The sequence below is a fragment of the Momordica charantia genome (assembly GCF_013281855.1).
Source record: "Momordica charantia cultivar OHB3-1 chromosome 5 unlocalized genomic scaffold, Mcharantia_2.0 BLBB01000005.1, whole genome shotgun sequence".
In the NCBI taxonomy this organism is placed as follows: Eukaryota; Viridiplantae; Streptophyta; class Magnoliopsida; order Cucurbitales; family Cucurbitaceae; genus Momordica; species Momordica charantia.
In genome coordinates this window covers 19,401,134-19,462,081 of record NW_028275163.1, presented here as the reverse complement: position 1 = coordinate 19,462,081, position 60,948 = coordinate 19,401,134, and the positions used below count along the sequence as shown (strand labels likewise).

Genomic DNA, 60,948 nt, shown 5'->3' with positions numbered 1-60,948 from the left:
CTCAAAGATCATAAAAAATGAAATCAGGTTGCAAGCTTCCTCTTGTCTCCACATCCCTATAAGTATGCCACACCCATGAGCTAGCTTGTCACGCTCAAAGAAATAGATGCTCCCAAAAGATCAGACTTTAAAACCACCCACTGCAAGTTAACATTATCGTGACAAAAAATGTTCTTGTCCTTTAATTTATTTTGTTATGGTTTTCAATTTGTTACTTGAAAAGAAGAAAAAGAAGAAAGAAAGAGATCAAAAAACAAAAATAAAGAGAAAACAAGAAAAAAGACACGACCTTTAGAGGTCAGACCAAATTGTAATAATTTCATAAGCATGGAGATATAATTGCAACATTATTTAAAGAAAATTTTAAAATTCTTACAATTTGAAAGAGTAATGGTGAGTTTTTTAAATTTAGGCATGCTTATAACTTAACTTTTCTAAAGGGAAGATTTGACTGAATTAATAATAATAATATAAAGAAATTTTTTAAATAGTTCTGTAACGATACAAATCATTAAATGAATAACAGTTTTTTTCAGAATTTTAATTAAGCATGATCCATAAATTTATCCTGGTTACTTCAAATCAAACCCTGGCTTCATCTTAACATGAAAATAACAGAGATCATCCTGAAACTTTCGAGGGGTGGAACTCGTTTTTTGGGACCAACACCATTCAAAACTGGTGCAAGATCCGCTAACTTGGACTCGGATCTCCGAAAAAATAATTCTATGATGAAAGTCTTCCCAGCAAGATCCCGCTGAACACGATAGCCCCAAACCACTTGTTGGAGATGAATCTGAGACAAGTGAAAAAATTAGGAACAAAAGCTAGGATTCATGTTGGAAGGAGGGAAGGAAAAAAAAAAAAAAAAAAAAAAAAAAACTCCCACACCTACTCATAAAATAATCGAGAAATTAAAAGAAAATAATAACAATAAAGAAACACAAGAATTTACATGAAAAAACTCTAAATCGAAGAAAACCCACTGTATAAAAAATATTACAATTAGAATTCATCACTCCTCGACTGCAATTACAAAAAAAAAACTCTCTTGAAGCTTTATACCACTAACACACTAGAATTAGTATGGCAGACTTCGGATGAATAAAACTCAAAACCATGAACCTTTTTACAGTACTTCGAGAACATCATCCTCGTGTACTTTTCAGATGTAAATTTTTGCCAAGAAAAAAAAAAACCCAACAATTCATTGTACAAAGGAGAAAAGTGACGAATGAAAATACATATAACAAGCTCCTCAACTTTTAATATGCATAAATCTTCCTCTAAACAACAGGTAAGCTTTAAGAACAGCCTTTAGTATCATCAAACTAATGGATTGAAATTAATAAAACGGTCATAAGTATCATTTTAGTGATATATCCATGAGTTTAAGAAAGCCAACTAGTTTGAAAATACATGCATTCAACCCATAAAATCAACAGTCTTAATTTTCTCTACCCTACCAATTACCAAATCAGATACATACTTTCTATTGCAATCAGCACGACATGATAAGTCGACTGTAGATATTTGCCAAGCCAATTGTCCAGAAGCAGCAGCCAAAAATGCGTAAAACAGCCATCCTGCTTCACAATGGCAAGGAATAAGATGTCGAAACAAAATTGTAGGGTTAACCGAGAACTGGAAATTGAAACCGAGGACAGGCATAAAGTAGTTTACCAATATCAGCATTGTAACCACTCAGCGCAAGACAGCCAATGTTTGCAATTCCAAACATAGTAATCCACTCCTTTGTCGAATCTCCAAATCTCAAAGCAGTAGATTTAACACCGACTTTTAAGTCGTCCTCCTTATCCTAAAGCCGAGTAAGAATAGCAACGAGAAGATTAGGTGTGATTTCAGAAATGTATTAAAGAATACTATCTTCAGATAGAAGCAATTTTTTCTAGGGGCACTTTGGAAAAACAGTTTTTCTCAAAAGCACCTAAAAGTATTTAAAAGTATTTTTCCCAAGTTTCAAACACTTTCTTCATAACATCATAAACCTATATCAAGGGTTTTTATCTTTAAGATGTTGAAAGAAGCCTATAAGCACAATATAAATGTGTGTTAGCTATAATGTCATCATTTTCTTGTCGGTTTTCAAGCATATGCAACTAAGGTTCAGAGTATGTAGCAAAAAACATTAGGTCTAAAGTAAAAGTAAACTCAACATAGTACATTAACCAATCAGCTGCTACTGCTGCCTTGATCGGTATGCCTTTAGGAATATATGGTACTTTCAACTTCATGATTGTATTAAAAACTGAGCACAACATCCTTATGCACCCATTTCACATATTAGGTGGTCTTTGAACATTTTATCCTATTTAGGGGAGGAGACTTTCTTGATCGCTTCATTCTTCCCTTCCATCTAGGGGTTAGTGGCTAAAGTCCCTCCGATGGTACGTTAAGGTTAGTGTAAATCAAACTAAACGAAGCCCTTCCAGAACGATCTATAAAATAAAACAAAAACAATCGAGAGGGACGACCTCGGTCCAATGCCACTCAGAAGCAGAAGCTCTTTTGATTTGACTCATAAAAACCCATTATTTTGGAGAGGGAAATAGCAATTTTTACCTATCCACCAAATAGCCTAAAAGAGTAGTGAGGTACAACCTTTTGGAGGCATAATACATGAACTGAGGGTAAAACCTCAGTGGTCATGAAGAAAGCATTACGTTCCAGCAAAAGGAGACACCTCTAAGAAAGAGGCACGTGGCTTGGATAATGTATAAAATAAAGAACATTACAGCCATGCATAATACTGAATTCATGCACAATAGATCCCCTTTAAGTTGCTTCCTTAATTTCCCCCATCAAGTTGCACGGGGATATCAATAACAGTCAGCTGGTCTTTTGAGGCTGATGAAACGTGACTTGCTAGAGGTTTGGTAAGTAAGTTTGAAAGACACTGAGAACTTCTGAAGGAATTTCTGGAATATCTTAGAGTAGGATCATGTTTTTGGAATATCATAGAGCAAAGATGAATGTAATAATTGATCTGCCTTGTAACCAATTTTAGTTTGGATGCAAATGATACTGAGACAGGCAAATTGACGTCAAAATATTTTGAATCCCATGGTTGGAGAAATGTCTTCTATGAAATTTAAGATGCCAAAAAGGGCAAACTCTAACTTTTTTCTTTCTAAACATAACTTCAAAATATAATACAATGGAGGGTACCATAGGCATAGAATAACCAACAAAAGTTATTGGAATAGGATCCTTCCTGATGTTTAAATGCCACGAAATACTGAATACATAACATAACATGAGTTGCTAAAGCTGGGAGACATAAATTCTAATAAACAAAGGAAAAGTGGGAATCGGACTTTACCTGATGTGCATATATCGTGTCGTATACAAGAGTCCAGAACAGAAAAGTACAGTGGCAAAACAATAGCTGGATCCAAAGTTCCTCTGATGGCAGCCCATCCTAATAAAGCTCCCCAATTGAAGGTCAAACCCTGATAGGCTTGAGGCTGCCAGACATATCCCACTTAAGCTGCATTGAACTACTACGTCCTTAGATAAATAGAATACATAACTTAACACACGTAATTAAAGCATCGTACCCAAAACGTGAACCTCTTCATGAGAGGATAGGAGAAGACCAGAAGCAAAGAGGATGCCCCCAAAATGCGGCTGTTAAAAACAGATAAGCTTTGTTAGAAACATCAAACTACCAAACATAAAAATATATGACCTAGTTCACTCTAAAGAGAAACTGAAAACCCATTCAACCTATAATTATTCAGCTGAAGGAGAATTCCAAGTCCCAGAAGCAGCTGCAACCCTAGGAAACTTACTCCCTGAAATGGGGTTAATTGACCACTTGCAACTGGTCTTAGCTTTGTACGTTCAACCTGCAGAACATGAAAATCTCAGTCAAGCATGCAAGAGTTGGAAGGAAAATTTCCATAAATTTTTTTCCTTCAATATGTAGTTATTTTAACAGGTTTCTTGCTCTCTGTGATTGCTGGGTGGAATTCAATCATACAAGAAGGTTTCATTCTACCTGGTGAAGAATACCCACAAGCTATTCTTAAGGCGAGTTATGGTATTACACAGGAAAACTTGCATTACACCGAAAAAGGACTAGAAATGTCGCATGAATATAATTAACATTAGAAGGTAATATATTTATTTAAAACAAAGCCTTAAAAGCACAGGGGTCAATACGTCTATCACAAAATAAAACATGTAGATTTGCACACCACCTGCAGAGACTAACCAATTTAAATTTTTTAAGAGGGCTCAGCATTGATATATCATCAAGAGTGTAGATAAAAGCCACAAGATAGAGAAAAGCATCAAAATATGACATTCATGGAAGAAAAAGAAGTACTGACCTTTGTATCAATATCTCGATCAAGGAGGTCATTTATGGTACACCCAGCACCCCTCAAAAGCAAAGCCCCACATCCAAATAGAGTCAGCATTTTAAAATCAGGTAAATGGCCTGGAGATGCCGCCAAGGTAATTGACCTAAAGAATACAATTTTACTCTAGTTATGAATTTCGGAAAATATGCACTCCCTAAAATATATGATCCAGTCAAGAGTGCAAATGAGAGGGTAATAAAAATAAACCAGTGATAGACACTTGTCTATTTTAAGTTGTAACAGGAAACACATCCCGACTAGAACACATGATTTCATAAAAATCCCTAGTTACTTCACAAACAATCAAGTTTGAAATAATACACATGATATGAAGAACATGGAGATTATTTTAATAAATGACTATGGAGATTTTAACTAAATTATGCACGCCTCAACTAACCTCTCATTAATACCAGACTTAGGATCAAATATGAAACGTATCACTCCTTATCTTGATGATTATCACGACTTTAACCACTTTACATTGTTTTGTATCACGTCCTTTTTACAACTAGACAAGTAATAGTGATTGGTATGATACAAATATTACTAATTCCACAACCCAGCCGAATATTGAATATAAGAATTAATACCGCTGGTCAATTAACAATTATATAAAACATCCAAAAGTTTCTTATATACCATGACATTCACAAATACTCCAACAGAGACCAAAAATCAAAAGTAGCTCTTACCACATACAAGGCAAAGCAAGTAACCACATCCCAATGGGTTTATCTAGCCGCGCTAGGTGAGCATAGGGCTGAGCCTTTTTGGGCAAATACAAAGAAATCCAGGACATCTCAACTTTCCCTTGAGTTTTTCCGTCATTTGTAACACTACCATGCGGGTTGGAACTGTCCTTTAAATTCAAAGACGTAGATAAACCACGTATGAATCCGAATCTAAAATCACGAATTAAATTTTCGCGAGCAAAATCCAATTGAGTACACCATAAATTGGAAACTAAACTAGCTCTGGAGTAAGAAATTGGCGCGTCGAGATTGGAGAAGAGGTTGAGGAATTCACGATGAAGAAAGAGAGAGGACAGAGACCTGAGCGAAGTACGGGATAGCAAAGACGCCATTCCCTATCCATAAACAAGCAAATAGAACATATTTATTTTTTTCTTTTTTTTGTAGAGAAACAATTTCATCATGCTATAAGAGTAAAAGAGAGGAGAAGCTTTAAATCAAGATATAGCAAGAAATATGATATTGTCAAAGAGTCCAGTGAAAATGAATTCTTTTTCTGTGAAGAGTCTATGGTTTCTTTCATTCCAAAATGTCCAAAAAAAGCTTGAAGGATGTGTTTCCAGATGATTTTTTTTTTTTTTTTTGATAATAAACAAAGAGATTTCATTCAAAAAGAAGGAGTCCAAAGAAAAGGCAAGAAATACAGCCTAGAGGAAGAGGATCGAGAGGACCCTCTCCAAAGAGACTAAGCAATCAAGGAATTCCAACTCTAAAGAGTCAAAAGAAAGTGTTTCCAGATGATCGCATTCTCTTTCTTGAAAGGATGGCCCACAATAACATATGTGAGTAAAAAATGACCCACAAGAACATATGTGAGTAGCTCCTTGATATTGTAGGTAGACCCACTTTCCAATCGAAAGCTAGAAGAATCTCGTTCCAAAACAGCATTGCAAGGGGGCATGTGAGGAAGAGGTGAGGCTGTGACTCTCTATCTCTTTTACAAAGTATGCACCAATGGGGGAGAAATGGCAATAAAGGGGAGCTTTAATCTATCGTGGGAGTTGATGGCCTTGTGAGTAAGTTCCCATATGAAGAATTTAATCTTTTTTTGGGTAGATTTCACCCCATATAGCTTTAGCAAGAAGGGAAGGGATGAGGTATTCCTTTGAGACCATGTCAGTGAGGAAAGACTTGGTGGAGTAGAACCCCTTGCTGTCTAGAGGCCAAAACCATGCAGCCAAACTTGAGATGTCTAAACCCAAGTCCCAAAAGCCAAGTTCATTGTTCCATAATTCCTTCACAGATGCTGTTTTTTTAACGGAACAGAGTAAAGTTGAGGGAAGATTGTTGCCAAGGGGGAACCATGCAGCCAAGCATCAGACCAAAAAGATGTAGAAGCCCCATTTCTAACTTGTGATTTGTGAAGTTGTACGATCATGGATGAGATGCCGGTGCTTATAAATATTCTTCCATGGGCCACGTGCATATTTTATGGATTTGGAACCAGGTTTGGTATTAAAGGATTTAGAAGTATATTTGGCCTTAATAACTCATCTCCAAAGAGCTGATTTTTTCCCACAATATCACCAAATCCATTTTACAAGTAAAGATCTATTGTTCTCGCATCCCATGAAGACCGAGACCACCTGTTAGACCCCCAATTGTGAAAACTTATAGTAGGAAGGGTAAAGAAGTAATTGAAGAGCGGTTGGGCCATAACGGCCAAGAGAGAGAAGGTACTAGCTATGAGTAGGGAGAGCGAGAAGGCCTATAAGGGGAGGGCATGTTGTTAGGAGAGGATCATTCTGGTTTTCTGTGCTTTTGCTAGCTTAGTAGCTGTTTTAGGAGAGATTCCCCACCCTTTCGAATTGGTGGGTTGGCTTTTGTATTGCCTTCGGGCCTTATCTTTTGAATAAAGAAATCTTGTGGGGAGAAACCTCACAACTTGGTATTAGAGCGATTTCAACTTGGGGAAACACCGAAACATGACGCAGAAGGAGTTGGAGAAGCGGTGTGAGGCTACCGAGAAGGATGTTGCTGGATTGAAAGATACGATTTCAGAGCTCAATTAGAAATCTGATGAGTAGCAGAAGAAGACGGATAAGTTGCAGCAGACCTTGGAGGTGTTCATAATGGAAGTCACCGGGGGAAATCGAATGTTGTTGTCGTCCTCATCGATCGTCGGTGAGTTATCAATACAGAAGGGAAAGGCTCCGATGGGAGAAACACCTGAAAACTATCCTGGCAACCAAGGGAACGATTGGAATCGTTTCAAGAAGGTGGAGACGCCGATCTTCACGGGAACTGATTTGAAGTCGTGGATCTTCCGCGCTGAACGGTATTATGAGATTCAGAAACTGACAGAGGAAGAGAAGATAGTAGCCATGATCAGTTTCGACGGAATCGCCTTGGCGTGGTACCAGTATAAGGACAACCGGGAGAAGTACAAGGACTGGAACGACCTCCAAAGTCGACTGCGGGACCGATTTCACAGGCAATGTGCCCGATTACTTTCGATCAAACAGGAGGGAACCTTCGCCGAATATCGGCAGACGTTTGAGGCGCTGGCGGCGGCCCTACCGCAACTTTCCGATGAAGTTCTAGAGAGCGAATTTCTGAATGGGCTCAATTTTGTAGTCTGCGCCGAAGTCCTTGCAATGGAGCCCAAGGGACTATACCGGATCATTAGGAAGGCCCAGCTTCATAGATGATATCAATACCGCAATACAAAAAGCGGAGGGACAGATGGGGGTAGAGAAGCCCAACTCAGGTCCATCTTCAAGCAAAACCGCTTCAAAAACCCAAGAGGTAATACCTACTCGTACTGTTACCCTTTCGAAAAAAGCCCCCATGTCTGTGCAGGGATCTGAAACGTCACAGGCTACTAAGAAGGAGACGCCCTTTAAGAAGTTAACGAAGGCAGAATACTAGAAGAGGAAGGCGCGGGGACTGTGTTTTCGCTGTGAAGAAAAGTATACCGTCAACCATAAGTGCAGAAATCGTGAGCTCCAAGTGTTTCTAGTCCACGACGACGAGCTATTAGAAGTGGAGGAAGAAAACATGCATGATGCGGAGATCGAGGCTAGGGCTGACAACGATGGGAAAATGGTTGAGTGTCAACTGAACACAATCGTCGGAATCTCAACACCGGGAACCATCAAGGTGAAAGGGTCGATACAGGGAAGAGATGTTGGGTTCTGATCGACTGTGGAGCAACCCACAACTTCATCTCGCTGACCCTAGCGGATGAGTTAAAGTTGCCGAAAACAGAGACAGTGAACTACGGAGTGATCATGGGTTCTGGAACCACTGTCAAAGGGAATGGGATTTGTTGAGGAGTCGTTCTCTCCTTACCGGAACTCACAATGAAGGATGACTTCCTTCTGCTGGACCTAGGGACACTAGATGTCATATTGGGGATGCAATGGCTCCAAACGATGGGCAAGATGGAGGCTGACTGGCCAGTTTTGATGCTGAAATTTGATAAAGGGGGAAAGCAAATCATGATAAGAGGCAACCCCATCCTGGCTCGTTTGGAAGTATCAATGAAGCATCCAGCCAAACAGTGGGAGGCCCAGGCCCAAGGTTATTTGGTCGAGTTGCAGACTCTAAATACACAGATGGAGGAAGCCGAAGTCATTCCTGATAGCCCTTTGCCCTTAGTGGAAAATATGATTCATGAATACTTGGACCTGTTTCAGAAACCTGAAGAACTGCCCCCGAACAGAGCTGTCGATCACCGGATCCCATTGAAGGAAGGCCAACCGCCAGTGAACGTACGGCCATACTGATATGCACATGCCTAGAAAGGGGAAATTGAGAGTTTAATAAACGAGATGTTGGAGGCTAGGATCATCAAGCCAAGTGTAAGTCCCTTTTCAAGTCCAGTGATCTTAGTTAAAAAAGAGGATGGTAGCTGACGATTTTGTGTTGACTATAGGGCTCTCAATAACATCACGGTCCCAGATAAGTTTCCCATACCAGTGGTGGAGGAACTACTTGATGAATTGCACGGATCTAGGGTGTATTCGAAGATTGACTTGAGATCGAGCTACCATCAAATCCGTATGGCAGTAGAGGATACCCACAAAACAACCTTCAGGACTCGTGAACACTATGAGTTCTTGGTGATGCCCTTCGGTTTGACCAATGCCCCGTCAACCTTTCAGGTGCTAAAGAATAATGTATTTCGTCCATTCCTACAAAGGTGCGTGCTCATCTTCTTTGATGATATTCTGATATATAGCCTTAATCTTCAATCTCACTTGACTCATTTGGCCATGGTGTTCAATATGCTGAGGGACAATAAGATGTTTGTGAACCTAAAGAAGTGCCACTTCGTCGTAGAATGCATAGAATACTTGGGCTATTGGGTGTCGGCTAAGGGTTTGGAAGCAGACTCATCCAAGATAGCAGCCATGATTCAATGGCCAGTGTAAAAGAGCTTCAAGGCTTTCTGGGGTTGACGGGCTATTATCGGAAGTTTGTAGCCAATTATGGCACTATAGCTGCTCATCTAACACAGTTTCTCAAGAAGGATGGCTTCCAATGGACTGAGCAGACCACAGAGGCCTTTGAAAAGCTAAAAATGGCAATGGAGACATTACCCATTTTGGCGCTACCAGATTTCACCATCCCTTTCATGATTGAAATGGATGCATCAGACACTGGCTTAGGGGCCGTCCTCACCCAGAACCAGCAGCCCATCGCCCATCGCCTACTCCACGGATTCCCTTGATCCATCATCTCCAACAGAGATAAAGTCTTTATCAGCCATTTTTGAATTGAGTTATTCAAGTTGCAGGGCACTACTCCGAAACAAAGTACCACGTACCATCCACAAACGGATGGGCAATCAAAGATCGTCAATCGATGCTTGGAAACATACCTCAGGTGTTTTAACAGTGAGAAGCCCAAACAATGGGGTCACTGGCTACCGTGGGCAGAATACTGGTATAACACCACCTACCACAACTCTCTTGGCTCAACCCCTTTCCAGGCAGTGTACGGACGGGCCCCTCCACCATTGATCCTTTATGGGAGCCAAAGGACCATGAATGCCACCTTCGACCAACAGCCGACAGAGAGGTACTTGGCCTTAGAATGACTGAAGGAACATTAGAAGCTACTAGCTATGAGTAGGGTGAGCGAGTAGGCCTATAAGGGGAGGAAATGTTGTAAGGAGAGGATCATTCTGGTTTTCTGTGCTTTTGCTAGCTTAGTAGCTGTTTTGGGAGAGATTCCCCACCTCTCGAATTGGTGGGTTGGCTTTTGTATTGCCTTCGGGCCTTATCTTTTGAGTAAAGAAATCTTGTGGGGAGATACCTCACACTACCTTGCTCCATGGGCAGGAGAAGTTTATCCCATTTGACGAGGTGCAATGATGAAGACTCAGAGCTGCCCCTCCAAAGGTGATTCCTGAAAAGCTTCTCGATTGCTAAAGCCATTACAAGAATGCTGAGTATTTTCAAAGGTTACAACCTTTGAAAAAACATGAAATAGATCCCGAAGAATATAGAATGTTGAGTATTTTCAAATGAACTTTGATAAATGTTTTTTCGAAAGTTAACTCAACCTTCAAAAAGTGTCAAAATAGATCCCATCGAAAAAACTTTTTCAAAGGTTTTAGTTAACCTTCAAAAATTGATATTTATCAAAGATTCAATTAACCTTCAAAAATTAATATTTTTCAAAGGTTACAAATCTTTGATAATTGTCAAATTAGTGGACAATAATTAATTGTTTTCAAATACCTTTTTGGAAGGTTTTTATTATTTTTCAAAGGTTGTAATGCTATTTTCAACAATTTTTAAACCTTCAAAAATAATTATTTTGACATTTGTAAATCCTTTGAAAAAATTCAAGTAGAAATCAATAACTAAATGGCTGGAAATAGAGATTTTCCTTCTCATTTTCAGTACTCCACAAGGTTAAGAAACAAGAGGAAGAAAAAAAGAGCTAAAATAGGGAAATTTTGGAGGAACAGTGACTTAATTTCTTATTACTATCACCCAATACTTCAATAAAGCTTGCTCAAGATGCAAAAATTAACCGAATAATATAGAAAGAGAAAAATCAACCACAGAAGATAAAACGAGAAAAATGAATCAATAACGCAAAAAACAAAATGACTACCAATCAATAAAACAATGTCTCCAACAATTAACAAGTAAACCATCATGGTTTTTCCATAACTAATTCAAAACATACAAATACGTCCTGAGAACAAACAAAAAGTCACATTTCTTGATATTATACTTGAATTTTCTAATCATACTTTAATACTTTTTACACATCATCTCAACCATCATTGTTTGAAATCTATGCTCTAAACTCCATATCCGACACTTTGAGCTATAAATAAGAGAAACAATTATGAGTCAATTTTCATATGTCAGCAAAAATTAGCATATGTACAAAATGGGTGAGAGTGTTAGTAAATGTTTGTAACATGTGCAGTGACTAAAACATCTCAATTATCGAATTGAAATGTCAATACATCCCTCAAACTTTACCCTAGATCGATAGATAGAAATATAAGCACCCGGAGTTTGAACTCATAGCTCCAAAATCATTACCTTTCTAACTCCTTTTTTACTAGAGGTCACCTATAATAGTTGGTATCTAAACCAGTAGCAACCTAGCATCTCTTATCAAAATCTTACTATTTCTACAAAAGTGAAACATCTAGAAACCAAATGAGTGAATATAAAATATAGCATAGCATGTGGTACTCTACTCTCTAACACAAACCACTACTTGAGAACCGTGAGAAATGACAAGATCAAAAGAAACTTGCCACTAATGCATTCTTTATCTGAACTGGATCCGACAAAAATCGAAATGCAATAACTACTACTTTCAACATATAAACTTGTAAATCATTAAAATTTAGCAAAAATTACAACAACAAAAAAACAAAAAACAAAAACAAAAAAATTTGAGTGCAAAAATAAGAGTAAATGACGTACATAGTAAACAAAATAGGCAAAAGAAAAGTTCAAATTGTATCTCAAAGTGTTATTACATGATCTACACTAAGAAACATCCAAATTCATGTGCCTTGCAGACAAAATTTTTCACCTGTCACATCGCAATAAATTAGATGTATGTTGTAGTGTTAAACCTTCACATTGTCTCATTCCATCCATCAAGAGAATAAACTAGAAAATTTAGTTTCCTACCACCCTATATAACCTTCACTATGGAATTCCACTACACGATTGTGTTATTGGGAAAAAAACAACAAATAAATGGTAAGAATTTGGTACTTAACAATTAACTGAGATGCAAGAAAAGTACCTGGTCAACGGTAATTTGGACAACCAACCTTCACATTACTTCTTAGTTCTCTTTTACTTGATCGGACCTGGCACAAATAGAGTAAATAGAGTGCATATCTTAAGTATCTTTCAGTTTAAACCTTCTTTAAAACTCCACCATCAGATAATTGTCTTTCAAAATTCAGGTTTAGCAGTCAATCTTTCTTGCAGGAAGGATCATCTTACAAGTAAATTGAGTATAACTTGTCCTGGTCCATGAAGCCATAATTTTTAAACTACTATGCATAGGAACTATAAAAAGTAAGCATTAAGTGGTCCCTGCATCATGAACACCCATTCCTCAAAAAAAATGTACAAGGGAAAATTATTGTTTGTTCAAGATTCAATTCAAAGATATCCATTCATTTAAGTTATGTAGAAATGAGTCTGAGTACTAAATATCATAGAAGAGCATCTCAGTCGAACTGCAACAGCTGCAATTGGGTTTGTTATTCTCTCGATAGCCTCTAAACCTTCTCTAGAAAGCCAAAGTTTTGTGTGGCTAGGATCAGGTTCCACGATAGCTTCTTTATAATTGAAATGAGTAGGAAAAGAACCATTTGAGAATAAGTCAAATCTCATATATTGAAACAGTAAGTGGAACCATGAAGTTTAAGCATCATTAGATTGCATAATCTCTAGATACTAGCTCAGAATTGATTTAAATAGTACATAGAACATGTCACAATCAAATATAAAGAAGTTAAAAGTACTAAGTTAACAGAAAAAACCTCAAAAGCATTGCATTCACGCTTGTCTATCATGTTTATTGGATCATCACCATCCGGAGAGCGGCATTAAATGTTTCCTTTTTCTGGTTCCTTCTATAAAATTAGCTTATGTTGAATGAATAGATACTCCCAACATTACCTGAAACTAAAAGTCGAATGAAGTGGTGCAGGTAAATCAAAAACCGATTTAAGTGAATCGCGTTCATGATTACCTCTAGACACTGATGTAGAATAGTTGAGCTCATCGATACTGATGCAAGGAAAACATTACAGTCAATATTAAGTTCAATCTCGACTGTTTAAACATTATGATGAAGGAATGGACATTTGCACAATCCTTAGCGTCAATCTCGACCTCATATACCCAGAGATCCATACGAAACTGAAATTTACGAACCAGAGCGTAATCAAAGAAAATGCAGAAGAAGAACACACAATTAAAGGATATTCGAAATTCTCAATCGAATGACGACTTCGATAAGGAGGATTTTGAAGCTTTGGTGCTGCTGTAATCTATAAACCGTGAATTTTGCGCACCTGAGAGAGTAAGTTGGAAGGGATAATCAGCGAGAAGAGGGGACGATCGACGAGCGGCGGCGGCTTGACGACAGATCAGATAGCCCAGAGATGAGTCACCGCAACGAGCGGCAGCGGCTTGAAAGCGACAGAAGACGTCGGCGACCCGACGACAATGAGCGGCGGTGAGTAGATGTTTTCCGACGGTTTTTCACCATCTATACATATCAATTATCAACTTTTTTTTTTTACTTAAAACATTCTAATATTATTTTTTTTATTTTAAATTAACTTTGAATTATTTTTAGATATTATATTTCTTTTTGAATTAGTTCTACGTATTATAGTTTTCAAAAACATTTGCATATTAGGTATTTTTCTTTTAATTCTTTTTTCTCGCTGTGTTCATTTTGCAATCCTAGATTTGATTTGAGGTTTTTTTTTTTAATTTAAGATTTTTTTTTCAGTTTAACTTTTTTAAAGGATTTGCATTTTATTTTTTAACTTTAGATTTTTTGTTAATTTAAAACTTGATCTTTCATGTTTTATTTGAATTTTCTGGTTGGATCTGCCAAATTAAGACAAAGCCTCCAAAACAGAATAACACTAACAGCAGTGAAACATAATAGCACGCTTAAGTCAGTATCGGACTATTCAAGTATAGAGATTAGGGTATTTAGACATACGTTTAGGTTTGGCTCACCCTCTTATTTATAGAAGTCGAATCCTAGTAAGATCTAGACGGAGTGGGTCTTCATGCTGCATCTAGGGTCGAGACCAAGTCAATTCAGATCGGACTGTGCAGGGGTCGAGGAGAACCAACGACTCTTTGGCGCCGAGAAGGTTTGGAAAAACCATCATAAAATATGAAATATGTATTTTTGACAGGGGAAAATGGAATTTTTCCTGATATTTGGTTTTCATTACATTTTTTAAACATCACATAAAGTAAAAAATTGGGACTTCATCACATTCAAAATCACTTTTTTTTTTTTGGGAAAAGACAAATATTTATGAATGTTTTGCTATTTATAATATTTTTTAAACGTGGAAAAGTCAAAAAAAAAATCATGAAGTTTAAATACTATCATAAATGAGTGGGATTGCATTTTTTTTTCTTTTTTGAGAAAAAAGACAGGTTTAAAAGACCAAAAAATTGCAACGTTCTGGTTATAGTGCATTAACAAGCAAGTAGGAGAACCGTTCCTTCCATTCAGTAAATGGTTGGCTCAGGTTTAAAAATGTTATTTTAAAACAAAACAAAAAATTACTTTTTTAATTTTTGTAGAAGTACCAGACAAAACAAAAAAAAAATTGTAACTAAATGAAGTACTCTAGTAAAAATACATGACATGTACCGCCGTACTACAAATTATCTATCTAGTATAATACAAAAGATTCACACAAGAATGGCCAAGAGAGGACTTAAATATCATGAGTCTGAATCTTCTACTTCACTAGTTTTACTAAAATAAAATTATATTAGAAATTTTCTTTCATCGAAGCATTTGGTAAATATTTATCTTTTACTCAGTGTTCTTTGCCTCTCAACTATCATTCAACTCGGGATCATCGTAGTAATTAAAGATGAAAAAAAAAATCAATTTTTAATCCTAAACTTAATAATTTGTATCAATTTTTCACTATAAATTCTTATTTTCATCAAATTGATAAGTATTATAATTTTTTTCCTAATCAATCTTCATTAATTTAGCCACTAATTTTAACAAAAAAAACAATATAAAAATTTAAAAGAAACTCACTACCAAAACTTACCAATTTTGGTAAAGCAAACCATAAAACTCTAGTTTTATTTTTCTTTAAAATCCTACTCATTTTATATCAGATATACAGTGAGTTTTATTGAGTATACATAAAAATAATTTTTTCATAAAAATATTTTTTTTTCTTTTTCAAATAAAAAATTATCATAAGATAAAAATTGTAACATTTATATTTATTATTGTTAAATATTGTAACAAATATTTAAATTTAAGTTTTAATGGGATGAATGGAAAGTTTAGGGTAAAAAGGATATACTTGAAGAAATTTGGGAAAAATTGAAAAACGAAGAGGATAAAGTTAGTGATTGAATTTGCGAGGAAGGGACAGCGAGATCAAAGGAAGAATGAGGAGAAACATTTTCAATTCAACGACAAAGTAAAGCAAACGGTGGAAAATGTCAACGGTAATTTCCACCCCACGTATTGTACTAAAAAAATGGATTCCTTAATTTTAAAACTGTCTAATATATATATATTAGACTTTCAATTTTATGTAAGTCCTATATTTTAAAATCCACGTCCTTTTAGATACAAAATTAGGTTTTGTGCGTAATAAATCTGTAATTTTAAAAAAATTATTCAATTAATCAATGATACATTAGACACAAAATTGAAAATTCACGAACGTATCAAATACTTTAAAGTCAATGGAATCATTAGACACAAAATCGAAAAATTAAGAAACTTATTTGACACTTTTTAAAATTTAGGAATATGTAACACACAATCATGAAAGTTCCCGACTAAACTTGTAATAGAGTAGTTGTTTTTACGGATTTGTCACGTTTTTAAGTTAAACGTAACAAATTCCAATTCCATCTTATTATTTTTAGGAGAAAAAATTGATGTTTAATTTTAAAATTTATGTTTATACCTTAGCGGCACATATTTCATACCAATCTACACAGATGGCTTAGTTTTATATTTTGCGTTGTTGAGTGTTCTATAGTTTTCTTTTATTCTAATAACAATAATTTGGTTCTCTTCTACTGCATCATCTTTTTGGATCACCATTCTACCAAACTCCAAATTAGATTTCTATTTTGTTTTGTATTTTATTTTCTTTCTGTTTCAACTTTGATAATAGTAGTTTGGATCTTTTATCTGTTTATATTTGAATAAGTATATTCTATCAAGGATTGAGTTTTTCTCTGTTTGGAGTAATAAACTAAAATAAAAATAATTTCTACAAAATTATAGAAATGTTATACTGATGTTATACTTTATTTATATTCTTGTCAACATTCAAACAATAAATTTTAATTTCAATGATTTGGAATCAATTTGACTCTAAACGTAAATAGAAAGTCAAAACCATTTGCATGATTTAAAATCTTGAAATTTGGGCGTTCAAGCCATGGTGTGGAATTGTTAAACCTAGAATTGTTAAATCTGAGGAGTTAATTAGTCTGGAGTTGTTTAATATGTGTTCAAGTTGTAGGGTTTCTTAATCTGGAGTTCTTAAGTCTGTGTCGTGCTCAAGCTGTAGAGTTATTAAGTATGAAGGTGTGTGTTGATGCAGAAATTTGTTCTCCTGAGATCTCGTCAAATTTGCATCAATCTTCTAAGTATGAACGAGATTGATGTAATCTGCAAAATAGAATAGCAATAAGAACGGTGTGGCTTTGGCCATATGGATTCTGATGCTTAAGTTAGTATCGGAGAAGTCAAGTGAGAAGAGTAGGGGGTTTAGGAGTACCTTTAGGGTGTGGCTTACTTTAGTCAAGTGGTTTAGACAACACATAAGAACTCAAACAAGAGTGTGATTTTAGGAGTAACCCGAATAACAACAAAGAAACAAGTTAAGGAAAAAATAATAATAATAATAATGGATAGACTTATAATGGAAGCTAGAAAGAAATGAAACTAGCATGAGAATTCAATGCAAGGCTAGTAAATGAATAGAAAGTGTAACCACAAAGAAGTAATGACAAATGAGATATTCTATGCTTTTCTTCTTCTTCTTCTTCTCTTTTTTTTTTTTTAAAAGATATGGATCAGCAAAAGCACAATAATGTTAACAATAAATGCTTTCACGTTCAAGTTTTTTTTTTTTTATCAAACAACAAATTGCAAGAATTTCACTATCAAGCAAGTCGAATTAGAAGTCTTCAAAGAAGACAAATTTGTAGATAAGACCCAAATCTATAAGAATACAGAAGACGAAAGTTGGAAAAGATGAACGAAATTGATACTTTTTTCTTTTTTGTAATTTTAGACAGAATGCTAATATGCTTAGATTTAATCGAACATAAGCAAATGAATAAGGAATTCAAAGAGATAAACGCAAGGAAACATATATCCGATCAAAGAGCCTAATGCTCTGATACCAAAATGTTAAAAAACTCTTGAGAGTTGGATCTAAGAACCTTGCTAACGAACAAGACCCATAGAACTCAATCCCAAAAACCCCAAAAACAAGTATGGAATCAACCCAAGGAAAAGTTTTAGAACAGATTACCTTGATGATCAATATCAAGAGTAGAGAAAACTCGTTTCTAAACTCGTGATTCGAATCACTCCACAAGAGGTATGATCAACACCGCTTGAATGATCCTAACATGCAAATTCTAAAGACACAAGAAATTGCACAAGAATTGGGAGATAAAGCTCTCAACCAAGCTAATAAGAAAACTCACTTTTCATTAAACTTCAAATTCTGTTTACAACAAGACATCTCAGGCTATATATAGCCATCCTAGCAAGCTATATGAAAAGTCTTAAGCAAATGAAAAGACTTGTAACTTACAAGAAATGAAAAGACTTGTAAATGAAAAGACATAACTTACAAGAAATGAAAAGACAAGCAAATGAAAAGGTTAAGAACATGGAAAGCCAACCAAAATAAGTGCAATCCCGTCCATAATGAGGGATGTGAGTGTTTGACTTGGTTTTTGAATTGAATGAGTTGACTTTGACTTGTCTTGATGGAGTTGACTTTGACCTTGACCAAGTGAACTTTGACTTGCCTTAAAAACACTTAAAAATGCATAACTTGCACCAAATTGAATTGAATTGTTCCAACATCTTGCACATCTTCCTTTAATTCTCGTGTCGAGTTCACGAACGCTTGGACATGAAGTAGAAAGGCTTGTTGAAGTTTCCGAGCTCTTGATCTTGTAATCGGTCCATGAGGCATGACAAAGGGAGCTCCTTGGTTCATATCACAACCCTAATTGCAAGTTTTTATACCCCTCTTGATTTTAGAGCAACAAAAATGATAAAGTGGGCCCCAGCTTAAAATATCAAATATTTTACCATTTTACTATAGTAATTTCTCGGATAAAAGCTGTAAATGTCAACTCTGCATTTTTCTGCCTTTTTTGCTTCCGATGTTGCAGTGTCAACAAAGCTGCAGCAAATTGCTCAAAATTAGATCATTTACACATGGTAGCATTATAAAGTAAGAATCTAATTCTTGTGATCTTTTAAGCACAAACTCAGTGAATACGGGATGCAGATGAGACTATCTTTAGCTAATTTATACATAAGTAACTCTCTTTTGGAGAGTTATCACCCGGGCCGACAGTCCTTGGTGCTTACCTGCGCGCTTCTCTCCCGTCCTCTATTCCCTTTCTGTCGCTTCCTTCATTCTATGTATTTCTTCCCATAACAGTAGCCCCCACTCTCAAAATTGAAGCCAATAAGCATAAGTAAAATGGTTAAGACTTCTATGTTGAGAATATTTGTCGCTTAGTCGTTCATGGGTGACTGTTTTTATGGAACAGTCCTCATACCCTCTCGTCATGGCCGACTGTTGTTTCACGGGTTGGCGTTTTTAGCCCCCATACCTTTTTGTCGTAGTCGGCTATGGTCAAGTCTCTTGGGCTCTGCCATACACTTAACTTTTACTGTTTAGGTTTTTTTTGTTGGCCTTGGGATATAACTTTTAGTTGGGCCAACAGTACCACCCTTGATTTCTAACTTAGGCTTTTGCCCATGGTTTTATACCCAGAGCTTACTCTTGGGTTTCTAACCTATTTGACTTTATCCAATAGTTTTATACTCTAAGTTTAGTCGACACCCTTGGGTTTTTAACTTATTTGGCTTTTGCCCATGGTTGTATACCCTTGGTTTCATTCATTTGCTGGGCCTAAATGCATGCCTTTTTGAGCACCTTTGGGATTCTCTTCTTTGGTTTCACTGAATGACTTCTAGTTTATCGGCCTACTTCTAGGCCTGTCCCAGTTCGAGTTCTTTGACCAGCTATTGATTAACTTACCCATGCCCCCACTTGAAGAGTTTTTTGTTTAGAATAAATACTCAAGTAGTAAAAGTTAATTAAACCTCATATGCTAGAACTGATCAGAAGCAAGTAATCGTTCTTGGAAACATAAAATCATACGTAATCTGAAACAAATATATACTACCTAATATGTAAACAATAAAAGCCTATTCAATCATTAAAAAAAAAAAAAGACATTGTCCTGTGGTTCCTCAAGATGATGTAGTAGTATCCCCGCGATACTCGTTGCTCTCCCCTGACTCTTTTTCAAGCAGGATTGTCGTTGGGGTATATTGATCTGATTGGTCTTGGGTTTTGTCGAGATCCCATTTTGAATGGAGTAGCTCTTTTGCGCTCATATACTTTTGGGCTCGGGTCAATGTTTATGAGAAAGTTGTTGGGACCCTTTTTCTGAAAGAGAACAATAACTCTTTTTCTCTTACACCAGATATGAAAGCAAGTAGTGATCCATCGGTAAGATCTATGGCTAGTAATCTTTCCTCGTTGAGGCGAGCCACATATTCTCCAAGACTCTCCGTTGATCTTTGTTTTACAGTAAGGAGGTAGGTCACAGGTCAACTCTTATACTACCCTCCAATGAGTTGCTTGATAAATGAGTTCTTTAAAGGAGAAGGTTGATTTTCTTCTCAATTGTCAAACCATATGCGAGCTGTGCCGGTTAACGTGAAAGATAATACTATGCACTTGATTACCTCTACTATTCCGTAGAGGTCCATTCATTCCCTATATGTGCATAGATGGTCGACAGAATCTGTTGAGTCGTCGTATTGCTTTATAGTAAGCGGAGTCTGAATTTTGGAGGGATCTTTCCTCTCATTATCTCGTCTACGAATGACGAATCTGCTTGATCTATAGTTTCTTTGAGACTGCATTCCCTATTCTTCCATTTTCCATTATACTTCTATGATTCTACTTCATGTTGGCTGAGTGTTTTTTCTCTGTCGATCATGGTGTTCCCGAGGCCTGGTCGGGTTTTCTGTGTCGTTAACTTCTGCGATCACGTAATTTCTAGATCTTGTAGGCGAAGAGCCTTGTTTTGTTGTTTGTCATTGCCTCCTATTATCAATTTACTCTGTCTGAATGGGCTGTTCGCAGATTCCTTCACATTTTCAGTTGCGGGAGCTTTGCCCTTCCGTGGATCTCGAATAAGTATAGGTAGCCTATTTTCTGGTTGCTTAAGCCTTTTGAGGATGAGGGATATGCTCTGGTCCATCCATGCGACCTTCTCTTCTAAAGCGAGCCATCTGCTCTAGCGCTGTTCAGGAATTTCTGTAAATCGCTATTCTTGTCCTAGAATATGTCGTCTTGTGTCGCCTAGGACCTGCTCAGGAAGTTGTCGATATGCTTCACCCTCACCCATCTCGGGCAAAGACAGCCTCCGAGTCATATGACATTCGTCGTCGGAATGTTGTGGTTTATCTCCAAAATTCATGTTGATTTGTTTCTCCTTTAGATTCTATCTTACGTCTTGTTGGTTTGCTTTTCCCCTAAACCTCCTCGGATTTGAGCAGTGCTCGGTCAATTTGATTATTCTGACCTTTAGATCTTAATCGTCCCCACAGACGGTGCCAATTGTTGATGCAGAAATTTGGTCTCCTGAGATCTCGCCAAATTTGCACCAATCTTCTAAGTATGAATGAGATCGACGTAACCTGCAAAATAGAATAGCACTAGGATCGGTGTGGCTTTGGCCACACAGGCTCCAATGCTTAAGTTAGTATAAGAGAAGTCGAGTGAGGAGAGTACAGAGTTTAGGCGTACCTTTAGGGTGTGGCTTACTTCCCTATTTATAGAGGTCGAATCTTAATCTCGGTTTACAGAAGTTGAACCGTAGCATCTTTAAGAGATCTGAACTTCTAGACCCATGTGTTTCCTTATGGGCCTAACGTCGGATTGATGGTCGAGTTCGAGTGAGGATTCGGATCGGGCTACACATGAACCGAGGAGAACCAAATGAGTATTCTTGACCATTTGGCCGAGAACACCTTGGCGCTGAGGCCTGGTCTGCTCGACGCTGACCATGGGGGCCAAGGCTGGCGATCCTCGGTGCTTACCTACTCGCTTCTCTCCCGTCCTCTATTTCCTTTCTGTCGCTTACTCCATTCTATGTATTTCTTCCCATAACAGTGTGTAAATTGGATTTATGTTAGATTTTTTCTTTCTTTTTTTTTTTAAATTACGATTAGAGTTAGATTCTAATAAATTTTTATTCAAAATTTGTTTATTTCTATTCTAAAATTTAAATGTTAAGTTATATTATTTTATAATAATTTTTTTAATTAAATGGGTTAGGATTACAATTATATATTATTTATTTCATTTATTTCTATTACATAATTTTAAAATTTTATTTAAACAAGGATAAAAATTACTTTGTTTTTTTGTACTTTTTGTTATTTTAATTTGATTACCTTGAAAATAAAATAGATTTTCTAGCTCTTTCAAATTCACTAAATTAAAAATAAAATCATATATATTTATATTATTTTAATTGACTAAACTCGAAATGAATATCATACCTCTATATTTGTTATTTGATTGTGTTTAATTTAAAAATTAAACATTTTTTAATATAGATTTTATTTTTATAATTTCAAAATACAATAGCAAGGGCTTAGAGAGAATAAATTCAAACCATGATGACCACCTACTTAGGATTTAATATCCTACAAGTTACTTTATCAACCAAACGTAGTAGGATCAGACGGTTGACCAGTGATTAGTGGAGGTGCGCGCAAGCTGGCCCTGACACAAGGATAAAAAAAAATACAATACATTTTCTTTTTTTATTTTTAAAATGACTAATTTAAAAAATATATATTATTTTATTTTAATATTTGTTCGCATATTTCTCTTTATGAATTCCAAATAAACTATTATTCTTATTTAAGGCACTCATTTAAAATTAATATTTTTACAGACTATAATTATTTAAACATGTACAATAGAACAAGAATTAAGATTAAGTACTTAATTAATTTGATTTCATCAACTGTTTAAACTTAATTATTTAAGTTTGACATTTTAAATTTTCTTTTATATCAAGACATAACTGCATATACATATCTTTAAAAAAAAGACTAAGTATACATAAAATTGAATTATAATTCATAGAATCTATAATAATTGAAAGTTATATATATCTATGAATTAAAAAATATATTTGCATTGCAATTTAGAAAACTTCAAAATTTATAATTGCACGTATGGAGGGAGGTAAAACTGAAACAATTAAATTGTAAAAAAAAATAAAAGAAAAAAAGGGTAGGACCCACCAAAATTGAGATGATTTGGCCACACTGTGAAAAGAGATATAAAAGAAAAAATATACGATTTGATACGAACCCATACAAAGAAAGAGAAAATAGATAAAATAAAATAAAGTAAGGAGTTGAATAGTAACGGGGAAGTTGAATAGTAAATTGGGGAGTTAAATAGTAAATTTACTATTCAAATTTAGAATTTTTAAATCCTTCACTTGAACGATGACCCGTAAGTCCGTCATTTGAACAACCCTAAATTTGTAATATAGTCAAGCTGTACGTTAGGCCTTCTGAATCTTGATGGCGCGTGAGGGTGTGTGTTAAAGAGAATTAGACATATTCATGACGAGGGTATGGATTTGGGATTTTTGGCTTTTTTTTTTTTTTTTTTTTTTTGAGTGACAATGAAGGTTGTCCAACCTTCCTACTTCAACTATCCACACCTAACTCCCAATTTTGCCTATTTTTCTATTGCAATACAATGTTCCAAAGTTGCTGTTTTTGTTGGTTTGAAATCAATCTATTTTCAACACATCACAATTTGATGCTTCAATATCACAAAAACTTTAGATGGTTTTTAAGATATCAAAACATAGTGCACTTTACGGGTCCTTGACGTTCGGGTTAAACTTTTATTGGGTTCTTATATTTTAAAATATACTTCATTTTAGTCTTTAATTTTAGATTTTGTGGCATGTACTGTCTTATGATTTACTCTTGAAGTATTTGAAACGTTTCATTTTAATAATTGATTTTAGTTTTTCTTCAGCTTCGTTCTAAGACGATGATTGTGCAGTGTGTGAGGGAGAAGATAGAGGGTGAGAATTTAAAGATGTATATTGCAACACTTTAAGATGTGTTAGAATTATTACTTTTTTGCCACATTATCGTTAAAACCAATTCTAAATAATTGTCATATCATCTTTTATGCTAGTAGTGGCTAATAAAAAATCATGCAAAAGGACTAAAATTGAACAATTGTGAAACCTCACATAAAAATATGTGATTTCGACAAAATGAAAATTTATAAACTTCAAGGATTAGAAGGGTATTTGTCCCAAAACCTTATATTAGTTTTTGTTATTATTATTATTTTTTAATTATTTAAATAGAAACTTTGACTTTGTCATGTATTTTGTTACTTTCCTGTAATATAAATAGATGTGATAGATAAATACTTGAATTCACAAGTAGTTGACGAATAAATAGCTTCATTTATAAGGTAAAAAGAAATAAAAGTTTTTTTTTATATTAAAAAGAAAAGAGAAGAAAGAAGCTTTCAATTATCAAAAGGATTTTGTAAAGTTGATTGATTTGGTTTGAATTTTAATGTGTCATTATGAAGTTATGCTGCCCATAAAACCATGTTGAATAAACAAGGGTAGAGAATTTTTCACCCACTAACTATTTTAAAATTCTTCTCACGTAAATCTCTCCTCAAATTAGAAATTCTCACTCCACTGTTATTTATTTAGTTTTTGAAAAAATCACTATAAAATGATAATTCTACTGCTATATTAAGTTAATAGGTAACCAACGTATGAGCATAGTTCAACGTGATACTTTTACTCATTCTCTTGAATTTGGAGATTCGATCCTCCGTCCTTACTCTTATGTATTCAAAAAGAAAAAAGAAAATAATAAACTCATTTTGAAAGACTTAATTAAAGGATAAAAAATGTAGGTTTTTTTTAGATAAAATATAAAAATACTTATGAACAGCCACCTGGACTACAGAAGAAAAATCTTCCTCTTTATGACTATTTAAGATCCATTTAAGAAAGTCTGAAAACCATAATCTCAAGACAGTTCGATGAAGCGCTTCCTTCGCGAGAGAATCATCCTGTATTTTGAGCTTGTGACTGATAAACGAGAACGAAATCATATCAAAGTTGTTCGATATTTCTTGAATTACATGTAATTTGCTCAAGTTTTAGTTGATTTTTTTTTATAAAGAATTTTATGATATCTTAATTTGTGTCTTTACTTTTCTTTTCATAAGTGTAGTATTTAAAATAAAAAATCTCATTTTAAAAATTAATAAATATATAGATTTTGAAGATCGAGAAACAGGGAAGAAATTTTGTGTAATAGGGTATAGTCTCTAGTCTGATAGTTTAGCCCTAGCATAGCACTTTGGATTGCATCAATAGCCAACAACTTTATGAAGTTATTGTACCTAAAACATTAATTTTCTTTTGGTTCATTTTGGTTCCAATACTTCTAAAACCTTCATTTTAGTTTTTGTATTTTTAATATATTTTTTATTCATTTTAGATTTTGTACCTTCAAAACATTTGTTTGGCCTAAAAAGTGACCAATTTGGTCCCTTTTTGTACAATATTAACACAAATTTTATATACAATAGAACGTCTTTAATATAAATCTTGAGATACATTTCAAGAAACTTGGTAAGTATGAAGTAATATCACATTAAAATTATGATGGAAAGAAATGAGAAAAAATGAAAATGAAAGGAACCAAAATGATCGCTATTTAAAAATACAGGGAACAAAATAAATCTAGCATTGTTAGTGAAATTATCTGAGAGAGAGGAGAGATTTGAGTAGCATCGAGGGACGTGAGAGATCTGAGAGAGGTAAGATGTTAGTAGCGTCGATGAATAATTGGAACAATATATGATGCAAGAAAGCTCGAGAGAAATTAGAGCTAAGTGAGATCCGAGAGGGGGGTGTGAGAGGATGTGTTAGGTTTGTAAGGAGTGAAAATAAAGTCTCATATTAGCTAAGAAAAAGGAGAAGATCACGGGTATATATGTGAGGGACAATATCTTTATTGGTACGAGGTTTTGTGGGTGAAACCAAAAGCAGGGGTTATGCTCAAAGCAGACAATATCATACCATTGTGGGAATATGCAGGGTCTTTTGCCGGGTGGACTCTGCCAACATCTAGTATCAGAGCCATAGTCTAAACCTAGCATTGTTAGTGAAATTATCGAGTGCCGACCAAAGAAGTGGGTGTGGCCTGGAGCTTTAGATGCGAGCAAAGGGGAGACTTAGTGATATTTTGTTCGAGATGAGAGAAAAATTAGAAGCTTGGTGGTATTTTGTTTCGCGAGGAGATAATTTTTAGATTTGTAAGGGATGTAAACAAAGTCCTATATTAACTAGAGAAGAACATGAGTATATTTGTGAGGGAATGTGGTGCAGACTGTCGTGCATATCATTTTTGCAATATATTTATGTTTAATTAATTTATTAAATTCAGTCAATTCGATGGAAAATAGCATTTTCGACCAAACTAATCAACCGATGAGTCGATTATGAATTTTACAACAACTCTGACCGAACAACTCATCACACCAGCCAATCAATATCGTTCCAGCTGATTTTGATTGGTCAAATCAATTTTTCAAAAACTTTTATTCACCCATAACGAAATGGCACGGAAATGGATTAAAATGTAACCAGAAAAAGAAAATAGAACCCATTTTCAAATCAACTTAATGAACACCATGAACTCGTTTGGTAACGTTCCTGTTTCTTAATTTTTAATGAAGAAAAATGTGTTGCATGATTTCAACCTCAAACCATTCAAGTATGATAAAACAATGTTTTTATTTATGTTTTGGTTGTTCCCAAAATTTATATATAATTGTAATAATGTTTCTAGAAAATGAGAAACAAGAAACAAAGTCAGTTGTAAAATACTTAGATTTCTTAAAAAAATTGGAAACGACACGTTACCGACGCGCCGAATCCATATCATTTTTATAGGGTTCCATGGGAGATGATACGTTGGGCATTGTGTTTTGTTTCACAAGAAGAAAAGGAATGCATAAACTTAGGAAAAGAAACCATCTTTTAAGAATATTATTATCCATTAAAACTCACACCAACAACTTTTAAAGTGATGAGTTTCCAATACCCCACCAATTAGACCACGTTTAAATCAATAACCTTTTGCAAGTATAGCTTAGTACATACTCTTTTGGGTCAAAGATTTAGATTTACCCCCAAATTTAATGCACTAAAACATTATTTATTTATTTATTTTTTCTTAAACTAACTCAATAATCAAGACATCTCTATTTTCTCTTATTGAAATCGGTTTCTTAAATTTCTCTAAATCAACGAAAACAAATTTCTTATTTTTTTTTCTCCAAAAACAAATATCAAAAAATTTTGTTTTACTATTCTTAAATCTCATTAACATCATACAATTCTATTATTCCTTATTAGAAAAAAGGAAACAAAAACAAAAAATGAAACATAGAAAAAAATGAGTGGTTAGCAAGGAAACACGTGAACCGCGACGTACAGAATAAGAGCTCCACGACACCAACCACACATCTCACCAACCTTCTTTTAATTGTTTCTCCTCCACGCACCGTTTTGGCCAACAAAATCACTCACTCACTCACTCGCACCCCCATTTCCATCCTCACCAACCCCACCGAACAAAAACCCTCCCAACACCACACCAACCCCCACTCTCACCACCCAGCGCGTGCTCCTCACTTTCCCCCTTCACCAACTCCCATTCCCCCTCCCCTATATCCCCATACCCAAATCCAAAATCAAACCCGAAATTTCAATTTCAATATGATTCTCTTTCTCCTCCCTCTCTTCTTCATCCTCGCCTTCAGCCTCTACCGCCGCCTCCGCTTCCTGCTGCCCCCCGGACCCCGCCCCCTTCCGGTCGTCGGCAACCTCTACGACGTCCAGCCGGTCCGGTTCCGATGCTACGCCGAGTGGGCCCGGCAGTACGGCCCGATCATATCGGTCTGGTTCGGGTCCACCCTAAACGTCGTCGTCTCCAACTCCGACCTCGCCAGAGAGGTCCTGAAGGAGCACGACCAGAGCCTGGCCAACCGCCACCGGACCAGATCGGCGGCCAAATTCAGCCGCGACGGCCAGGACCTGATTTGGGCCGATTATGGGCCCCACTACGTGAAGGTGAGGAAAGTTTGTACCATTGAACTTTTCTCTCCGAAGCGCCTCGAATCTCTCAGGCCCATTAGAGAAGATGAAGTCACCGCCATGGTTGAAGACATCTTCAACTGCTGCACTAACCCTGGTACCTAAATTCCTTTCTTCTTATCCTCTTTAGTGTTCACCACTCCTTACAAAATCGAAAAGTAAAAAATACTTAAATTTGGATCCTCCCAAATATTTAGCGATGATCCGGATAAGATAGACGGCGTGTGACAACTTAATTATTTTTCTTTCGAAATTTTAGTGGTGGTCACGATGCTGAGTAATAACAATTTATATCGATGTGGAACCTATACAATTTAATAGTGGGACCCACGTAAATATACATAACATTACTGAGATTTTTTAGAGCATGTTTATGGAGAATTCAAATTAGGAGGTTCATTTTCTCCACGGGGACCCGCTACATGGAAAAATTTTCCTCTCTTCTCTGTCGGTCTCTCATTTTTTAAATATACATATATATATACACACATTAAAAGAATCATATTATTCTTTCTATATTTATATATACTAATAAAATCGTTATGCCCCTAGAATATATGGGAGAGGATTAATAAAGTATTTATCATTGAAAAGTAATGAATTAATTAGAAATTTCCTTAAGAAAAATGTTTAATTAAGAAATAATTTCAAAAGTAAAAGAACAGACGAAGAAAAAATCCCCATGAAAAATTCGATCCCCATAAATTCCATGTGAGAATTTTGCGGGGATCCACCTAATTTTGCGGAGATCGGGAATTAAATAGAGGGTGGGGATGTCCCGCCCCACGAACATCCCTAATTCAAATTCTACTTTTTTTTTTTCTGTTAGATTCACTGGAGGATTCTTTTGTTATAATTGTTTTCCAAAATTAAAATACTTAACATAATATACTTAACATAATATATTATAAGAAGTGTAATATTATAAAATAATAATTATACCAAATTAATAACATATATGTAAATAATAATCGGTGATTAAGCTACCGGTAAATATATTATTAAGCACATATTAAACAATTTTTAAATTTCCTACCACCAAACACTTATTTAAAATATGAAATACTATACTTATTTTCCTTCGTTTATCAAATGTACGTTTTCCCTCAGCAACCAAACATGCTTTGAGATAGTTTTAAAATGCATTTTAAGCTAACTACTTATTTTGTTAGAAGCCTATTTTCTTTCTCTTTTAAAATTATTAATTTGTGAGCTGTCAATTTGATTGTGTAATAATTTATTTTATATAGAAAATTGCATCATAATTATAGAGTAGGGAATGAAGTTTGACTCTTTTTAAAAGACATAGATGTCTTAACCACCACTTAACTATGTTTTATCCCAAGTTATTTTGCAGCCAAGTCATCATTTTTAAACAACAATTTTGAAATTAAAAGCAAAATTTCATTTGAACATATTTTCTTATATAGTGGAGAGAGAAAAGAAGTAAACTCTTAAAAGCTATACAAAAAAGAGAATTTCAGTTGGTTTATATATCAAAAAAGTTAAGACTTAGGTATTATTGACCACCAATTAAAAATTGATATTTATTTATTTTTTTAAGACAAGTCCACCCTCAGATTTGACATTCCGGTTGGTTTTTTTTTTTCATATTTAACCGATTTGTTAATTGTTATTTCATTTTGTTTTTTATTTTATTAATTTTAAATCACAACATCTCGTTCTTTTATATTTAGAAAAAGATTTGGGAATCAAGTATTAATTATAAAAATAGAAAAAAAAGCTGTTATGAAACAAATCTGATCGATAACTATTTTTTTGTCTTTTTATTTTAAAAATTAAGTCTATTATTTCCAACTATATGTTTGTATGTTTTATTTTTTTTAATAATTTCAAATTTAGACCAAATTTTGAAAATTAAAAAAATGAAATTTAATAACTTATTTTTTATTTTAAGAGGGATAAAACTTGACTCTAGATTTTGTCTTTTAGTAAAATATATTTTTGTTTTTGCAATTCTCTTACTTGTCAAATATTTAATGGTGGTGAGGAGATGGTTCTTCTTTGGAGTCCAGTTTCATCTTTTTAAAAATTATCTTAGAATTCAAGTTTCTTGTAAAAAGGAAAAAAGGGAAAAGAATAATAAGACGGTAAACAAATAGATTTAATTTTAAAAACAAAAAAATAAAATATTTATTGAATAGGATTTTAGTATTCTTGTTATAAATTTTTTAAAAGAAAATATTAAGTTGTGGAACATTTCAACTGCCCACCATTAAAATATTACAACCCATTAGTTTTTAAAACTTGTACCATATTTAATGAGGGTGATATAAATTATCATCCTTAAGATTTATTATTATTTTTTTATCCATCTCACTCACTGACAATTGTCATTAAATTAAAATTTTTAATATTAATTTTATTTAGAATCATTTTCAATACCATTAAAGTATTATATGTCTGCCCATGAAATAAGTAAGCGATAAATGAGATAATGGCAATGGCCCCTAATATGCTCTAAAATTAATTCACTGATAAAATTTTATGTAATTTTATTATGCTTATCAATATTTAATTAATTCTTTATTCAAAATAAAATAAGTAAAAGAAAGTAATTAAAAAAAATTTTCTTTTTTGAATCCCAAAAAACAGTTTTTCCAAAGTCCACCAAAAACAAAAAAAAAAAACTTTATTTTCCAATTTCATCAATAACTTCATACTTTGATCAAGATTTTTAAATAGAAATTTATATTCTGGACTATTTTTTCAAACTAAAAAAAAAAAACCCAAATAAACACTAAAAATTAGATTTTTGTTTTCTTCTGAAAATTCAATTTGCTTCTTCGTCTTCAGAGAACTCAGGGAAGAGTTTGAAGCTGAGGGAGTTCCTGGGAGCAGTGTCATTCAACAACATCACAAGACTCGCATTCGGGAAGAGGTTCGTGAACTCCAATGGCGTTATGGACGAGCAGGGCCTGGAATTCAAGGCCATCGTCGCCAATGGCCTTAAGCTCGGCGCCTCCCTCGCCATGGCGGAGCACATCCCCTGGCTCCGCTGGATGTTCCCTCTCGAAGAGGGTGCCTTCGCCAAGCACGGCGCCCGCCGCGATCGCCTCACTCGGGCCATCATGGAGGAGCACACGCAAGCTCGTAATCGCAGCGGCAATGTCAAGAACCACTTCGTCGATGCTCTCCTCACTCTCAAAGACAAGTACGATCTCAGTGAAGACACCATCATCGGCCTCCTTTGGGTACGTTTTGCGTTTGCTACAATCTTTAATCGTTGTGAAACTCTGAAGTGAAATTGATGAGCAGTCTCCGATGATTTTGATCTCTCTAATTGATTCTGAAACGAAATTGAAGAGCAATCTTCGATGATTTTAAGCCCTAATTGATTTTGAAATGAAATTGAAGAGTAATCTTCGATGATTTTGAGCTCTAATTGACTCGGAAATGAAATTGAAGAGCAATCTTTGATGATTTTGATCTTGAAATTGAAGAGCAATCCTCGATGATTTTGATCTCTGATTAATTCTGAAATGAAATTGAAGTGCGGGTTAATTCTGAAATGAAATTGTAGAACAATCTTCGATGATTCCGATCTCTAATCGGCGATTGACGTGAACGCGATGCAGGATATGATCACCGCCGGGACGGACACGACTGCGATTTCGGTGGAATGGGCGATGGCGGAGATTGTAAAGAACCCTAGAGTGCAGAAGAAGGCACATGAAGAATTAGACAAGGCGATTGGAGTGGATCGGATCATGACAGAGAGCGACTTTTCAAATCTGCCGTATCTCCAAAGCGTGGTGAAGGAGGCGTTGAGACTGCATCCTCCGACGCCATTGATGCTGCCGCACCGATCAAACGCCAACGTCAAAGTCGGGGGCTACGACATCCCCAAGGGCTCGAACGTGCTCGTGAACGTGTGGGCGGTGGCGCGTGACCCGGCGGTGTGGAAGAACCCGGAGGAGTTCCGGCCGGAGCGGTTCCTGGAGGAGGATGTGGATATGAAAGGACACGATCTCCGGCTGCTACCGTTCGGGGCAGGGCGGCGCGTGTGCCCGGGGGCCCAATTGGGGATCAATCTGGTGACCTCCATGTTGGGGCATCTGCTGCACCACTTTGAATGGGCGCCGGCGCCGGGAGTGAAGGCGGAGGAGATCGACACGTCGGAGAGCCCGGGAGTGGTGTCGTACATGAGGACTCCGGTGGAGGCCGTGGCCACTCCCAGGCTGCCTTCAGAACTCTACAAACGTGTGCCGGTGGACATGTAATACTTCTGATCTGTTTTTCTTTTTCGTTTGTTTTCTTTTTGTATGAACTTTGTTCTTTCTGAGTTTTGAAGTTGCGAAGATGGGGTTATGGTGGTGGTAGTGAGGTTGAAGAAGAGGAGAAAAATAAGGGATGGATTTGTGTTTTTGGATAATTGGTGCCTTTGTAAATCTCAAGTGAATTCAATCAAACACGACGAATAGATTGTTTTTATGTGCGCAGCTGTAATTGATACTTAGTTTTTCAAGTCGGAAGTTCAAAAATCAAATCTTCATACTCTCTCAATTTGTTGTACTAAATCCAATTATTTCAATTAGGTCAATTTTGTAGAATGGAATGAAAATGAGAAATCAAATCTAGATGTTTTTAGAATAACACATTTGGAAAATGGTCATTTTTTACTTCAAAAATTTTCATCTTGGATCATTAAAAAAAGGAGGTTTATTCTTGTATTTTTTGGAAAATTGTGACCTTTTTCAAGGGAGTATTGTTTTTTAGTCCCTATGTTTTCTAATACTTGCTACATCACCCTGTATACCAAATGACTTTTCCTTTCCCTCTCCTCTCTTTTTTCTCCTCCTCTCTCTTATCTCTATTTCGCTTTTTCTCTTTCTCTTTCTCGATCTCGCTCTCTCTCTCCTCTCTCTAAAGATTGTTTCAATTGAGTTAATTATCTACTTACAAAAACCGGAATGAAAACAAAAATTAAGAATATCATAAATCTAGATGGTTCTTTAGTGCAAGAAATCTGGAAAATTGTCATATTTGAACTTAAAAAATTTTCATCTTAGAAATTTGGGTCGAGTTTTAAAAAATGTTTATTTCTACTCTATTCAATCAAACCTTGAAATTTTCTCTTTTTAATGCAGCTATTTTTTGTTATTTTATTTTTAAATATATTTTTATTATGATGTGATCGAATCTCAAGCCTATTTTAATTTTTAAATTATTTTTTAGAAAAACTTATTTTTATTTAAATAAATAATTTTAAATTTTATGTCTAATTAAGTTTTTTTAATAAATTTAAATTCATAATTCTAAACTTATATAAATATCATAATTTTTATCCCTCTATTTAATAAAAAAAAATCTAAAAGAAACTCACTAACTTAGTCAAGTTTTTCAAATTAAATTTGTTTAATGCACAAAATCTACTATTAAATAATTCTGCCAAAACTTACAAATTTAAGCTAAAAAATCAACTCTAATGTTCTTTTTTTTCCTAAATCCTATCAACTATTTCATACCAAACATTTTTTTTTCATTTGACACACCAGAATATTGTTTTCAATAACTTTTCAATTAAAATTTATCGAAGGGTAAAATTTGCGACACATGTGAAAATTACAACACTTTGTAAGGTGCAAATTGATACACATTGCAAAGTTCAAGCTTTAAATTGATATTTTTATTTGTCCACAACGAATAATTTCACTCCAACCAACATGCTTTTCAAATCATAAGATATGTTCCAGCTAAAAAATAGAACAAATAAGTATCCTTCTTTATATCCAACAAATAAAATAACTAAAAGGCTTAGAACTTTTGTGATGCATTAAATGGGTGTTCAAGTTTGTCACGTTTGTCGCACAACAAAAATGTTGATTCCATGTTTTGCCTCCGGTACAAGATCATGGAAAGTAAAACAACTTACTAAAGGACAATGAAAGTTCTGTAATATCTTACATGAATGTTGAGAATACATGTTTATATATATGAAAAAAAATTGTTCATGCGAAATTCTGCGGAGCTGTCGAGGTCGGCCACGTGACAACTTGCCGAGCTGACCAGGTGCAAGTTCATGCAAGGTAGGACCGGCAAAAAGTAAGTAAACGAGCGATACTCAAGTCAGTATAGGTGCTAGCTCAAATAGGTCATTCTTGGAGTAGAATTGCAGATCTGAATAAGAGGAATGAAAATCCTTTTATAGGCGGGGTGAAAGGACACGTCCATTATCACTGTTGGGTTATGCAAAATAGTCGATATTTAGATGTAATTAACGTCGTTAACTAACAGATTGCTATTTCTTAGGATGACCAGGCAACTCATTTTTAATCCTGAGTGAGTTATAGACTCCTACCCGTGAGGGCTCGTCCTTTGATATGTATGGGTGAGAGTGACCCAAGTTGCCGACTCAACATTCCTACCATTTTAGGGACGAGACCGAGTGGGGAGCTGGGAACATAACTTCACAAGATCGAATTCACTTCTCCCCGACCTTAAGGGAGTAGATGAGTGTTCTCTTAAATGCTGACTCGGGGACTTAAACAAGGGGTCCCACCCTCTCATTGGTCCGAGAGGGACTTTCGATTATTGGTCGGACCATAACCGGGTTGTTCATTAGAGGAGCAGTGGTATTTAAGGAGCAAGATGTAAGTCAGGAGTAAAACGATAATTTGACCCAACTTGAGTTACGAGCACTCGTGAAGGATTCACTTGCCATTAATGGTCATATATCCATGGACACGAAAACATTTTGCAGTGAGAAGAGTGCAACTACGGGTTTTTAGTGGAGTGACCCATAGTTAATGAATGTTGATTAACTCGGTCAATGAGTTTGACCGATTAATCTCGTATCGTTCGAGCTTCTGATCTGTAGGTCTATTAATTCCCCTTGCTAGCTCATAACGGGTAAAACGAGGATCAAGTTTTTGGAAGAATTTGATCTGTTCAAATTGCTCAATGGAATATATGTATATTGACACATTATAATATATAGTTAATTCTAAATTGAAACTATATATTATGAGAGAAATTATTTGAATGAGATTCCAATAAAATTAATATGAATATGATTCATATTAAAACTATAGGTTAAAATTTAATGCACAATATTAAATCTATAAGTTATACAAGAGAGAATATGATTTAATTAAATATGAGATATTTAATTAAATGTTAAATAATTAATAATTATTTATTTAATTTGATTAATAATTATTTAATATATTAATTATATTAATTTTAATTAATTAATGTTATTAATTGTTAACCCCCCTGCATTTTAGCAGGGGAGTTCTGCATTTTAACTCCCCACGTCATTTTGGTTTTGTTTTGAATGCAGAACGTTGGATAAACACAATAAGAAAAACACAAGAACTCCAAGGATAATTCTCTCTCAAACACTCACAATCCCTATTGTTCAAAACGATTGCTCCCACAAGCACGATCTCGTTACCTAGAGGATAGCACGGAAGATCATTTGGTGGTGTTTGGGAGATTGAATCTTTGAAGAAGAGTTCTTCAAAGGTAAGGGAAAATATTTTGTCCTATATTTCATCTTTGCACCTTTGATTTTGTTTTCTCAAAATTGATGAACAAAGATCCGCTTCCGCTCCGGGATTCACATCCCATCAATTACAACTATAGATTATACATGAGAAATGCTTTTAGAATATGATTCTATTTTGATAATAAATAATCAAGTGTTAATTATTTATTTAGTTTATATATATATATATATATATATATATATATATAGTTATTATAATATTAATATTAAAACACTCCCCCTGCAATTTTGCAGGGGAGTGGGGAAATTTAATGAAGTCGGGTAACTCCCCATGTCATGTTGGTTGGTTTTGGGTTGCAGAAGAGTTGTGCAAGATACAGTTTTTCTCTCAAGCTCTCTCTCTTAATTCCCTTGGCTTCCAAGATCGTTGCTTCCACAAAACACATTTTCGTGTCCAGAGAATAGCAAGGAAGATCGTTTGGTGGTGTTAATTGGGTTTGTTAAAGAATTGTTCATCAAAGGTAGTACCAAATTCTCCTGTATTTTCCTTTTTCATTTGTGGGTTTTGTTCATCAAATTCAAGAACAAAGATTCTTGTTTCCGCTGCGGGATTATCGTCCTTTCACTTTCAAGACCAATGGCTCCTTACAGGTGTGCGGATAGACATTTGAAATGGGTTGTAATCGACTGTGAGACCATTGCTGGTGTGAATCAATACATCCTTGTCTTGAATAATAACCATAATAGTTCCCAATTTATCAATAATTTCCTTAATACATTGAACATAAGAATCAATGGATTATGTACCTTTCTTCTCAATGGAGTGAAGTTCTGTTTTAAAATCAAGAATGTAGGAGCGAGTGCTAGCAAAGTAACGGGTCTCGATAGAAATCCAAAGATCCATCAAGGTTTGAGATCTGACGACATAGGAGAGAACGATGGGCGATAATGTCACATTAATCAGAGTAATTAGCTAGGGCTTGGTCTCGGGCTACCCATTGTGTATACCTAGGATTAACCAAAGCAAGTATTGTAGAAGAGCCATATGTGTCCGTTGATTGAAGAAGACGATCGGGGCGGGGAATAGTACCGTCGATGTGGCCGAATAGAAAGTATGCACGGAGAATCGAAAAAGACCTGATATTTCTAAAGAGTGAAATTTGAAGAATCTAGACGAATTGAAACGAGGTTGCAAATGTTGAAATATTAGAAATTTTATACATTCATATAGGCTCGGCCTAATATATAAGTGTCTATATATATATAATAATTTTAACTGAAAATAATTTTTTTTAGTACAACATGTGGGGTTATATGTATAATAGGTATATGTCAATTACTGCTGAGCTATGTTCGCTAAAAATAATATTGTTACAACAAGAATCTACTAACCCAATTAATTCATAATTTACATAATAACCAATACTATCTAGCTACAATGGAGCTAAATTTGATGTGCATTCCTCGTCAAACTCCATTTTATTGCTTGACGAATCTATATTGGGCATCAAGACTCCCCAGGCAACTCGTAGTAAAAGTTCTTGTCTGGTGTAATATCTTAAATTATTTTTAAATGAAAAATTAATTAAATAATTGAAATAATTAGAGAAGTAAATAAATAAATTAATTTTAAAAAATATTTAATATTTTTATTAATGGTTTAATTAGAAAAGTAAATAAAAAAAATTTATATATTATTTTTTAAATTCGTGGTCGGGTGGAGGTGGGGAAAATTTGTCTAGAATTTAGGCTTGGATAAAAAAAATGAAGTAGAAGACACAAGAAAAACTAATGAATGTATTTTATTTTAAATAAATAATTAGAAAGAATACAATTTAAATAACAAATAAATAAGAAAAAATAAAAACTGAATCGGAAATTTCAAATCAAATCTAACTAAGTACAAATCAAATGGGGGCAATTATGAAATAAAAATATAATTAGAAAATCAAATAGCATATAATTATATATATGAAATAGTAAATACTTCATAAATATTTTCAATTTTTGTAAATCGAAAACGAAAAAACCCTAATCCCTCCCCTTCCCAAAATCCGTGCTCTCACTTTTTTTCTTGCTTTTCATTCATCAGTCCGCAGCGAGAAGAAGATGGAGAAGGAGCGGACGATCAGGAACATAAATTCGCAGCTTCCACCTCATATTATTCACTTGATTTTCTCCAAACTCCCATTCTTCAATTTACCGACTTGCCGCCTCGTCTGTAAAGTTTGGAACAATCTGATTTTAACTAGTAAGTTTGTTCCTCCCATTCAAAGCTCTTTGTTTGCCCATATTTATTCCCATGATAGGCTGCATTGTATTGACTTCGATTCTAAGCATTTGAATGGGATGACGATGAATATTGCTGCCTCATTTAGCTTACATCCTAGTGATTCCGATCTCTATTTTATCGGTTCTTGCAATGGACTTCTCTGTTTCGCCAAGGAAATAACAACGCACAAGGCAAAACCTTGCGTTGTTGTATTAAACCCCATGACAAATGAGTGTATGAAACTTCCCACATCGGATGAGCACGAGGATGGAGATGTAAGTTACGGGTACGGATTTGGTTTTAGACCCGAGACAAAACAGTACAAAATAGCGAGACTCTCCTTTGTGCTTGAGCGACAAGAACTTTTAGTGGAGTTTTTCGCATTTGGCACAGATCCCGGGAAATGGACCAGGGTTCATTGTCTCCATTCTTTTTTTATTGGTGGCCCTGGCGTTTACTTCAATGGAGCCTTCTATTGGTATGGATTCCATCGACAAGTGGCTGAACATCCTGCAATAGGCTGGATAGATAGGGATGTCATGTGCCGTTTTGATGTAGAGGATGGGAAATTTGTGGAAATTTATTTGCCCCAAGTTGAGGAAGATGAAGAGTATGATTTTTTTGAAGCTGTGGTCTTTAATGGCGCCCTCCATCTCTCTCGTTACCACTTTGAACGTCTTGAGTTCCATGTGTGGAGGATGGAACAAGATTCATGGACTGTAGCTTTTGTTGTAGCCATACCAGAAAATTTGATTCCTCTAGTGGGTTTAAGAACAGATGACCTCCGACTCGTCAAAGTTTGTGAAGATGGGAAGATCTTGTGTTTTTTTGATGGACTCGATTTTATCTTGTACGACCCAATAACCAGGATAGTAGAGACATTAGATCGAGTTCTTGAAATTGATGAACAGTTGTCGATTTGTCAGATCGAGTCCTTCAACTTTGATCCTCTCCACAAGATCTTGGCCGGAGATCGTGGATTGGAAGATTATGTCGATCAATTAACTTCACAACTCAATTTGTCACAGGAAATAGTTACTATAGTTAGTGTCAATTTAGAAAGTCGGTTTTTTTAGTGTTCAAAAATATTTGAAGTTCTAAAACAATTTTTTTACATGGAAACAGGAGTTACCATGTTTGGTAAATTGATATCAAGTTATGTAGATTTTACTGCGTGTTGATGTTGATGCTAGAGCCAAGAACATTGGAAACAAAGTATATAATATGGTTGATGTTTATTTTGAAAGAGGGTTAAAAGCCTTCTTGCTTGTCAATGTTTTTTAAGGTACAATTATGTAGATTTTACTGCTTATGTTGCTTTAAATTTGCATTTTATCATCTATACTTACAAAAAAGATGGATAAATAATCAAAGAGGTTGACATTTTTCTTTTATTTTCTTTTTTATAATATTACATTTTAGAGAGGAATAGATGTCTAACCACTTATATCACCTTTCCTTAATGAATAGAGTATGGTAAAAGAGATAATTAAATTGATGTTAATTTCAAATTCAATGAAATTTTATTAAAAGTAATATTATGCTAGTGTGAAAATTTTATTCGACTAAAAGCAAACCTTTCACATTAAACCGAACCTTTCACATTGTTTGAATAATCTAGAAAGATTCTACATATATAAATATAATCAAAGAACTAAAATTATGTAATTCAAACTGTCGAGAAGCATAAGATTCTATAAGGAAACTTCACACCATTCGTAAGGAATATTTTTATTTAGAATAATTAAAAATGACTTGTTATAATACTTTTCCTTAAAATTGTTTTAAATTGTCCATGACTGTTAGTTGGTTAACAAAGAATGACATGACAGTTATTTTTTATTGAAAATATTATTGTAAATTATGACCTTTGTTTGGAATGTGAGCATATATATCTTGTTTGATTGTTCAACTGTACTTTCGCTATCCTACGTGGAGCTAAATTAGGTTTTTTCGGTGTTCTCGTTGAAACATGTGGATGTGCTTACTTATGGGAACATTGTTCTGAAGCTCGAGTATGGTTGGTGCACCATTTTTTTTCTACCCTAATGAATCAATTGATTTAGTGTAGGCATCACTCTTCCTTTCTCCTTTCCTCTCGACAACTATATTAAATATTATATTACTTTTGGTGACTAAGTCAAATGAGGTCTACTTTTTTTCTCTTCTTCCATTCTTCCTTCTTTTATTCCTTCAGCAACTCCTTGGCGGGCGTTTGGCATTATTTTGAAATTTCGTCTCCCTTTCTTTCTTCTTTTTCGATGAACGTCCTTGCTGTTGATGAAGAACATATATGAAATGAGGGAGATGGGAATTCTCTCCCTCTTTCTACCTCGTTCCAAATTTGTCGGAGAAGAAGAAAAAGAAGAAAGAAGGGAGATGGATGAGATTTCAAGATGACAATAGCATCCGCTAGGATGGTGGAACTGACGAAGTTTGTCAGAGGAAGAAAAAAGAGGGAATAGAGAAGAAGTCAACTGGTCCCGCGGGGAACCCTCCCCGACCTCTTTTTTTTTTTTAATTTATTAACGTATTTTTAATTCTTAAAAAAATATAAATTTTTTGTTGTATAGAATAGTATAAATTTTAATTAAATACAATTATAATATTTTAGATGGGTTGGTTTTTTCAATCCGTCGAATCTTTAATCATCTAAAACAACGAAAAATAAAGAAAATTAAGGTTAGAGGTTTGAATTTTAAAAGAGAGTTTTATATTGGACTTGAAGTATTGGGCTGGAGGAATTATAAAAGTAATATAAAAATTAATAAATATTATTATTATTAATTTATATATATATAAATAAATAAATTAAACGGGGTGGGGTCGGGGTCGGAGACGGGGGGACCGATCCTCGTCCCCGCCCCGTCCCCGTCGGACAACCCGATTGGGTCCCAGGTTTGACCCCGTTCCCGGTCAAAACTGGAAATCCCCGACTCGATCGGGTAGGGTACCTGTAGGAATCGGATCCCGCGGGTATTTTTGCCATCCCTACTCAAAATGTAATACAATATCGACATAATATGTCAAGCCAGTATGCTCCATCCACAACTATCTATCATTTATTCTTTCCACTAGCCAATTAACGGTCAAATGGCTCCACAAAGAATTTAGAAGTCATTCTCAAACTTTAGGAACTAAGAGTGTAACTTTTGAAACTTTAAGAACCAAATAAACACTGACCTCAAACTTCGGATCACCAAAAAGTATATTTTGCCTAAAAGAATATTTTTTTAAATTCAAACATTATCCTTCTTTTAATATTTAGTATCCTGCATTAAGAATTTGATTGAAAAAAATTAATACATGAGAAGATGAAATTGAAAATTTTTAAAAGACAAAGGACAGAATTGAAAAAGGATGCAAGCATAAGGTAAAAAAAGAAATTATAGGTTAAATATGGTCTTACTCTCTATACTTAATTTATTTTGGTCTTTATACTTGATTTATTTTGGCTATATATTTTTCAACTTCTATTTGTTTTATTCTCTATACTTTCAAAATATCTGTTATTCTCTATACTTTCAAAATATCTGTTATATAGTCCTTATGCTTTTTAAAAGTGACTCTTTTGTGGAGTTATAAACATATTTCTCTAATTTTAAATTTTCTTTTTATCTTAACAACGATATGAATTTAATCAATGACATTTCTTTCTATATGACATTTTGATATCAGTGTTGTTGTTATCACATTTATATATAATGAGTATTACGGAAAAATTTGTCATATATAGACATGCACGATGTTATGCAATTGAGAATCAACAATAGGCTGACCAATAGACCAGAAGGAACTAGGGAAGCAACCGGTAAAGAACCAGACTAAGCCGAGCAGGGCTCGATCCCGACCTCTGCTCGGCCCACGACCAAGCCCGGAAATCATCCACCTTTGATTGACGACTCTCTTTGGGCCTTGCAACTCCGAATTAGGGCTCAACTACAGAAGGTTCTGGAACCATCCTCATTGCTATAAATATGAGTGCAGCCCAACCCTGCAGGGGCAAGTAACATACTTGAAACTCACTATTTCTCAACTCCCCTTGCTATAGGCATCGGAGCCCGTATGACTAGCTAGGGCATTTATGATCCAGTTTGTAGGGGGACGAAGTCGGAGCCGACCCGTGGCTTATCTTTTAACCATTAAACAAAGGGCAACAGAGAAACTTCACAACTATGTGGCTTGGTTCAACGAGGAAAACCTACAAGTTGAGGGCTTCACAGATGCTGTATCTCTACTGGCCTTCATGTCAGGCATCAGGGATGAGCACTTATCATTCTCGTTCGGGAAGAAAACACCGAGCACCTTCTTGGAGGCGCTGAGCCGAGCTCAGAAGTATATGAGCGCCGATGAGTTCTTCTACTCAAAAAAGGAGCCAGAAGGAAAGCGGTTCGACAAAAGAGAGAGAGGTTGGGAGATAAGCCACAGGGGTCAAGATGGGAAAAAAGAGATCGGAGTAGCCAGAAAGATCCACCCTGGAAATTCGAAAAGTACATACCAACTACAGCTCCAGTCAAACAAGTGCTAATGAAGATCAAAGACCAAAGATTGCTCAAATGGCCAGAGAAGATGAAGGAACCTCCGACTAAAAGAAGCAAAAGGCGATATTACCTTTTCCACAAGGATCACAGTCATGCCACTCAGGATTGTTTTGACCTTAAGGAAGAAGTGGAAGGGCTCATCCGGAGGGGATATCTTAAAGAGTATGTAGAGGATCATAAAGCGACTCAAAACAGTGAGAACGATAGCAAGTTACACGCTCGAGAGATTTGAAGAATAATGGGAGGCCCAGTGGAGAGACAATCTGGCAGAAAAAGAAAAGCGAGCGTACGAGAAACTAGGGTGAGTCTAGGACAACGCGAGATTTACCATGCATATGTTGCAGACCAGCCTACAAAGATCGAGTTCTCGAAGGATGAGGCGACTCACCTCTTCCACCTGCATAACAATGTACTGGTTATCACCTTGAAAATAGCCAACACAAAAGTGCATCAAATTTTGGAGAATGGAGGCAGCTCGGCAGATATCATCTCGTTGACAGCTTACAAAGTTATGGATTTAGGAGAAGAAGCGCTTAAGAGCAGCCCGACACCACTGATAGGATTTGGAGGAGGAAGAGTCATCCATGAGGGGAGAATAAAGTTGCCAGTAACATTCGGAAGCGGGCCAAAAAGCATCACCAAAAAGGTGGTCGACTACACATCCTCCTACAATGCAATATTAGGAAGGCCGACAATGCATATGCTCAGAGCGATACCATCTACATACCACCAGTCCATGAAATTCCCAACACCTTGTGGAATATGAGAAATTAAAGAAGAGCAACGATATCGCGTGAGTGTTACTACATTTCAATGAGGGGCAACAACACGGCTTCTACTGCGGGTGGTCATTGATTTTCTTTTTCCTCTTTCCCTTCAACTAACAAGTGTATGGATTTGAGATTGTTTCTTTTTCTGGTTTTATGGAAATTGTAGATTATTAGGTTTTTATATTCAATAAACTTTCCATTATTTGGGTTCCCTATCAACTCTGTCTTCTAAATCCAAAACTGGATGCAAAGTGACTTTGGTAAAAGCACCCTGTCTCATCTACAAACATACTCTCAAGGAGCAAAAATCAATAATGCACTACCTTGAGAGTAGAGGGCAACATTGCTATGAGATAAGAACAACATGTCACGATCAGAAGACGACTCGATGAGTCAAATTGGTAAAGGCAGCCCAAATTTAACAGGGCTCGGATCCGACCACTGCTCGATGCCGACTAAGGCTCGACCCATTGCCAGATTCGACTTTTTTCTCTCCTGTTACTTAGGGTGCGATGAGACTACAATTAGGTCACGAATCTACATTAATCGACAAAGTTGGAAAGAACAGTTGAACAATTTCAACATGGCCAAACCAGAAGCGGGTCAACGGACCTAGCACGATTAAAACATAAGATGGAGTAAAATCAAAAGCCAAACGACAGCAGGTACAAAACCATTGGCTATAGCCAAAGGTTTAGAACCTACGAAAATAAAGACAACGAAGTCAACTCCATCAGGGTTAGAGCCGTAAGCCAATAATTGTTGGAAACAGAGGGTTAATTGATTATTTCGAAAAGAAATACAAACAAAAATAATGACAAAGCAACACCATAAAATTCGTAAAAGCGCTAAACACATGCAAAGCAACTCGCTACCCTCTCAGGCTACCCTACTACTCATCGTCATTGTCATCCATGTCGTCAGGAGTGTCACACTCAGCTTTAAAACACTCCGGGAGGAAGGAGTAATCGACATCGGGGTGCTCCCTAGAAACTTAGCAAAGAGACCAAGAAACGCCGCACCCCATGGCAGAATTTTGCTAATTGACGTACTCCTGAGTTTTTTTAATTTCCCGGCCAAGAATTCAGAATCAGAAAGCCGAGTGTTGGCCTCATCAAGTTTCCTCTGCAGGTTGGCCAGCTCATCTCGAGATTTTCTCTTCTCCGTTTCCAGCTCACGTCAGGTATTCTCCAGGAGGATGTTGGCTTGGTTCAAGGAAGAAAGAACCTGATTCAACTCTTTACGAGGAGCACAGTGGTAGCGGAGGTGGTTACTTTCATCGGCAACTCGACCCGAGAATACCACTAGACGATTGAAAACCTGCCAAGATTAGACACCGACGTTAGGGAAAAATACTATGACAAATACTTGAAGCTACAAAGTGATCACCTGGTGAAGGTCGCTAAGGCACGTGCTGATGCTATGCTGAGGATTCAACAGGCCAAAAAATCTGACCCGCTCGATGATTCACCGAGCACTTGCCAAAGGCTAAATGACCTTTCTAGATACGCTGTCCCATCAGCACTATACGGGCCAGAGAAAGGGAAGATTGAAGCCTGAGAAGAGCTCCCTGGATGGCCACGAGAAGAAGATGGGATAGACGTCCCTTGAAGTCGGGCAGAACGCCTCGGGGCTGTCGGAGGCATGGAGGATCGAGCCTACTGAGAAGGGGGTTCCTCCTCGGTCAAGTCGGTCACTTCGATATCCGAAGCACGACTAGAGTCGGCCCCTTGAGCTCCGAGCATTTCGACGGCGTTCTCTTTCATACATGGAAGCACTTCATCTCGACATTTCTACAAGTCCACTAAATTCTGCTCCTTAACCAGATCTGGGCCCCAACGCCCAGTGTCTAGTAACTGGATGATAGTATGATAGAAACTGAACGCCTCGACAGTAAGCTCACAATTACAAGGAACTGTCAACAAAGAAAGAGAAATATCATGATAGATATCTACAAAAGTCCTGATAGAGCTCGGGAATTTTCTTACCTAACTCCCTACACTCAGTTGGGATAGAAAAGTATAGTTCTCTCTCGTCACGGGCTAGCCAATCGCCACCGACAAGGAACCACTCGTCCTTCCAATGCTTCACTGAGGAAAGATCCATAACAAGAACCTGATTCCGAAAACTAACATAAAAGTGAAAATTATCCTCGAGACTGTATTTGAGGTAATAAAGGGACATGAAATCCGCGATGGTTAAAGGTTGCTCGCCTCCGAGGTACGACCACAAAATAAAGCAACTGATCAAAGTAGACCACCCATTCGAAACAATTTGGGAAGGAGCTACTTGATTGAAAGCTAAAAAATTTTGAAGAAAAAGAGGCAACGGTAGACGGACTCCAAATTGGAACATGGTTGCATAAAATACAACCTCTCCGGGAAAAGATCTGTCGATACTTTCTCCCAGATTCGAAAGACGAAGGCTAACCGAACCCGAGATGCGGTACTTTGAACGCAAGCGACGAAAGTCTCTCGCCGTAAGAGTGGAATTATCCATCCAGGACGGACAATAGGATCGAGACCAGACAAAGGATTCAACGATGATCCATCATTTGAGAAGGTCCACTCGAAATTAAGATCAGTCATGAGGAGTAGAGAAACACAACAAAAAGCAAATAAAGAGAGGTGTACCTTGTAAGGAGGATGATAGGAAATGGAGGAAGTGAAAGGGTTTAAATAACCCTCAACATAGGAGTATAGCTCTCGGTCTAGTGGTCTTTAACCAATGGACCGAGGTGTGCTCGGCTCGGTACCCAACGACCCGTGACCTATGTCATGGGTCTTACAAATGATGCGACAACACCATGATTGACCGTCTCGGGTCTTGCATAGATGGGGTAAATCAACATGTAATCTTTTTCGTGTCTCGTGAAGATGGGACAATTCGAACGCACCTATGGTCTTCTTGGGTCCCACAATGACATAACAGCTCAATTGGCTCGAAACAACGATCTTTGACCTTAAAACCAAGACGTGCTCGGCGCGGTCCCGAAGGATCTCGTGATCTCCTCGATCACGGGTTTGACATGGAAGGACATGTCACGACAAAAATGTTAGTAGGACAAGATCCCTCCTTTATGTCATGGATCAAACAAGATACATAAAGCCAAGGGGTGATTTTTCTACACCCTAATAAAGCTTTTTAATCACGTGCCCCAACACCCCTGTCAGTATACTCCCAAGGAGATGAAGACAAAATCGGAAGCATCACCTTGGGAGTAGGGGCAATTGTTATGCAATTGAGAATCAACAATAGGCTGACCAACAGACCAGAAGGAACTAGGGAAGCAATCGGCAAAGAACCAGACTAGGCCGAGTAGGGCTCGGTCCCGACCCCTGCTCGGCCCACGGCCAAGCCCGAAAATCATCCACCTTTGATCGACGACTCTCTTTGGGCCTTGCAACTCCGAATTAGGGCTCAACTACAGAAGGTTCTGGAACCATCCTCACAGCTATAAATAGCAGTGCAGCCTAATCCTGCAGGGACAAGTAACATACTTGAAACTCACTATTTCTCAACTCCCCTTAACTTAGGCATCGGAGCTCATGTGACTAAGGTCACACCGGTTTAGATCGTTTTGATTTTGTAGGTATCAGTTCCCATATCATCGAGTTAGGTGTGTGCGAGAAGGAGAATCGGAGGGTCGAAATCCACACATCAACACACGAATTCACTTCCTTTAGAAGCGAAACTATTTTTTTAGTACAACAAATGTAGTCATGAGAGATTGAATCTCCAAGGATATTATAACCTTTATACTAGGTTTATTTTGGCCGAAGCAAAACTGTTATATATTATATATATATGACATAATAATATATATTATATAGTTAGGGTTTTAGTTTGGTTGTTAATCTGGTCTCTTACATTTGTAAGTGAAGTTTAGTCCCAAAGTTTAGAGAATCTATAATAGATGAAAAGGGGAGGAAATATTTACGGACATGAATTGGGCTTCTTATTTAATTTCTTAATTTACTAAATTATAAACAATGAATTCAATAATTATCAATAACAAATAAATGATTAACTATCAATAACAGTAAACGTATTGGAATGTGAAATATTTTCTGATTCCATTTTCCAAGAATTGTTTTAATTAAATAATTGATTTCCAAAAGTTTTGTGGCATGTTACCATTTACTATTATAAAAAATTTGCTTTTCTGCTTTTCTCCGCTATTTTTTGCTTTTCTGCTCTTATAAAATTTTATAATAAAAATCTATACCATTTTCTTTTCGGTATAACATGTGGAGTGTGAGATCGAACTCACAACCTCTCGATTGGAGATATATGATAATTATCACCGATATAAAATTTATATCATTTTTATTAGTTGATGTGATTTTATTATAAAATATTATAAATTTATATTTAATATTTAATTTTACTTTGTTATTATTAATTAATATGAATAGACGTTTTAAAATAGAATTTATTATTATTAAATATTAGAATAATAAAATTTAATAATATTTTATATTAAAGAAGGATTGTTCCCATAAAAAAAATATTTTAGTTGATGTAATTTTATTTTAATTTATTCAGTATGTATTAATATCAAATAAATTGTTATAATAACAAATATTTACTTATCTATAGTAATAAAATAATTCAAAATATATTATTATTGTAATTTAAAAAACTAGTACAATAATATATTTGTAATTAATTAAAAAGAATAAATGAAGTATCTCATTTCGATTTCAATTTCATATAATTTTAATAAATAAATACCTCAAAAAAATTCTGACTCCGATTCAAGTTACTATAATCTCTTATATTTTAACCACTATTTACATTGTCGTTCTAATTGAGTTACCGCATGTTACTCTAATCTCTTCCATTGAGTTTTGATTGTGTGGCTAACATAGGATTGGTCAAAAATTTCAACAGTGGATTAAATAAATTTTTAAGATTATGTAATATGTCCTCAATTTTAAAAATTGTCTAGTAGACCTTAGACTTTTTATATTGGATCTTTCAAATTTAAAGAATATTTACGAATTTTTTATTTTGTGTTTAATAAGTCCCTAATCTATTAGATAGATTTTAAAATTCAAGAACTTGTTAGATGCAAAATTGAAAGTCCATGGACTTATTTGACACTTCAAGCTTGGAAAAATTTGTTAGATAAAGTTTTAAAAGTTTATGGAAGAAACTTTTGATCTAAAATATGATTATGCTTCAATTACTAAAAAATGAAGCCAAATCGAGCATAGTTCAGTGGTAAATTGGCAACGGTTTCGAAGTGGAAAATCCAACAGTTTCGAAGAAGAGCACAAATAAGGGAGAGAAAATCGGTCTAAATGGAAAGTCTAAAATTATATTAGTAGGTTGAGAATAATCGTTAAGCCCTCATTTGATACACTACTCTCACTTTTATGTATTTTTTACTCTCTTGTTTATTGTTTTGAAAATGTTTCAAAATCTCAGTCAAAATTTAAAGTTATTAGATAATTTTTTTAAAAATATTTGAATTTTTTTATTTCAAATTTGTCTATAATTAAATATATTTTTAAGAAAAATAAAAATCATACAAAAAAGTATGAATAAAAAGTTCAGAGCCCATAAATATTTCGTCTTTAGTTTTAGTTTTCTGATTTTTGTTTTTAGTTTTCTAAAAGGGATAACTAATTTAATTTTCTGTTTTTTGTTTTTCAAAAGTAACGTTGAAATTCTATGTAAATTATAAAAAGAAAAAACATATTTATGTTTTTCAAATTTTGATTTTTCTTCTAATATTCAGTTTTTTCGTTCTAATATTTATCTCTAAAAAATTTCTGGTTCACTTTAAAAAAAATTCCTGTTTAAATTTCTCTCTACATTTTTTATTTTTTCTCTCTAAAATTTTCATATTTTGAATATTTATTATTATTTGTCTGTCTCTCAAAATTTTTTATCTATGTATTTTTACTTTTTATGTTTTTTCTAACGGATCAGTTTCATTTATCTCTCTAAAAATTTAATATTTTTTCGAATTTTTTTCTGTTTAAAATTTCATCTTTTTATTTTTTTCCTCTAAAAATAATTATATATTCTTTTCTCGTTCAATTTAACTTGTATTTATCAATGTATTTATTTATTTTCTCTAAAAATTATATTTTGAATCTTGTTTTTATCTCTAAATTTGTTATACTATCATTTTTCTCTTTCTTTCCAATTTCTTTTTTGTTTAACATACCTTTTCTTCTCAACTTTATTTTTTTTTTTCCAAAATTTTTCTCTTTTTGTGTTTGACTTTTCTTTCACTGTTTTTCTAAATCTTTTTTTTACATCTCTCTAAACTTGTATTTTTTTTGTCTTACATTGGGGATGACTAAAATTTTCACAGGGTCGGGCCTCCAAAATAGGAAATGCATGTCTCGACTCCATCCGAATTCCATTTTTAAATAATTAATATATATTTATTACACTTTTTATTTTTTTAAATTCTAAAAATAATTAAAAACAATTATAAAACCGATAATTTTTCTCGAGAACATCTCTCAGACTGAAGAACAAAGTGGGAACAGAGATTAAAAATTTTCAGGAAGCACGAAAATGGGAGAGGGTTCTCACTCGCACCCACACCATTGTCATCTGTACTTCACATAGAATTTCCTCTCTCTAATATTTATTTTTAATTTTCAAACTTTCTAATAACAGAAAACTAAAAATAGTTATCCGACATGTTTGATTTTTTGTTTTTCCATTAGAAGCCAAAATTAAAAATAGAAAAATCAAAATTATCAAAATTATCAAAGGGTCCTCAATTTTCAAAATTAGAAAACTAAAATTAAAGGAGGCCTAAGTTAAACTATAGGAATTGAAATCAAACTTTTAAAATTACAGAAAAAAAAAAGAAGGAAAAAACAAAACACATGTAGCAGCAAACCGGGTGTTTTTTATTAATAATGTTAATAATAAAAGTTATTTTAAAAATATTGTATTTTAATTAAAAATGTTTAAAATATGGTATGTTTTGAAACTTTTTTTAAAAATATAGTAGTTTTAAAAAAGTGAAGGGTGGTCGTCTCTTGACGACCATCCAACATGGTCGTCTCTTCAAGAGACGACCATTTTACGTGGCGCCACGTTGGACGCCACGTAAATTCGTTTTAAATTTAGGAGATGGTCGGACGACCATCTCATTTATTTTTTTTATTAATCATGGTCGACCAGCTCATTTATTTATTTTTTATTAATCGTGATCGTCTCTTCGACCACATTATTTTTTGTTTAGGGTTTTAAATATTTTTAATTAAATACATGGGTATATTTATTTATTTATTAACTAAAAATTCACTTTAATCTCTAGTTATTATTAACATATTAATTAAAAAATCCCCTCAAATATATTATTAACTATATTTTTAAAATAAGTTTTATTATTAACTATATTATGTTGTGTAAACAAAAATTATGATTTTATCATTTTTTTATATAATCATGAAGTTATCCATGTTAGTTCAAAATTGGAAATTAATATTATAAATAAGAGAACAATGTTTGTAGTCCGTCAATTTACAGTCTATCGTTCTAATTCGTTCCACAATGGGGACGTCGCCGGTTACGATGTGGCTGACGACGTACTAGTGGTGCCGCTGGTGTCTCTTGACTCTCTGTAGGGTCTCGATATTCCGTAGGGTTGAAGTATTGTCCATGCTCTCCACATCCACGTCCATGGCCCCCTCCATAGCCATACTGCGGCAGCAAAGATGGTGTGTGATACTGACTAGAACCAGGAGTCGGTATCATGACCATAGGCGTGGACGGACCAGCATCATCCTGTGTCTGTGTAAATGGTGGAATGTCTTCAACCCTATGATAGATAACTTAAGGTACGGGATCGTCAAACCCTACTGGAGCATCTTGATCTACTTGACGTCGTCCTCTACGCCTAGGGCCACGAGCAGGAGTAGGTACTTTGTACATTTGATGAAGGCTCTGAAGATGCCTCCCGCCAACGTTGCACAACGTATTAATTTCGTCGGATGACGAGAGAATACTGATTTGCTCGAAACACGTCGCCTACATGAAAAAAATTAATGAATATGTATTTATTAATTTGAATAATTGTTATAACGAAATAAAAAATTGTACCGTAGCACCAAATGCTGCTCCTTCTTGAGTTATATATCGTCTGGTGATTAACGTATACCAGCTCATGTATCCTGGATCGCAAGTACCGTCGTCGTCGACTGGAGGATTGATAACAAGAAAATCTCTACGTATGTTCCACCTCGCCACAAAATGTGCAATTTGTTCCTGCCAGGTGCTATCCTGAATGTCGACGTCATGTATCATCTTATCCCAGCATGACACCTCTAGAATTGCTTGTTTCATACCAAATTGTCTTGTAACTCTATCAGGATGATGCCACTCTACAATATGAAAGCATATGAGTGAACTCAAAGTGCACCAGATGTTATGTCCATTGACACAGAAGTCGGGTAGGTTGGCGAATTCCTTATCATATGGCTTCCAGATCATCTGAAATTGTAATAAAAAAAACTGTGTAATTAATTATAAATCAGTATATATTTTTACATTATAACATTTAAAAAACGTACCGAGCCTGATGGCAAGAGGTCCAACATGTATCTGTACTGGATCAAAACATGTGTAGATACTTTTGTAACACAAAATTGATCTTTCCATCTACAATAATATTATAGGTTAGTACAACAATTGAATGCGTAAAAAAATTTTAAGAGAAAAATAGGACAATATTTATATCGACGTACCGGGCAGCTAATGCTTGACCCACGAGATCATGATCTGAGATGTGGCGACGCTGTGGAGCCATCGTGGGGAATCGATCCCAAGCTCATACTTGTAGAAGTATAATTGGACCAGCAATGTCACGTGAGTCAGAGCGACACGCTTTGCATAGATTTCGATACAACCACGCCAAACATGCTCCACTCCAACTGAAACGTCCAGCTACCTCGAAATCTGCTAATAGCGGGAGAAACATTAAATGCACCAAGTTGTTAGACTTATCGGCGAATAGACTACCACCGATAAGCTACATAATATAGGCACGAGCGTATCTGGCAATGGTTTCCTCATCAGCATCGTCAGCTAGATTACGAAATAGGGAAGCTGGCCAAGGTAGACTCAGCCTAGAGCCTCTGATGTGCGCAGCACCTGGAGTCACTCCAAGTAATGCTTGACAGGTGCCTCTCCAATCATAATCAACGCGACCAGTAACAAGCTCGCCATCTGCTGGTAACCCAAGCTGCACCGCTACATCTTCTAGAGTGATAGTACACTCTCCATCAGGCATGTGGAATGTATGAGTCTCTTGCCTCCACCGTTCCACAAGCGCAATAATGAAATGTCAATCTAATTGGATGAATCCCAATCTGGCGAATCCGTAAAATCCAGAAGCGCGTAATGCAGGTTCAATTAAAGGATGCAATGGGATGCTACGATCAAATACCGCCTCTCTACGTCGGCAGTGCAACTCCTCGTTACACTGACCTTGCCAAACTAACTCTGATCGATGTCGAGTTTGGTCATACAATACAGATCGATCGATAGGACCTGGGTTTAATTCCATAATCTAATACAATAGATAATCATTAGTTGGAAAATTAAATATAAATTTTAAAACAATAGTCACAACACAGAGTATCAATTAAACTAAAGGTACAATCACATAGAGTTTTCAATTACATCGACAATTAAGATAACACAGAGTACAATCACATCGACAATTAAACTAACATAAATGATTCAGACTAAAGTTTTCAATTACATCAACATTTAAGAAGGTGCTTCTCATCGTCTCGAGGGACAACTTCTTCGATTGTGACCAAGTTGATTACAAAGCCCGCATCTTTGTTGAACACTTGGTTCTCTCCAATCCATCTCGTTATGAATACGCGAGCTCCTTGGTCTTCCAGGCAATCTCAATAATGTTGGATTAGGGTGCAATATAGGTATGTTTGGGTGAGCGATCCAATAATCTTCATGCGGGATTGGCTGAAATTGAGGAGCGTAAGACTCAGCATACCTCGAAAAGCTTGTAAGGCTCCTCAATGTAGTCATCGTAGTTAAAGTTTAAGTGTGAACAAACTGCCATTAAATGAGAACATGGCATGTCATACGTTTGCCACTTGTTGCATGTACATGAACGTTCTTCTGCAGTAATTCTCACTATTTGTGTGTTCCCTCCTTTCAAATTGTAATAGTGAAGCCCTGTTTTCACATGAAACACACCTACGACTCGATCATAACTGACTACAGTGTGTTTGCTGGATCTCGCGGCCCATCTAACAAACTTATCGTAAGCATACCTATTAAGCTTGATAATGTAAGTTAACAACATTGACATAATGCAAGGATAGTAAACAACGCATTAAAAAATACCTGGTGTATTTTTCGTTTCTACTTAAAGCATCTCTTGTCTTAGGGTTTCTACTTAAAAAATTAAACATATCTCTTCATACGTAACAACTTTTCTTAGGTTTTTTAAAAACCATCCCCAGATCTGACGACTCTCTTCGTCTACAATGGCAAACGCAAGAGGTAACAAATGTCCATTTGAATCGACCGATGTTGCAATCAATAGCTTCCCCTTATACTTTCCGTAAAGGTGAGTACCATCTATTTGAAGCACGGGGCGAAACTTTTGAAAGGCTGCAATGCAAGGACCGAATGACCAAAATACAGAATGAAGAATGTCATGACCCGGTTGTCCATAGTTTCTAATTTTTCATTCAACGATTGTTCCTGGATTAATGTGTTTCAGCATGTACATCCATTTGGCAAAAGTTGATATGACTCATCCCAGTTACCAAAAATACGAGCCAAAGCTTTTGTTTTTCCTTCCCAGACCCTCCCATAAGGAACATGATATCCAAATTTTCCTTGATCAGATCTTGAAGTGTCGCAATACTCGTAGAAGGATTAGCTCTCACTGCATCACAAAATTCTCTACTTATCATATTTGAATCCAATTGACAATGACTTTGATTAAATTCTAAATATACGCAGGAATGTTGGTCCACGTACTTTGTAATCTCCCATAAGTTAGTACTTTTCTTAAGAATCGCACGAAGTCGCCAATTGCATCCATCTTGCCACTTCTTACATCTAACTGTCCATATAGATGGTTTCGACTCTAAAACTTCTTAAGGATGGTGACTCTTTACAGCAAAACATTTGACGATATGTTGCATAGTTCTTTTATCATTACACATGAACCCCTTGTACAACATATCAGTTTCAACTGTCACTGGTCGCAACATGGACTCGTGTTCTGCAATACTGTTAACACTGTCCATGTCAACAACTGACTCAGGTTCGGGATCAAGACATTGACTGGGTCCCTCGAGATCCAATGATTCAAGAGGAATATCATGTTCACCGTCGAGGTCAAATGGGACATTCGTCATATTTCTAACATTCACATATAATTCCACTAATTGTGGACATGTCAGCGCAATATAGAACATTAAATCCAATGCATTCTGCTTCTCTAATGGAATAAGAATGTATTTAATGGAACCTGATGGTGTTTGATTAGGGTGTCTATAAACAAGTTCTAATTTACTCCTCCCCATATCTAACTTCAGTGACACTCCAACCATTTGAACAAAATGTTCAAACTCAATACCACTGTAGACAGTAAAACCTCCACTTGACGGTCCATCGTAATCAATTTCATTTACACCATCAACAGTACCTTCATTCATATACAGTACAATCACCAAACATTTAGCTGTCATTTCAATCCTAAATTGGAAAAGGACATGTTTAATTAAGGTCCTAATTAAATTTAACTACACCAATCAAACAATTAAATACATTTACCAACAATTAAAAATAAATATATGATTTTATAATTGCCTAAATTCATCCAATAAAGAAACGAATTAAAAATATATGTACGTATTAAACAAATAAATTAGATACCTTCACCAATTAAATATAACACAAAATACAAACAAATAAATAAAACAAAGAAAAAATACCTTTATCCTTTATAATTCCAAAAAGAAAGGAATAGAGTGGTCTCAAATCTAACAAATAAAAAAACAAATAAAATTAGATTACAAAACAACAAAACAAACAAAAAAACAAAAAAAAACGGAAAAAAAAGAAGAGGCAGCCGCTCACCGGAGGAGGCGGCGGCAACGAAAGAGCGGAGGAGGCGGCACGCCGGCGGCGGGGCAGACGGGAGTCGGCGGAGGAGCAGCGAAGCGACGGCGGCGGGGAATAAAATATTGGTGGTGGGGTTTGGTGGTAGGGTAGACTTTTATAAAAAGGGTTTAGGGTGGGTTTTGTAGATGGTCGTCTCTTGGTCGTCTCTTGAAGAGACGACCACATGGAATGGTCGTCTCTATCCTTTGGTTTTTTAAAACAACCATATTTTTAAAAAAAGTTTCAACAACTACCCTATTTCGAATATTTTTAATTAAATAACAATATTTTTAAAATAAGTTTAATATATAATAATATTAAAAAAAATCCTAGCAAACCTATAGTTTAATTTTTCAAAAAAGGAAGGGAAAAAAACATACAATTTATCCTATTTTCCCCTTAATTTAGCTTCATTACAAGTTTAATCCAAATTTTGAAAATTGTGTCCGATAAATTCTTAAACGTTACAAACTTTAATTGATTGCTAAAATTTCAATTTTTTGTTTAATAATCTAATAACTTTCTAAGCTTTTAACCGTGTTCAATAAATTTTATGAGTTTTAAACAATAAACTTTGTGTTCAATCTACAAATTTTAGAAAATATTAAATATATTAATTATTAACTACTAAATTTGTCAAAATGAATATTACTTAACGGTAATTGACATACCTATATCTATAATATATTATGTTTATGCAAAGGTCTACACAACACTGTTTTATGAATCGAGCTCGAACCCGGTCCCCGGCTCCACCTGAACTCAAGAATGGACCTGCACAAGAGGGTAAATACTCTGACGCTCAAGTCAGTATAGGTCGGACTCAGTATTTAGCTCGAGGTGAGATTCGATACCTGAGCGTGAAATGAGACCCTCTATTTATAGGTGGTGGATCCGACAGTACTCACGACTGGAGGTTACATGTTCTTTTCCTCATGTCGGATCTGTCGGGTTCCGAGCAGATCGAACCCCAATCAGGTCGAACTTTGGCATGTATACTTAGCCTTTTTCCAATGGGCGAACCCGACCTTCTCGGCGGGTTCGAGGTGGACTTGGGATATTTTAATCCTTGAACACCAATAAACGTCCTCCATGTGTCCAAGATATTTTTACCTCCAAACATTGGCCCCCTCTCTGTTAGGTTCGATCTCGACCTGGCAGAGAAGTTGACCCGAGTCGATTTTGGACACGTGGCAACTTCTAATTCGTAGGGAGAATTTGACCGTTGTGGAAGATGTTTCGATCTGCCAGGTTGTCGGAGTACTCAAGTATTCCGTCGTTACGAATTTCGAGATGATCCTGGCCACTCGTTCATTACACGTGTACAGTATAGAGGTTTTTCCGATTGGCTATAAATAGCTTCGAGACTTCAGGTCAAACCTTACGTTCCCTGAATTTTTGGAGTTCGATCTGAAACCAGCTCGAACCCGTCGTAGGTCAGTCACTTTCCCTGTTTTAATCTTGTTTTCAAATTATGGTAGTTTTCATGTCTTCCCCTTCCAGTAGTGATAGTCTAGAAAGTGCAGGTCGGACTATAAGTAGTTCGGCCCCCAAACCAAGTGACTCTGGGGAGGATTTAGCTCTTAGGTTAGAGTCCAAGTTGGAAGAGATAGAGAACTTTAGATTTTCGGACGATGGGGAGGATAGTGATACTTCCACCTCTGGCTAGGGTTTGGGATAACCTTTCAAAAATGCCCGAGCACTATCTCGGACCCCTCCGTAGGGGGATTAAAATTTCGAGCGACATCCTCCTTAGAATTCCAGAGGAAGGGGAAAGAGCTGACAACCCCCAGAGGGGTGGATCACTCTTTACTTGAAAATGTTTGAGTACGGCCTCAGACTTCCTCTTCACCCCTTTGCCCATGAGTTCCTAAACCGAACTGGTCTGGCTCCTGCTGAAGTGGCCCCCAATGGATGGGGTGTCATTTTTGCCCTGGCCATTCTTTTATGGTTGCGAGCTCGGGATGAGGACTAGGTCGAGCTACTGAATGTTGACCAGCTTCTTGGGTGCTTTGAGGCCAAGAGGATAGCTAAGAAGCCAGGTCGGTATTATATGTGCGCAAGGAAAGGCGCAAGTGGTATAGTCAAAGGGCCGACCTCTATCAACAGATGGGTGGGGAAATGGTTCTTCGCCTCTGGAGAGTGGCTGGCAAAGAACGAATCAGGTCGTCCCTTCTTTGACGTGTCTGTTAGGTTTGGGAACCTAGGTATGAGGTCGTTATGATTACTTCTTGCATCTTTAAATCTTTCTGTTCTAACTTTTTCATATCTAACTTGAATTCTTCTCTGTCTTGTGCAGTGTCGATCAAACCGATTCCCGAGCTCACACAAGCCTCCTTCGACACCCTCAAGTATTACAAGGATCACTTCCCAAGGGGCCGGAAGATCGGAACCTTGGTGACTGACAAACTGCTCCTTGAATCTGGGTTGTTGGACTACAACCCCTTGGTGCGTCCTGTTGAAGCTTCGAGACCAAACTCCGAGCTTGGTAAGTCGAGCTCGGCCTTTCTTCAATTTATCTTTTAATTGTTATTTCTGACATCTTGCTTTAACTGCCTTGCAGCAATGGAGTGCGGGTTCACTAGCAGTGTGAAGCGCAAGTCTAAGGGTCGTGCTCACGCCCTTAAGTCTTTTGAGGGAACCTGCAACTCCCGCTGTGGCTCGACCTGCAGTTCAAGACAAGGTTGAACCTTCTTCTGAAGTTCCCACTCCGGTGATCGAGTTGGACTCTACTGGGGAGCACTCTAGAGAAAAGCGCTCGAGGAACGAATCGGGGGCGCTGGACGTGTCGCCTCTTTGCGAGGTGAGGGAAGGCTCTCCTTTGAAGAGGAGAAGGAAGAAGAAGAAAACCACCTCTTCCTCGGAGGTTGGACCTCGTGGGCCCCTGCCCGCGAGCCATGCCAATTTGGTGGACGACCCCGAAGCTCTAATGGGGGGGGACGTCCGACGTGAAGACATGGTTCAGAATGGAACCGTCGAGCTCTGAGGTGAAGGACCAAGTGTCTCGCATCTCGGCTGCGTGCTTGGACCTTTGCCTTAGAAGGGCGTCCAAGTTTGTAAGTGACCCTGGGTCCGTACTGCAAAGGACCATTGACCACGCTGTCGAGGTAAGACCTGCTTCTGCACTTAATTTTGTTTTCCCAACTTGTGGTTTGGTGTGACCTTTATTTGCTTTTTGTGCTTTGCAGGCGTGCTTCCATCCATTCGGCAATCATGATAAAGGCCGAATTGGACGGAAGGGAAGCCTTGGCAGCAAAGGAGAAGGAGAACTCCTCCGCTGCCTTAGAGGCTGCCACCATAATGAAGGGCGAGCTACTAAAGGCTCGCTCCGAAGTGGATATCCTGAGGGCCGAGGTGGAAGCTAAGGCCGAACTGCTGAAGAAGGAGGACGAGAGGCATAAGGTCCATCTTCGAGCTGCCCATGCAATCACTAAAGTGCTGGAGAAAGAGAAGTTCTAACTCCTAAAGGAAAAGGGCGACATGCTCCAGGCCCTCGAGGCGAAGGACGCTGTGATAGGGCATCTCACTACTAGAAGCAGCCTTCAGGCAACACCCAGACTTTGACGGGTTTGCCAAGGACTTCAGCGACGCAGGCTTCAAATTTTTTATGAAAGGTATCGCTGCCGACATACCCCATCTTCAGATCTACCTCAGCGACCTGAAGAAGAAGTACGCTAAAAAATGGGCCTCTGGGCCTAACAGCACTCCGGGCCCCCATTCTTTGGTGGAGAAGTACGTCAGAGAACTGGACTCTAACTACTCCGATCTCGAGGAAGAAGACGCTCCTAGTTAAGAGCAGGTTGAGGTCGGAACCACCTAGGAGGAGGTCCCTCCGCAGCAGGGCGGGTCCCAGGAGGTCAACCTTCTGGGTTTCCAAGGCGAGCTGTCTTCCCACCTCGGAAGTAGCTGAGGTTACCTGCCTTTTTCGTTTGTTTTATGTTGTTGTTTTTTTTAAGTCTTTGGGCAGAGCTGCAAGGTATACAAGCCTTGGCTCCATCCTTTAATCAATGGAATCTTCATTTTTATACTTTTATACATCAAGCTCTGTCTTTTCTTTTATTGTTTTTTTCTTAAGCTTTTGAACTTGCTTTTGTAAATTTGAACTCATATATGAATAATTTCACCTCGCACCTCTAACTCGTGAGCTTAAAAGATTGAGTTTGGGAGGAACTCTTTCCACGTCGCCCCTTTTACTTATGTTGGTTTTTAAGGTTTGAATTTGAGAGTTTCCTTCTCTGGTCTTTTATATTTCTCCTCGAACTCGGAAGTTCAAAAGAGAATATCAAACAATTTGAACTTTTTATATCGCACCTTTAGCTTAAGCGTTCAAATGATTGAATTTTGATTCGCAATTGATTCAATTAATTTTGACATTGCATCTCGAACCCGTGGGCTATGAGGATTGAATTTGATCAATTTTTACTTTTACACTTACCTTGTCGGTTTATAAGTCTTATGGGAGTCCGTGGCCCCCATTTAATTTCTGATCGAACTCGGAGTCACGAAATTAGATAACTCCTTCGTTTATTAAAAGTTCCGCCCCTTGAAAATTTTTACAAGTCCATTTTAGGACCATTTTGACATTTCAAGGGTAATAGCGTTTTAGGTGCTCTGCGTTCCACGGATGCGCAAGCACATTTCCTTCCAGGTCGGCCAGCATGTACGTTCCAAGTCGGACTATGCCTTTAACCTCGAACGGTCCCTCCCAACTTGGGTCAAGTGTGCCCACATGACTCTGAATCTTCCTTAAGACCAAATGTCCGACTTGGAAGCTTCGAGGTCGAACTCGAGCGTTGTAATGTCTGGCCATTCTGTTCTGATACTCCGCTAAGCGCAGCTGAGCCATTTCCCTTTTTTCCTCTAATAAATCAAGGTTAAGGAGTAGCTCTTCCTCGTTCCTTGTTGGCTCGTACTGCTCTACCCTGTTTGTTGGCATGCTGATCTCAACTGGAACAACGACTTGAAAGCCAAAAGCCAGTGAGAACGGAGTTTCGTCAGTCGACTCTCTTGGGGTGGTGCGATATGACCACAATACTTCGGGTAGCTCCTCGGCCCATCTACTCTTTCTGGAATCCAATCTAAGCTTGAGTCCTCGTTTTATAATTTTATTTATCGCTTCAACTTGTCCATTTGCTTTTGGATGCGCAGGGGACGAACTAAGATGGCTTATGCCCAACTTTTTGCAAACGTCCTTGAACTTTGCGTTGTCGAATTGCTTCCCGTTGTCTGTCACAATGGCGTTTGGTATACCAAAACGACATACGATGTTTGTCTATATGAACGACGTGACTCTGGGCTCTGTAATGTGGGTGAGCGTCTCGGTCTCGCCCACTTGGTGAAGTAGTCCACAGCGACAACGGTGAACTTGGTTTGTCCTTTGCCTAGGGGAAAAGGACCTATGATGTCAACTCCCCATTGCACGAATGGCCATGGGGCCGAGATAGGGGTAAGCAGCTCAGGAGGCTGATGGATGATATTTGCAAAGTGCTGGCAACTGTCGCAGGTTTTCACAAACTGCTTTGCATCATGCTCGACGGTGGGCCAATAGTATCCTTGTCGAACCACCTTGGCCGATAACAACCTGGTGCCAGAGTGGTTTCCACACACTCCTTCATGGATTTCCCTAATGATGTAAAGGCCTTCTTCAAGGGTTACACACTTAAGCAGAGGCAGGGAGAAGCTACATCGGTACAACGCTCCATCTCGGAGTATGAACCGAGCTGCTTTCCACGTCATCATCTTTTGCTCCTTCGGATCCTGCGATGGATTCCCTTTGATGAACTCCACTATTGGGTCCATCCACGAGGGTGCTGGAGTGTCAACCTCCATCAAATCTGGCTCTAAGATTGAAGGATTGTCCAA

The 60,948-nt window shown here is 36.4% G+C and overlaps 3 protein-coding genes, 1 long non-coding RNA gene and 1 pseudogene across 5 annotated transcripts; 4 read left to right on the top strand and 1 right to left on the bottom strand.

Moving 5' to 3' along the window:
• Positions 1 to 456: 456 nt before the first annotated feature.
• On the bottom strand, positions 457 to 7,342 carry LOC111019864 (4-hydroxybenzoate polyprenyltransferase, mitochondrial-like; annotated as a pseudogene). Its single transcript, XR_015790753.1, has 9 exons — positions 7,203 to 7,342; positions 5,087 to 5,481; positions 4,359 to 4,494; positions 3,751 to 3,872; positions 3,582 to 3,651; positions 3,344 to 3,488; positions 1,684 to 1,819; positions 1,490 to 1,586; positions 457 to 796 (listed from the first exon to the last, which is right to left on the bottom strand). The product of XR_015790753.1 is annotated as a 4-hydroxybenzoate polyprenyltransferase, mitochondrial-like (transcript).
• Positions 7,343 to 8,009: 667 nt separating this feature from the next.
• On the top strand, positions 8,010 to 10,452 carry LOC111019865 (uncharacterized). The gene is made up of 2 exons (XR_002602587.2): positions 8,010 to 8,952; positions 9,027 to 10,452. It is a non-coding gene; the product is annotated as an uncharacterized LOC111019865 (long non-coding RNA).
• Positions 10,453 to 27,370: 16,918 nt separating this feature from the next.
• CYP98A3 (cytochrome P450, family 98, subfamily A, polypeptide 3) lies at positions 27,371 to 32,346 on the top strand. The gene is made up of 3 exons (XM_088124280.1): positions 27,371 to 27,988; positions 30,709 to 31,106; positions 31,491 to 32,346. Exons 1-3 carry the CDS (start codon positions 27,514 to 27,516, stop codon positions 32,133 to 32,135), a joined length of 1,518 nt encoding a protein of 505 aa, XP_087980406.1. The 5' UTR covers positions 27,371 to 27,513; the 3' UTR covers positions 32,136 to 32,346.
• Positions 32,347 to 37,720: 5,374 nt separating this feature from the next.
• LOC148211507 (uncharacterized) lies at positions 37,721 to 38,713 on the top strand. The gene has a single exon (XM_088124436.1). It carries the CDS (start codon positions 37,721 to 37,723, stop codon positions 38,711 to 38,713), a length of 993 nt encoding a protein of 330 aa, XP_087980562.1.
• Positions 38,714 to 42,416: 3,703 nt separating this feature from the next.
• Positions 42,417 to 42,944, top strand: LOC111019836 (uncharacterized). The gene has a single exon (XM_022296334.1). It carries the CDS (start codon positions 42,417 to 42,419, stop codon positions 42,942 to 42,944), a length of 528 nt encoding a protein of 175 aa, XP_022152026.1.
• The last annotated feature ends 18,004 nt before the right edge of the window (positions 42,945 to 60,948 follow it).

Excerpts from the sequence above, each read along its gene's own strand:
- LOC111019836 (XM_022296334.1), top strand. The coding sequence starts at position 42,417 with ATGGGAGGCCCAGTGGAGAGACAATCTGGCAGAAAAAGAAAAGCGAGC.
- LOC148211507 (XM_088124436.1), top strand. The coding sequence starts at position 37,721 with ATGAATATTGCTGCCTCATTTAGCTTACATCCTAGTGATTCCGATCTC.
- CYP98A3 (XM_088124280.1), top strand. The coding sequence starts at position 27,514 with ATGATTCTCTTTCTCCTCCCTCTCTTCTTCATCCTCGCCTTCAGCCTC. Across the intron at positions 27,989-30,708 it reads CAACTGCTGCACTAACCCTG|AGAACTCAGGGAAGAGTTTG; the intron begins GTACCTAAATTC and ends CTTCGTCTTCAG. Across the intron at positions 31,107-31,490 it reads CCATCATCGGCCTCCTTTGG|GATATGATCACCGCCGGGAC; the intron begins GTACGTTTTGCG and ends AACGCGATGCAG.